Source organism: Neospora caninum, chromosome VIIa (assembly GCF_000208865.1).
Source record: "Neospora caninum Liverpool complete genome, chromosome VIIa".
NCBI classification, from domain to species: Eukaryota; Apicomplexa; class Conoidasida; order Eucoccidiorida; family Sarcocystidae; genus Neospora; species Neospora caninum.
This window is the reverse complement of record NC_018393.1, coordinates 2,671,019-2,731,966: the sequence shown is the minus strand read 5'-3', so window position 1 is coordinate 2,731,966 and position 60,948 is coordinate 2,671,019. Positions and strand designations below refer to the sequence as shown.

General features: G+C 55.5%; 7 protein-coding genes across 7 annotated transcripts in view; 3 read left to right on the top strand and 4 right to left on the bottom strand.

The window, feature by feature from the left end:
* Positions 1 to 467: 467 nt before the first annotated feature.
* NCLIV_022360 (ATP-dependent Clp protease ATP-binding subunit clpC homolog, chloroplastic (Precursor), related) lies at positions 468 to 13,807 on the bottom strand (the record flags this gene model as incomplete). The annotated part of the gene is made up of 18 exons (XM_003882430.1): positions 468 to 578; positions 963 to 1,083; positions 1,663 to 1,835; positions 2,760 to 3,010; positions 3,595 to 3,718; positions 4,320 to 4,573; positions 5,101 to 5,218; positions 5,952 to 6,125; positions 6,741 to 6,878; positions 7,219 to 7,471; positions 8,227 to 8,357; positions 8,901 to 9,020; positions 9,371 to 9,469; positions 10,238 to 10,412; positions 10,897 to 11,087; positions 11,446 to 11,537; positions 12,092 to 12,215; positions 13,376 to 13,807. The coding sequence occupies 18 exons, from the start codon at positions 13,805 to 13,807 to the stop codon at positions 468 to 470; spliced, it is 3,081 nt and encodes a 1,026-aa protein (XP_003882479.1).
* A 3,065-nt stretch (positions 13,808 to 16,872) lies between these two features.
* On the bottom strand, positions 16,873 to 20,664 carry NCLIV_022350 (conserved hypothetical protein; the record flags this gene model as incomplete). Its single annotated transcript, XM_003882429.1, has 6 exons — positions 16,873 to 17,462; positions 17,672 to 18,191; positions 18,398 to 18,457; positions 19,058 to 19,203; positions 19,387 to 19,899; positions 20,469 to 20,664. The coding sequence occupies 6 exons, from the start codon at positions 20,662 to 20,664 to the stop codon at positions 16,873 to 16,875; spliced, it is 2,025 nt and encodes a 674-aa protein (XP_003882478.1).
* Positions 20,665 to 25,407: 4,743 nt separating this feature from the next.
* Positions 25,408 to 31,176, bottom strand: NCLIV_022340 (putative protein phosphatase 2C; the record flags this gene model as incomplete). The annotated part of the gene is made up of 8 exons (XM_003882428.1): positions 25,408 to 25,493; positions 26,035 to 26,307; positions 26,654 to 26,765; positions 26,956 to 27,134; positions 27,661 to 27,954; positions 28,422 to 28,529; positions 29,157 to 29,277; positions 29,836 to 31,176. The coding sequence occupies 8 exons, from the start codon at positions 31,174 to 31,176 to the stop codon at positions 25,408 to 25,410; spliced, it is 2,514 nt and encodes an 837-aa protein (XP_003882477.1).
* Positions 31,177 to 37,949: 6,773 nt separating this feature from the next.
* On the top strand, positions 37,950 to 38,885 carry NCLIV_022330 (hypothetical protein; the record flags this gene model as incomplete). Its single annotated transcript, XM_003882427.1, has 1 exon — positions 37,950 to 38,885. One exon carries the CDS (start codon positions 37,950 to 37,952, stop codon positions 38,883 to 38,885), a length of 936 nt encoding a protein of 311 aa, XP_003882476.1.
* A 1,635-nt stretch (positions 38,886 to 40,520) lies between these two features.
* Positions 40,521 to 41,456, top strand: NCLIV_022320 (hypothetical protein; the record flags this gene model as incomplete). The annotated part of the gene is made up of 1 exon (XM_003882426.1): positions 40,521 to 41,456. One exon carries the CDS (start codon positions 40,521 to 40,523, stop codon positions 41,454 to 41,456), a length of 936 nt encoding a protein of 311 aa, XP_003882475.1.
* Positions 41,457 to 45,083: 3,627 nt separating this feature from the next.
* On the top strand, positions 45,084 to 54,635 carry NCLIV_022310 (Cell division protease FtsH homolog, related; the record flags this gene model as incomplete). Its single annotated transcript, XM_003882425.1, has 16 exons — positions 45,084 to 45,150; positions 45,366 to 46,378; positions 46,607 to 46,909; positions 47,327 to 47,475; positions 47,797 to 47,896; positions 48,279 to 48,615; positions 48,736 to 48,807; positions 50,451 to 50,560; positions 50,788 to 50,871; positions 51,158 to 51,241; positions 51,721 to 51,859; positions 52,194 to 52,319; positions 53,036 to 53,080; positions 53,459 to 53,610; positions 53,784 to 53,861; positions 54,255 to 54,635. 16 exons carry the CDS (start codon positions 45,084 to 45,086, stop codon positions 54,633 to 54,635), a joined length of 3,240 nt encoding a protein of 1,079 aa, XP_003882474.1.
* Positions 54,636 to 55,700: 1,065 nt separating this feature from the next.
* Positions 55,701 to 60,948, bottom strand: part of NCLIV_022300 (RNA pseudouridylate synthase domain-containing protein) — a gene marked incomplete at both ends in the record, with an annotated part of 9,786 nt that continues 4,538 nt past the window's right edge. Inside the window, 6 exons of the mRNA XM_003882424.1 lie at positions 55,701 to 56,047; positions 56,455 to 56,568; positions 57,030 to 57,075; positions 57,823 to 58,037; positions 58,528 to 58,939; positions 59,443 to 60,948. The exon at positions 59,443 to 60,948 is cut by the window's right edge and continues 3,896 nt beyond it. Of these exons, the coding sequence (XP_003882473.1) occupies positions 55,701 to 56,047; positions 56,455 to 56,568; positions 57,030 to 57,075; positions 57,823 to 58,037; positions 58,528 to 58,939; positions 59,443 to 60,948 (2,640 nt within the window). The remainder of the gene's footprint in view (positions 56,048 to 56,454; positions 56,569 to 57,029; positions 57,076 to 57,822; positions 58,038 to 58,527; positions 58,940 to 59,442) is intronic.

Below are 60,948 nucleotides of genomic sequence, written 5' to 3'. Positions count from 1 at the left end.
GAAGCTTCGAGAACCCGAACGTGCGTCCCGTCTGTCAGGGGCGCGACGCCCCCCCCCCCCGCCTGTTTTCTCTCTCTGTCTCTCGACCTCGATCTCTCTTGCATGCACCCGGTCGCCGTCTGGAGGAGCCGGACAGGCAGGGAGGCAAAAAGCCGGCGGCAGAGGGGAGGCTCTCTCACTCAAGGTGCGGGCTAGCCGTCTCTGCCGTCACATCTTCCCTTTTTGGTTTTCGAATCCTATTGAAAAGCCCTTCACCTGAAGCTGAGAACACACGCGCCTGGGCACGCCCGACACTTTCGAGGCTTGCGCCTGTTTCGCGTTCTCTCGCTGCGTCGCTGGTCCTCCGCTTCAACTCCCTCTGCGCAGTCACACCGTCTCGCGTTCGCGTGTGCTTTCTTCGCGTGTGGAGGCGCAACAGAGGGGAGTCCAAGGCGGAGTGGACGCAGCACGACTTTGCGGCACTTTGTTTACAGGGGGTCGTCGGCGTCCTTGGTGGGATCCGGGACCTTCACAGTGCAGAGCAGACGCGCGCGCCTCGACGCCTTCACGCATCGGCCTCGGGAGTTAACTTCGCAGACCTGGAATGGCACAAAACAGTCGCACAGGGGACACCCCGGGGGAACCGCGTCAGAAACAGGAGGCAGAGGCGGTCGAGAAACGAGGAAGGAAACCAGAAAAACGCGAGCGAAAGCGCCGCTGGTCGCGCGCGGAAGCCGAGACAGCGAGGAGCACAAACAGCCAAGTCGAAAACGAAGAAAATGCCAGAGGCGGCCACGCGCCAAAACGCGGCACCAGAGACACTGGGGATTTGGAGACAGACAAGAGATTCCAAAGCTGTGCCACACTAGGCTCCGCGAAAGAAGAAAGACACACGAACCCAGCGGCACACTTGGCGAAAGGCAGTGTGGTGGTGTTTTGCCAGTCCATGCGTTTCCCGTCAAGTTTTTCGACCTTCGACGTACATGCGCCTCGAGGCTGTTCTTCCGCGTCTTGGAGGCAATGATTCGCAGCAACATGCCGCCGCGTAACCAGCCGGAGAGAATCCAAGGTGCGAGGCGCCCGGTGATGTTCTTGTCGAAGAATCTACACAACGTGACAAAAAGGACAAAAAGTCGACAGCCAGGGAACCTCATAAAACACGCGTGGCGTCTCCAGAACCTCGAATGACGCGCTCCCACCTGACTTGCCTTCGCCCCCGGACGATACAGGCCAAAAACCCCCACCCCGCGTTTTTGACAAAGGGTGGGAGGGTATGCACGCGCGACATGGCCGTCGAAGCTCGGAGCTGACAAGCCGCGCACAGTCTCGTCTATCGCGACGAACGCGGCGGGAGTCTCCGTTCTGCCTCCCCTCTGGCCGTCGCAACCCGGCTTCGGTCTGGTCACTTCTTGCCGGAACGATGAGAAACGGAGGACGGAAACGCCCGATACGCGCTACGCCTTCAGAAGGCTTGTGTACGCGGGTCTCCTCTTCGCCACGACATCGCAAACAAGAGCGCTCTTGCAGGAGCCTTTCTCAGCGACCGCTCGACTCTTTCCCGGAAAATCCTGACTACGCCAAATCTCCATGCTGGCACCGCCTTTGCCGAGAGGCTCACGCGGAGGTTTTTTCTTCCCCCCTTTTTTGCAGCATCGCCGCTCAGAGTGCGGGAAGGCAACGCACCTCTTCAGCCGACGCGCGCCAAAATGGCGGCTGTACGCGCGCTCGACGACGAAGACTGCCGCGTCTTCTTCGATGACAAGTTCGACGCCTTGCTCCAAAAGCAACTCTGCTAGACCTTTCTCCTGCAGCCGGAAGATGCGCTTCAAGTCTTGTGGCGTCAGAGGATCGAAAATCTGCGCACAAACCCCGTGCCGCAGCGAAGCCCAGAATAGACATATCTGTATTCGCACATGCAGATAAATATCCTGCACATCTACACACGCATCCACCGACACCCACACTCTGACGCCCCGCCATCTGCATCGTCGAGCGGCTGCGTCCAGCTTTTCCTAGTCGCGAGTGCAAGTGCAGATCCCCGCCTCCCCTGCTTAGGCGGCAGGCAGAGCAGAGAGAGAGACAGGCACACCGTCGACTCGCAGGCAGAGACTCGAAAAACTCGAGACAGCTTGCGGTCGTGGGCAGCAGGACGGGCACTGTTTTGCGCGCCTCCTGTTGAGCCACAGAGCACACGCCCAGACACGCAGTGCGGAATCGCAGGCTCCTTGAGGAGTCCCGTGCGGCCATGAAGCCGTGAGATGTCACCGGGGCGGGGCGACAGAGCAACCCGGCGAGCCGCAATGTCCAGGATATCCCACAGGATGCGAGCTCCCGCGCGCGGCCCGTTGCATCGGGATCGACAGGGCAGAAGCGAACTGGGTTTCATCTGGAGAAACGAAGGCTCGAGGCGCGCGCTCCACACACGACGTCGCGGGCCAACCAGACAAACGGCAGACCCGACGCAATGCAACCTGCCTGCGGCGCGTAAAAAAGGGATGAGCTTCAGGCGCGGTCGAAGCAGAAATGCGCCGCGCCCAGTGTCGAGAGCCGAGAACAGAGAAGGCACTGTTGCTCTCGCGTCGCTCGTCGGGGCACGCCTCTACGCTTTTCCCGCCTTTTGGTTTTGCTCGGTCTAGACGCGAAAGCCGTGTCTGCGTTTTCCAAGTTTCTGCACGTAGGGTGTTTGCGCAAGCACCCGCTTCTTCGGTACCGTCGACTGTGGGCAGCTTTTCCAGCTCTCCACGCGTGTCCGCTCCGATATAAGCGGGCTGGCGACTTACTATGACAGTCATTCTGTTGAGGACTTGAGGCTTGAAGACGCGCGCCGCCTCCGCCAGAACGGCTGCTCTGGCCTGCGTCTTCCAGTTCGCCGGCTTCCTTCTCGCCAGGGCTTTTTCCGGACTGTTTGAGTCTCGCTTGTCGCCGCGAAGCTCGTCTGCGACTTGGGCTCCTGCGTTCGAGTCCGCAAAGTGCTCAAGTTGCTGCTTCTCGCTGTCAAAGTGACCAATCGCGACCTTTCCAGAAGTCTCGTCTGCGGGACGAAAAGGGGAGACGCACAGAGGCGCGTTCATGTGGCACACACCGCGCGCAGGGGGCGACGCCACACGTGGAAGCCAGAGAAGGCGCCCGCAAAACCGATCCAGAGGAAAGACGCAGGAAGGGAACGTCTTCCCGAGCGCCTCTCTGCTCTCTCAACCTATCCCCCTTGGAGAGCGGATCTGCATCACACCACGAATCCAGGCGGCCGTGGTGGGATGCTTCTCCCTCAAGCGCTTTGCGTCTGCGGGCCAGGACCACCACGACCGACGTGTTTGGCTTTCGTATTCATCTCTGGCTCCAACCTGGTCGGCCTGTCGACTGCATGCAGCATCTCCCGGTGCTCTGCCACTGTGTCGGCGTCTCGACCGGGACCGCGCTTCCCTCCTGTCTCGCAGATCAAAACATTTGCATCTGTCTCTCGCCACCCGCCGCGCCTCTTCGCCCGCCCGCCGCTCGCCCTGTCTCTGTTTCGCGGTGTGGAAACAGCTTCGTTTTGCGACGTGTGCGCGCGCTGGCCCTCCCGGCGAGCGCGTCCTTGTTGGGTCGTCGGAGAGGTGAGACACATCCACCGCTTACCTCCGGCCCTTTCGCTTGCAGCCAGAATGTGCTTGGCACCGATGTTGGAGGTGGCGATGATAACGCAGTTCGTGAAATCGACGGTGATGCCTCGCATGTCTGTCAGGCGGCCTTCGTCGAGGAGCTGAGGGCGAACACAGAAAAAGGCCGGAGCAAGCGGGGCCACATCTTTCCCAGGCCACGTGCAGAGCTCCGCCCCTTCTCAGGCGCTTCACCGCGGGCACGGTGCGCACTTTCTCGTTTGGACGCAAAGGTCACAAGCACCCGCGGAACCGTGCTGAATCACACGTGGCCGCACTCGGTGTATAGACAGTTCGCAGCGACACCCGGGCCTCCTTCCTCGGGGAGGTCGGGGCCTTGCCTGGCTCTGGAACGTAACGGCGCTCCATGAAACATGGCGCGCCTCCTGAAACAGCGTTTCCTCTCGGCCTCTATATATGCCGCCTGGTTCCGCGTTTCCAGCGTTTTTTGAACCGCCCACCAACGTCTCTGCCGTTTCGTCGGCTCTTGTGCTTTTCTTTCTGGTGCCTCTTCTCACTGTCTTTTTCGACGCGCGCGCGCAGGAGATAGGCACGGGCGAATCAGTTTCCGGCCTCTCGCTTCTCTCGCGGCGCGCGCCCGCGCATCCCCACAGCGTCCTCGATCCACGCGCCTCTTGCGAGGCTGCGACACTGTCGCCGTTCTCGGGTTTTCGCACGCGCCGCCTTCGTGGCGCGTCTTCTCACCTGGAGAAGATAGGCGAAGACATTCGGATGCGCATTCTCGATCTCGTCGAACAGCACGACGCTGTGGGGGCGTTGCCTGACCGCCTCCGTGAGCTGTCCTCCTTCGTCGTGACTCATGTAACCCGGCGGACTTCCAACGAGGCGCGCGACGGTGTGCGGCTCCGAGTACTCCGACATGTCCAGGCGAATCAGGTTCTTCTCGTCGTGGAAGATCGCGACGGTCAGCGCCTTGGCAAGCTCCGTTTTCCCTACACCTGAGAGGCCATTCAGAACGACACGGACTCCACATCGGCGCGCCCTGCCACACAAATGCGAAATCTAGCCTCGTGAAATCTACCTCTGCAACACGCGGCTTGGTAGTGCCTTCACCTCAACGGAACGTCCACACAAAACGGGATAAACATACTCAAAGCCAAGACCACACACAGCCCAAAGGTCAAGGTGGATCGTACAAGTTCCACCCCCTAGGATCTCCTGTACCCATTTCTCCTTGTCGGACTGAAGATACAGCTGCCTTTTCGGAGCGAACAAAAAAATCCAATCCATTCTGACCGCCTCCCGCACAAACACAATACATACACAATGCTTCTTCAGCCAATATCCGCCCATCTCCATCGAGCATGTCTATACATTATATATAAAGACAGACACACCGATACATCACACAGATACATATATCTGCATTACACAAGCAAGCACATTCATACACAGATGCATGCATATAAACATATATCAACATAGGTTAAAGTGGAAACGCTGAATTCAGGGATGGGAAGCGCACCTGTAGATCCCAGGAAGAGGAAGGTGCCGATGGGGGCATTGCGACGAGCGAGACCCGCTCGCGAGCGAATGATGGCGTTTGCCACTGCCTCTACGGCTTCTTCTTGTCCAATAACTTGCTGTAGGGAGAGCGACAAAAAGGGCGGGAGAGCCGAGACACAGAGACGCACACAAAAGCAAAAGATAAAAGAAAGAGCACCTGCCGAAGACGGCAAAACCATGGCAGGAGACTGCGCGTTGCACCGTAGCCTGTAGGAGAACGAAACAGGAGGGAAGAGCGGCGACAGACAACCAGCCGAAACTCGGAGACAACGAAGCAAATGCTCCCGCTCGGTCGCGTTCCGAGTCTCCCACGTCTCTTGCGCGAAAGCACATCACCTGTCCAGGGACACATCCGAGATATAGTGCAGCCTCTCGCAGGTCCTACATCCAAAGGGACTTTTCACATGCGTATTCATACACAGAAAACCCGAAAAGAACTCTTGCCCGCGTCATACGTGTACATACAGACACTATATATATATATATATATATATATACATACATAGATATAGGACTGGATGGAGGGGGGCAATTCCTCTTTTATTTACACATGAAAGTGAGCGTAATCCTGTCTGGTGCCACGCGTCCCTCCACCGCTCCACGTGTATGTGGCTTGAGAGTTCCAGGTCCGGATCTCTGCCTTTCCTTCACTTCCGAGACCCGCGAGAAGCGCCGCCTGTCCGGTGACGTGCGCGGGGCTGTGTTTCCACGCACATGCACGACTAGGTGTATACGGTCCGAGCGCAGAGGCGAGACAGCCCTAGGCCTGTCCGGGAGTTTTTTCCCTGGGAAGCACCTTTTTTCACTTACCGCCTGAAGGCTGGCTGGAAGGCCCAGAAGGCGCTGCCGGTCCGTCTCTGTCAGTTTGTTGACGGGGATGCCGGTTCGCAGACTGACAACTTCTGCCACATCTGCGTCGGTCAACACGTCGTCGGAGTTAGCCTTTTGTGCGATCTCCTTCTCGAGGCTTTCCAGGTCTTCGCGCTGCACGCCGAGCGCAAAAACACCGAACGCGCACGTCAAAAAAACAGTGGCGAACACTCAGAAATGCACTCAACACGCGACGCGCAAGAGTGGCCGAAAGAATTCGCTCCTTGCGTCTCTGCAAGGAGAGGCACGGCCGTTTGCAATGAACGACAGATTTTGTCGCGTAGAGCCTCCGACATGGAGAAAGTCCCTACACTTCCGTAGGCGACTATCCAGATATCACCACACGCGAATAAAGACATTTCTGTCTTCTTCGTTCTTGCCTTGGCATCGCGTTTCTGTTCTTCCCTTTTCCAAAAGAGGATGAAGGGAAAACAGCCACTGGCAGGCTCGGTCTTCGCTCCTTGCATATCGCTCTACCCATACCACCATTTGTATACACCCTTGCGCATATTATCTATCTATCTATCTATCTATCTATCTATCTATCTATCTATCTATCTATCTATCTATCTATCTATCTATCTATCTATCTATCTATCTATCTATATATGTTCATATGTGTACGTGTGTGTACGTGTATGTGTGTAAGCCGCACAGATGATACCTTCATATGGTCTGTAGGGCAAACGCCTATGTGCGACCCCTTGTTTTCCATCGTGCTCGAATTACCTTTTTGGCTGCGGCATCGTCAGCGCGACCCGGTGAATCAGCTGCTCGATCTCCGTCCTTTTTCTCGTCGTTCGCCGCGCTGGCGCGCGCAAAGCGCCTCAAAGATTTCACTTTCTTGATTGAGCACGCATCGTCGATCTGAAGAACGCAAAAAAGGCAAAATAGTGAAGTCCACAGCCCCAGCGAGACGCACACGCACCCCCGTCCGGGGTCTACATGCGAAGCTCCGCCTCACAATCCGCAAATAACTCTGGTTATATATATTTACATATATATCAGTATCTATCAATATATATATATATCAGTATGCGTGCCTTCCGATAGGTTTTCTCCGTAGATGCATCTACATATACATGTATATAAGTGCGGATTCAAATGGACGCATCTGTACGGCCTAGCGCGACACGCAAATGTGCTAAGCATCTGCGCAACCGCGTGGACCGAGGCTTGTGCCTTTGCTGCGTGTGCCTCAATTTACCAGATCGATTGCCTTGTCGGGCAGTTGCCGGTTCTTGATGTAGCGGTCTGAGAGCGTCGCTGCTGCCACCAAGGCGGTGTCGCTGATGACGAGTTTGTGATGCGCTTCGAGGTTTTTTCGAACACCCTTGAGCATAACAACGGTCTTGGCGACGTCCGGCTCCTTCATTTCGATCGTGACGAAACGGCGAGCAAAGGCCATGTCCTTCTCGATGTGCTTGCGATATTCAGCTCGGGTTGTCGCACCAATCACTCTGAGACGACAAAGAAGACCCGGGACGACAGTGCGAACACCAGGTGAGAACCCCGACAGAGCCCGCCTCTCCTCTTCCACGAGGGAAGAATCCATTTGGGATGCGACAGTGAAGTGAATCTTCGTGCCTCGCATGTGTGCACCGCTTGTGCCACGACGGAAATGCTGAACGGAGCGCCTAACACAGGTGATCTCTCCTCGGGTCGTGCAAGGCCTCCTGGAAAGGAAGGACACCACGCCGGAGGTACGACCAGATGCCCTCTGCATGTGAACTTGCATTTATATATACCTAGTCACGCTTCTCTGACCTGTCTGCCCCAACATCACATGAATATACACTAATATACACATGTATACATAAATACATATAGATGTATATATGTGGCGAGAGAGCGCGAGAAAAGCCAGATTTACATACACATCGGTATACACGAGTTGGAGCGGACTGTGCGTATGAATATACACACGTGCGCGAGGACTAAAAGTGGCGTTCATAGGTGCGTACCTATCTGTGTACATGCAGACTTATAGAGGCAACGACAGAAGGTAACAGCTCTATGCGCAGAGGACACGTGAACTTCTCTAGAGTTGCACGCAAATACAGGAGGCGCCGTGTGTCTGTACAGCTACACAAGCATGCCTATCTATTTTGTTTCAAAAGAGATGGGTATTCCCGCAGACAGCTCCCAAAGCGTCAGGCGAGAGAGACTAGTGAATGACCCAAGAGCACAGTAGAGGAAGAGAGTTTTTGTTTACCTCAAGGCACCCCTTGCAAGCGCAGGTTTCAGCAAGTTCGCTGCGTCCATCGGCCCGTCGGCCTTTCCGGCTCCCATCAGCGTGTGGATTTCATCGATGAACAGGATCGTTGACCGCTCGGTGGAGAAAAGCTGAAAACAAGTGAAGAGGAGAGAAGCTGCGTTCTACAGGCTTGTCAGTCTCGCTACATATACAACGCACCTATGGCCCAGATGAGTTCATGCGTGTGGTTGTACGAAGCGAGAGAGAGAAATGCGAGGGATAACACGTAAATGTGGATACAGGTAGAGCACACCCACGCCTACGAGCTCCGACGCAAGCACAGAGAGAAACGCAAATACCTCCAAGAACGCCGGCACGAAAATGCGCGTGCATACATATGCTTGGGTAACTATGTCCGTCTGTACGTATATGGTTGTATGTATGCTTCTAGGTGTTGTCTGAATGCGTGTGCTTGCATGCGCCCGGACGCGGTCGCATGCGTAAGATATCGTGCAGCAGAGGGTTCTCCAAAACTGAGGACGATGAAATATGAGAGAGGAACAAGAAAAAAGTGGGGCCAGAAGAGGGCAAGGGTGGGACGCAAGTGCGGCAGAAAAGGCAGCGATAGCGAAACGACCAGAGAACGAGCGCCGGCGTAGAGAATGAAGCTCTGACGAGCGTCGAGAGCTTACATAATCGAGAATGCCTTTCATTCGGCGTTCGAATTCTCCACGCATCGAAGAACCCGACAGGAGAGAACCCACGTCCAGCGAGAAGACTTGGACTCCGAGAAGAGCGTCCGGTACGTCCCCCTGTAAGGCGTGCATGCAAAAAACACGGCAGCTTTTTCTCGATCATATTTCCACCACGTCTCTGTATCTCGCTGAGAGGCTCCGATGCCTGCTCGCACAGATCCAGACGTCTGTCGGCAAACGCTTCATCGCGTTGTGATGCACACATGTCCATGTGTGTATCATATCGTGGATCTCAATGGGGGCATGGAGCCCATGTGGAGGAAAGGTGCACAGAGACACCAACTGGTCACACTCTGCCTCTTCTCAGAGATGTTCGGGCGTTTCTCTTTTTTGTGCAGGCAGCAGGGAGACGGGGGCAATGCTTCCAGAGAGTGAACGTTGTCGCAGCCAACGCGAGTGGAGCCTACATCGATAATGCGCTTCGCCAAGCCTTCGACGACTGCGGTCTTTCCGACACCCGGCTCGCCAAGCAACAAGCAGTTCGCTTTGCTCATGCGACTCATCACCTAAAGAATCACACGCCAGTCATCCAGGCGCAAGCAGATAGATGGGGGACGACGTAAAACGCAGCACACAGGCATGCAAGACAGCACAAAAGAGAAAGTGGTACGCCTAGGGTCCATAACCCACGCCATCGCTCTAAAGCATACACACACACACAAGTGCATATATGCATAGGTACATATACATACATACATACATATACATACATACATATACATACACACATACATACATACATACATACATACATACATACATACATACATACATACATACATACATACATACATACATATACATACATACATATACATACATACATATACATACATACATAAACATACATACATATACATACATACATATACATACATACATATACATACATACATACATATACATACATACATACATACATACATACATACATACATACGCATGCATATATCCGTTGCCAGTGAGGGAGGGTCGGTCACGCGAGCAATGATCAAAAGCCTAATCTGCCCAAGCGTCGATCCGCTCTCATCCTTATCGTCTGCATGCAAACGCGCACATCGTCGTTTTCTGTCATATATATATATATATATATATATATGCAAGTCAATTACGTATACATAAATATACGTAGTACATTTCCCTCTGTGAGGGTTCTGGTGTAGCTTTGCCGGGAGTCGTGGCGAGAAATGTATATACTGTTCAGCTTCGGACACGGCCCCCGAGCAAATTAACTTGAATTCTCCTTTGGGGGAAGGAGCCGCGTGGTTTCGCACCGAGGTGATTTGTTCGATCTCGTTTTCTCTCCCAGTGACGGTTCCGATTTTCCCTTCTTTCGCGAGCTCGGTCAAGTCCACGCCAAAGTGTTTGATCCATTCTTGCTGCCCAGTACGCGGCTGGTGTTTCTTTTCTTCTGCTTCCGTGTGAGGGATGAATGCGCTGCTGACTAGTCTGCGAAAGGAACGAAGCAGCGACAAGGACGCCCGAGGTTTCCCTTAACTCGAACGCCAACCACAAGGAGAAGGAGGAGGCATAGGCACGCAGATAGAAAAGAGAGCCGCCAATGTGGAACGACGAGTAGACAGCTACAGACAGATACCCGACCGAAAACGCGAGCATGCCTGTGCGTGCCCGAACGCATAGATGCGCAATCCAAGATGTGGATCTAGGACGCATCTAGACAAATACATATACGTATGTACGTGCGGAAGGGTCGGCGGCGGCTCGTCCAGCTGTGTCGCAAACGAAAAAAGAACACCAAAATTCAGAAGACGCTGCGCGAGGACACGTACATGCCGGCGGCAGGCGGGAGCGGCTTCTTCTGGCCGCCTTCGTGAGCCCGCTGCTTGCACACAGAGACGCAAGTCCTCTGCTTTCTTCCCTTTCCACCCCACCGCCGACCCGTGCGATCCGTGAAGAACCCTAGAAGCCTCACTTGAGGAAGACGGGGACGTCTGTCCCAACATTGGTCAGGCGAACACGAAAGCGGTCGCAGCGGGCTAGAGCCGAGACGAGGTCGTGAACGCCGACGAAGCGGTGCCCGCGCGCCGCTGCTTCGTGGTAGGCGTCGACAACTACCCGCTTCAACTCCGGACGCGCCCGAGCCTCGCCGTAAGACAGGGGAGTCTGATGGGGAACACAGATCCGCGGCAACGCAGGAGAAGCAGCCTCCAGAAAAGCGAAGAAAGGCGGCTCCAGTCAAAAGATGAAAACCAACGTCTACAGATATTTGAACGGAAGCGAGTGCATACACATACAGGTGCGCAGGAAGAAGTTTTGGGGCCTAGGTCTCTATATGAAGGAGCCTATATATGCACACATATACAGGCGTAGGAACAAGCACACTATATGCACGTAACTGTCGGAGAGGGAGCATATGTTCAAATGCATATATATATATATATATATATATATATAGTATATAGACGGGTGCCCGGGGAGATGGGAACGGGGGGCAAAAGCGATGTTTGGTTCAATTTCTTACCACACTCTGAGGCATGCGAATGAGGATGTTGTGGATATCCTTGCGGAACTCGGAAGAGTTTCCGCCAGCCTTCTCCATGGCCCTCGGCACCGCTGAAGACAGGACAAACAGAACAAAACGGCCATGCCCAGGCGAGTCGGCGAGAAGGAGGGAAGACAGATAACGCATGCAGACGAGAGGAGAACCTCGCAGCCGGAAAGGCGGATAACAGGGGCAAGAAGACAGAACGTAGGAGAGAAGCCAACGACGAGTTGCGGAGGAAACACCGAGCTCCCAGGGCGCAGGAGCATACGAGGCGAAGCGTGGCGAGACGCGCCGGCAGGGGGAGAGCCGTAGAAGAAGGTACGAAAGAGCCAAGAAGGAACAAGAAGTGGGTGGCGAAGCAGACGAGGAAGCGAGGAGACCGCAGTCGTGACAGCAAACCGAAAGGAATCTGGAGATCAGCAGAGCGAGGCAGAGAGGCGAAACGCACGACGCGGAAGCACGGACACAGGGCTAGATGTGAAGGCGGAAAGAAATCGAGGGATTAATGGACACCCGAGGAAGAGCGAGGGGAAGAGAGACACGCCCACAACCGGGAAAAAGAAAGAATGGCAGCGAAAGCGAGGAAGAGGATGCGAGGAAGCGAGACGATAGAAAAACTTACTATCATCGCCGGGCATGTCGAGGAGGCACGCGACCAAGTGCACTCGCGAGAGCTCAGGATGCTGAAGCATCCAGGCGAGCTGCTCTACGCAGTCGAGAAGATCACTGGCAACGTCGGTGAAATTCTGGAGAACGCAGAATAGAGACACAACGAACAAGCGGTTCACCCCGAGACACGGCCTTTCCTTCTCAGACAGGCCTGCACGCCGAACTCTGCTAGCGGAATACACCGTTTGGGCCGTCCGGCATCTACTCATGCTCCACATCGCCTCGCCCCTCTGAGTCCACTCGGCCAACTTGCGAGTGCGTATCCAGCCTAAGGATGTATTTTGTCTGAGCTTTGTCTTGTTGGATCCGCCGACCGAGTCGAGAAAGGATTCTGTGCTCACAGCCCCCAAACGGGCTCCCCTTTCTCGCTTGCTTGTCCGTCCTCGCCCTCTTCTTGTTCAACGGGGGCGAACACGCCGCTTTAACTTCTTCTCAGCACGACATCGAGAGTTTCTGTGCTCCTCGAAAGACGTCTTCTCTAACTTTGTCGCCGATATCTCCCCCCCTCTCCGCCCCTTGGCAGGCGTGTACGGAGCGCACCACGCTGTCACTGTCTTTGTATTCTCTGTGCTCCGCAAGTATGTACACCTGAAGCCCGCAGCGTTTTCCACTGGATGGCCTCCAGGGGCCCGTCGGATCGCTGTCGCAGTCTCTCTCGTCTTTGTCCCTCGTTTCTTTCTGCTCTCTCCCTGTCACACTTCCGTCCCCGTTCTCCTTCAGACCGATCTACCCTCTCGCTTCACCTTCACCACCTCTCCGCCGTGTCCTGGCTTCTCTGCGACGTGAGCCTCTCAATCGGTTCGCTTCTGCTGCATGCGGCAGTGCTTCATGCCCCCTCCAAATCGTCCGAGCGTCGTCCTCGGTTTTTCGATGGCAGCTCGTCTGCGTGTCAACACTATCTTCACGGAGTCACGGGTTCTCTGAGACAGCCTAGTGCAGAAAAAGACGGCGCGTAGCCCGTTTGTTTCCTTTTCCTTCCGTTTCCCGCAGTCGTTTTTTCCCCTCTTTGCTTTTCTTTTTCGTACGTCTTCCGCGCTAGAGTGTCTCTGTTGAAGTGTGTCTCCGCTCGATCGTCCGCGTTCGCCCCTTCCCCTGCACAGCCGACCTAGTGAGACTCGGACGCGAGTCTGTCTTTCCGGACTCGCTCGTTTCTTGTCCTCGCTCTCGATCGCTGCCGCCTCTTTGGGCTCGCCCGACCGTCTGCGCGTGTGTGTCCCTTTCCCCCCGTCGGCCTTACCTCTCTCGTCGCCGTAGGTTTGTGACGATCGAGCAGCGCAGGCGTCATTATGTCTTCCGGCCCTCCTCCACTTCCGTTGTCGGACGGACCGTCCGTGCCGTCAGGGCCGTTGTCGCCAGGCGGAAAGCCGTCTCCGCCTGAACCGCCGCCAGAGTCCGACGGGAGTTTGGCGCCGCATGCCGGGGGGAGACGCGACGAGAGAGACAGCGCAGCGAGCAGGAGCAACAGCACAGCGAGCGAGAGCCGTCTCCTGAGAGACAAGGAGGACTGAGGAAAAGAGTGGGGAGACTGGCTGAAAGAGGTTGGAAACAGAGGAGAGGCAACGGAGGAAGCAAAAGAAGTCGCGGCTTGGCTCGCGCGGAACTCAGGTGCCTGGCCCGAGCAAGGAGCGTCGGACGAGGCGGCGGATGAACGCTGTTGCGTCCGAGTCATTGTGAGAGCGGTAAGAAGCAGAAGAGACGCGTTGAAACGAGCTTGGCGGTTCGGGGGGAAACCCCACGCGGTTTCCGCCGTAGAGAGGAGAGAAGAGAGGGGACGACGGGAGAAACCTGCCTGGAAGAGCAGGCCGAGAGCTCTCTCTGTTACTCGTGCTCGCTTCGCTCCCAGCGGGAACACCGCCCCCAAGGCACGACTTTTGGGCCGACGACTTGCCGTGGAAACAAAACGGTTGGCCGACGGCAGACAGAAAGGTGGACGTTGAGTTCACAAAAAGCGAGGTGAAGTCCCCTTTGCTGCAACTGGGACGAGAGAATCGCGCCGAAACGCGACCGAATCGCGCAAACCTTCGACCTCTCGATGCTTATCGCCGAGGCTGCATGTCGCCGCAGCTGCATCTCGCCCGGCAGTCGTGCGTTGACCCCCCGCGGACGCTGGAAGAGGGTTGGAGGGCCGAACCGCCCGGAGCGGAGAGCGGCGCCCAACGCGGGCACTGCGTTTCTGCGCGACTCTTTCAGGAAACGCCTTCCAGTGCCTGTTTCTTTTCGCCCGGGAAGCGCAGGAGAGCCGGTCCCTTTCAAGCACAGAAAAGAGACGAGATCGTCGAGGGACAACGCGCAGTTGCGCTCCTTTCTGGCGCGCCACAGAGAGCCCCAGAAAAAGAGGGCGAGGCAGCGCTGGCCTTGACAAAACCCCACGAACGCGGGGTTCATCACGAGGTCACAAAACCCTTCCATAGTGCCGCGCAAAATACACGGTCCATCGGTGCGGTGTGCCGGCGCGCGCGGGGCTCCTCGTGCCTTGTGCTCGCTCGTTCGCGTCAGGAAAATGACGACGTTTCTTCCCGAGTGGATTCACAGAAGGGCGGGGTTGAGTCGGTTAAGTCGCCTGAGTCGGTTAAGTCGCCTGAGTCGGTTAAGTCGCCTGAGTCGGCTGAAGCGACGGTTCTTTGCCTTCCGTCCCCAGAGTCGAGAGTGGCGGAAAGGAAACGCCGGCCGCCCCAGCACGCCAGGAGCGCTGAGTTGAGGGAGCCGCGATGAGTCGAGGTTGCCTCGCAAAACGCGTTTCTCCCAGAAAAAAACCCGAGAGAACCGGGGCACACTTTGCGACAAGAGGGCGGTTTTCACAAAGCAGCGAGCAAACACGCGGGGTCTGGGATCCCTGAGTTGACGCTGTTGGGTATCCCGCCTCTGCTAGCCTTCCGGGTGCCTGCCTCCCTGACACGGAGGGAGAAGCAGGCGGGACAAGCCGGAGGCCAATGGAGAGAAGAGACAGTTGAGGTGCGTCGAAAAAGCTAGCAGAGTGCGTCGCCAATGCAGCAGGTATGACGGGGGAAGACGGAAAGCGAGAGGAGAATCGACCGGCTTTTGCCTCCGGCGCTCCTCTTTGCAAAGGGACGAACAGGACAGAGTGCCGACGCCCCGTCATCGCGCGTTCAGGGGCTCGATTCCTCATCAAAGATGCCAACGGTCTAGCTGCTCTCGGAACCTTGCACGCCGCCCTTGCGGAACCCGCCGTCACAACACACACCGTGGAACCAGTTGCCTTTCTCACGCACAGGCCGCGGGGCTCAGCGCGGCGGCACGAATGCGAAGCAGGATCAGAGGAGCACTCTGACTCGTTACGGCTGTCTAGGGAAAAGGTAGTGAACACAGGTTTCGCGCAGGAGCCTGTGCACACTTTCTGTGTGACACGCCACTGGGAAAGCACTCGCACGGAGAGGGGACAGGCGCCGCGCGTAGGCGAAGAGTGGCGAGTGGCGCTTTTCACCTGCCTGCTATTCCGAAAGGAGAGGCCTAAGCAATCAGATACTCCACATTTGCGTCTCAGACATGGCCCACCTTCACTTCAAGCTTTCGCTGCCACGGCTTCAACCTCTGGAAAACAGCCCTGGGGTGGAGAGGGCGAGTGATTTTCGAAATTGTCGACGGCGTCCTTCCGAACACCTCTGACAGGTGTAGAGCTCCACACGGCGAACGCGTTCCACGCCGGTACATTCGCAGTCCCGCGCAAACGTACTTTTTACTGCATTCTTCAGCCACAGGGGGGTCACCAGAGAAGCGATGGGGCAGATTGCCACCATTACATTCAGGAGCACACCGTTATATTTGCGACCTTGTGTGCTCACATTGGTATAACTCAAATCGAATGCACAGAGACATTACAGTACCTACGATACTGAATAGGACTCCCGTTTGTCGTTTGAGCGTGAGGCGTTCAGGGTGTTTCACTGACCGTCGGTCTCCACTTTCCTCTTCTCTCATGGTACTGAGGCAACCCCTCGGCTAGCAGTCTTGTATGTACGCTACCGAGTGCTGAACTGGTCGCGTGTTCTCCACTGAAAAGCTTAACAGTGGGAGAGAGCGTCAGCTTCGCTCGGCTTATCTCTCTGACGCGGTGAGAGAAAAAAAAGTCATCCATCTAGGCTCTGCTGTTAAAAACCCGCTTAGACGTCCCGGTGTTTTGTTCGCGGATGGTTCAGCAAGTGCTCCACTGGGAAGTGTTTACAATCATAGTGGCGACTTTGAGGCGGTTCATCGGCTACGCAGTGAGCGCCTCAGCGATCCGCGAACTCCCAGTCTGCTCGACAGCTGAGTGGACAGAGGATCTCTGCGGGAGGCCTTCATGCCTGTGCCGAGCAGGCAAATCGCGCGTTCAGCTCGGAGGCCCCCGGCGGAGACGCCGTTTCCTTCCAGAACTAACTCTTTCCGCGGCCTCCTCTCGTCTTGCCTAGTGCTCCTTCCGGCGTTTTCAGCAACCCGGGAGACCCGGCAGATAACGTGGAGAATGGCACACAAACAGAAAACCCTAAGCTTTAAACGCCGCGGCGCAAACACTCAACTCGCTACTGAGCGACAGACGACACGGTGAAAAAGTCTAGAGGAAAAACCGCACCAAAACGGAGGGGAAACGCTGCTCCCGCTGAGGACTGGCAACGATGGCGGAGCGATTGCACGTGAGTTTGAAGCCGTCACTGCACGTCTTGGGAACTGTACGCACGCGACCTGCACGTACACCGGTGTACTTGATCCGCAGATTTCTCGACGGCACAGAGCTCGACTTCACGCTGTTGCTTTCCTCTTTTCTTTCTCTCCCCATCTCCGTTTTCGATCCCCGGTTTCCCTGCAGTGGTTTGGCTCTTTCTGGCGGCGACCTTCCTCCCTCTCCTGCGCGCGCCGGTAAATCTGAATGAAACGGTCGCAGTTCAGGAGAGTGGCGTCTTCCTCCTCTTCCGTATCGTCCTTCTGATCGAGGCTTCGCTCACGTTGAGCCGTGCCTCCTATCTCTTTCATCTCACCCCCCTCACGAGACAAACACGCGCAAGATGGAGAAGCAGGGCGTTCTGTGTCACCGGCGGGATCGCTAGGCTGAGACGCAGAACGCCTCTGTGCATCACTTGCTCTTTTCGCGTCTTCCTTTGCGTTTTCGTCCCCACTTGGTGAGCCTATGCCCAAACGAGGCGCACTTCCCCCCCCATCGTCTCCTTCAGCTGCATGCAGGAGACGCGCAGCAGCCTCTGTGGTCAGAGGCGGGTGCGCGGGAATGCGCCGAGCTGTACGGAAGAGACACAGGAATTCCGACCGCGGCAGGGTCAGTGCGCCGAGGGACTTCTTGTAGTCCAATTCCATGCCTACATCCCACAGCTTGACGCCTGAGCAAACGCGAGGAGAGGCACGGCGGAACAAGTCAACTGCATGCGGGGCCGAGACGCCGGGGGAGAACGTCGCAGAAAACGAGGCGACGGCGAGCGAGAGAACAAGCAGGGAAAGAAGCGAACAGCTGGGGGTGCACAAAACAAGGCCGGCGAAGGACGCGACGAGAAGGAAAGAACAGAATCAAACGGGTGTTACGCACACCTACCAGTAAGTTTCAAAAGAACCCCCAAGGCCGCAAGCTGGACGTTGCCAGCTTCGCTGACCGAGCTGAAACCTGTGAGTGACGTGTAGACTCCACCCACTCGAACGCCGATCTCTCCGCCGCACAAACGCCAGCGTGACGAGCGGGGCGAACATCCCGGAGCAACAGACGGCGACGCGGGGACCGGGGAAGAGGAAGACGCACAGCAGGCAGGCGAAGGACAAGAAGACGAGGCGGCACTCGATGGTGGTCCCGAGTGGATCTGTCCACGTTTTGCCGGAAGGCGTGGATGCGCTGCCGTGAGCCTGCACTTTTCAGACGTGCCGGGAGTCGCGTGCTTCTCTCCATCTTCTCGCGTCCAAACCTCAATGGAGTGAACCGAAACTTCCCTTTCATTGCGTCCCAGGAGGAGCCCTCGGTTCTGTCTCCCTGTCTGCTGCGCGTTCCCCGCCTCTCGCTCGCTTCCCGATTCCTCTCTGAACTTTCTCCTTTTCAGCTGCTGGGACTGCAACTCCCTCAGAGCCTAGACAGAGCCAAACGCAGAAGTCCGGGGAGAAAAGAAACAGCCGAAACTTCGGAGCGCAGACGCAACACAGACGGAACGAACGCGCACGACGCGCATGCGGAAAATGAAGACCCCTCCGGTAGTAACGTAGCGCAGAAGCAGACGGAAACACGGAGACAGAAGACTGGGCTTCAGAGAAAGAGGTGATTTGAAACGACGCTCACCTCGCGGACTGGCGGGTAGAGCCAACCTTCTCCGTGCTGCTTCACACATCCCTCAAGCACCTGAGAATCGAGGTGAAAAGAGGGAAGGAGGCACACGACAGCGACTGAAAGGGAATGCAGATTGCGCCGGTGAAGCAGAAACTCGGAAGGTTGACCCCACAGTTAAGAACGAGAAGAGCTGCCACACACAAACGGAAAGACGAAGCTGCCAGTGGAACAGTGCACAGAGAGGAAGGATGCCCACGATGCCCAAGGCCTAAATTCCAACACTACGGCGGCAGACCTTTTCTCTTTTGGAGGGGGAAGCGTCGTTCCCTTTAACGGTTCTGCTCTAGAAAGGCGAGACAAATGGAAGCCCAAAGACCACCTTTTCGCGCCCCCTGATTGTGTTTTGGCATCCGGATAATCCGTAGGCGGCGCGGCTCTGAGGCAAGCGCGGTCTTCCCGTATCCCCCCCCTCTGTCACCGTCTCCTTTTCGTCGCCGCCTTAGGCTACGCGCTTTCTCCCTTTCTCCCTCCTACGCGTGCTCGTTCTCTTCTTCTGGAGGCTCCGGCGCGCTCGTGGCAGTTCTCTTGCCCCCGTCAGGTGTGCTTTCCCTGCCGCCCCTTTTGCCCGTGGTTCCGTGTTCCTCTCCTTCTGCCTTTGGCTTTCTGGCGTACCCCGTCGAAATCCCGGTCAATCGAGAAGCAGAATCGCTTGGCGCGCTTCCTCGTGTTTCGGCTTATATGCGGCATCATCTGGTCCAGCAGAAGGCAGCAGCGCTCCTGATGGAGCTTCGGCAAGAGGATATAGAGCGCGGCACGGGCTGCAGAAGAGACACGACCCACGAAGCCAGCCGAAGGCAAAAAGAAGACAGGACGACAGGTCGATAGACTTCCTTACCCAACAGATTTCAACAGGCACCGACATACGCACAAACGCAGAGGGAGCGAGGGGTAGAGTGGCAGGACGTCAGGCGCGACATCGGCAGCAGTGTATCGTCTCTCACCGCTTATCTCCTTTTCGCCATGCCCTGTCTCTTCTTCGTTTTTTGCGTCCTCGTCGCTCTCTCCGCTCTCTTCGTCCGTCAGCGCGCTTGCCTCACTTTCTTCCTCACTGCTGCCTTCCTCTTCTTCCTTCTCGTCCTCGTCTGTTGGGTTCTTCGGCTCCTCTGCCTGCCTGGCCCTTGCGCTGTCTCCGTAGCTCGTCGTCTCGTCTCTGCCGTCGCCAAGGGGGGCTGTCGCCTCCTCTTTCCCTGGTGGTTCGCCGGGTATCTCTGCCGCTGGCGCCGGAGCAGTGCAGGCGCCTTTCCTGCCGTCTCCTTGGCTGCCTGCTTCGCCCTTTGCTTCGGCTTCTGCATCGTTCGCCTCCGAAGCGGTGTCTGTGCTCGTCACGCCGCTCGTCCTTGTCTTTCCCCCTCTCGGTCTCTTCAGCTTCACTCGATGGCCAATAGGCAGAAATGCCGCATGCAGCAGACGCGCATAGAAGGGGGCGGAGATCACCGAGGACCACAGAAAGTCGCCTGAGACGCGAAAAGAACACTTATCTCTGGATGCGCACGTTAACTCCTGTCCAACAGGTAAGTCGATAATGATTCGAATGCCGGCGCAACCCAACGCCACGTGTCAGAGAGTCGAGAGGAGAGCAGCCACACAGGAAGACACCTTGCAGGCTCACTGCGGGTGCGAGACGGAAGCAAGCAGCTGCCGTGCGGCTCTTTGCACAGCGGAATGCATGCGTGGAGTCCTGTGCAGACGTGGAGCGCTGCACGCTGTCCGTACACAGCGGCACAGATGCCGACAAGTGTAGACCACAAGTGGAGATGACGGCGCTCGATGAAGACACACAACCCCACGAGCCTAAGGGCAAGAATTGCCGTCTCGAAAAAACCCCAAAGTCTCCCTTTTTCCTTCAGCCATCCACCCCCAACCTTGTTTCTCTGCTCTTTTCCTGCATGCCTATGGGTCCATAGACATACCTATAAATGCACATAGTTATATATATATATATATATATATATATATATACATCTGTGAATGAATGGAATCTCCCTGCACACAAAGATATCCTTTTGTGTTTGTGCAAACCCACAGGGGAACTGGACGGCCGTGACGCGAGAGGCGACATCTTCCAAGTCATGCTCTTCGCCAAGGTGCGGCAGATTGCGAAGGCCTCGCCAGCGTGTGAGGAGCGCGCCTATCTCTGCAGGCGAGAGTTTGTAGCTGCGACCTGGCTCGTCTCCGGTTTTCGCTCGAGGGTCTGCCTCGGGAGACTCTGGACCAGGCATTTCGTTTCCTTCTCTTTCTTGCTGTCTCTCTTCTTCTCGCGCTCCTTTTCTCTCTTGCTCCATCTGTCTCCTCTTTGTCTTCCCTGCGACTGAGCAGCCACAGCCGGCACGGGGGCGAGGCGGAAAGCGGGACACGGCGAGGCGTTCAGTGCAGAACGAGAGAGGAGAAGGGAGCGGTGAAGAAGAAGCGAGAAAGGAGGACACACGTAGGCAAGGAGGGAGAAGAAAGAGAAAAAGTAAGTAGAACCAGAACGCGGGCGGGGGGAGCGGACCGAGCGAGAGGAGAACTTGAGCAGCTACAAAGACAAGATCTTAACAGTACACAGGAACTACAACTTTCAGAGTCACAGATCCGCTCATGTGTGTCTGTCAGTTTCTTGGGCTGCATCAGTGGTGAGGTTACATGCTTTCAGCAGCAAAGAGGTGAAAAAAAGGAGGGCCGACTGTTGGGTTCGGCGCGCAGAGATCGCGCCGACGATTCAACAGACATATGGGCGCCGTAAAAGGGAAAGAAATCTCGAGCAAAGAACAGAAGAAAAAGAGGAGAGATACCTTTCCTCTCGTGGTCTCCTTCAGTATGAGAAAGGCAAAGCCTTCCTGACACTTGAATCGTCGATTTTGCCGCAAAGATGGTCTCAATTGAGGAACTGCCTCGTCCGCTGTCGTTCGCAAGAACGGCCGCATGCATGCAGATGCACAAGACGAACAAGAGCACGAGCACAGACGAATTTTTCTGTCTTCAGCCTCCAAGCACAGACTACGTCGGGACTACACGTCGCGTCTTCGCCTTCAAACACCTTCGCTTTACAGAGGCGGGCAATGAACTTCTTTTTCTGCGCACGCAGAACATGCATGCATCTGCAGACGGAACAACGCTTTCTCGCTATTTGCCACTAACACAGTCACATGCACACAAGTAATTAAATGCGCTTCTATCCACGTGTATGGTTACGTCGATGTGCACACATCTATTCACGTTGGTACGTTGACGAGAGGGATTCTGGAGCAGGACATGAGAGAGCCTAGCATACCCCGGGGAACGTGTGAGGCTGCCCGGGATTGCCTCGCCGACAGGGCTGGATAAAAGAAAACAAGAAGATGCTTGCGGAGCTCCAAGAGAAGAAAGCTGTGAGTATCGAGAAGGAACATGAGGCGTGCATGCGACAGGCAAAGGAGAACACTTGGCCAAACGGAGCTACCAGCGAAGCTGCAAAGGACAGAAAACCGTGCACCAACAGATAGCCGAAGCCGAATAAGAAAGGCAGGAAACATCCTGGTTTCTATGCACTCTTTCTTTTGAAAGACTCCACTATGCCAAGCTGAACAAGAGGAAACGCGCGTGACTCAACAGCTGCTTCAGGAACGCAAAAAATAGTCGACCTTTTGGTCACCCTTGAGGTTTAACGAAAGCATCGATGCTCCTCCACAGGGTCCGCTTTGGCAGTTAACAAAAAGCCATCGAGATGAAAGGGGTCGCCGAGTCGAGTGCCTCCTTGTTTTTAAGTAACGAGACAGGCTCTCGCTCTTTGTGGCGTGCACATTCAAATGAATCAGATATATATATATATATATATATATATATATATGCGCGTGCGTACCCGGATGTGGGAGAGACGTTGCTTGGCGTACCGTTTCCACTTTAAAAAATCATAGCTTGTCCGCTAAACTTTCTGCACGTTCTGTGTATAACACTGCAGAATGTTTTGAGTCTGTACTGTGCCTCGAGCCTCACGTCCGACAGCGTTTACCGGTTTTGGTCATCAGCGATGCATATCTGGAGGAGCTCCTAGCCGCTTTGTAGAGGTGCGCGGTTCTCCGCCTCGGGGTACGTCTCTTCACGTCCCCCCTGTGTGACGTTTCTCTCACTTTTTTGTGTTTCGCTTCTCCCTCGTGCAACAAATTAAAAGTCGTGCCACAGGAATGCTGGAATTGTGCTAGTGTGCTACGGCCACTGTCGTAGTGCGCGCTTCGTTCTGCCGGAGACGACTTTGTGCTTGTTTTGCCTGTAAGGGGGCAAGATCTTCTCTACGCGAAGGTGCCCGGCAAAATTCTCGAGAAACCACGTTTCTGCCATGTTCTGCCGGTGTGTCTCGTCGACGGAAAGCCGCAAAACAACGCACACAGATGGACCGAGAAGCGGTCCTCGCGTCATCCGCATGCATCGACGTCCTGCGCCCCAAGCCTGAGGCCTACCGCGGAGTGGGACACAGCGGCCGTTGCTCGGGAAACCCTCTGGCGCCTCCACGTCAGCGTTAGAGGTCCGTCGGGGCAAACAAGGACGAGCGCCCCACCGCCCCTGTGCTGTCACGTCCCAGGAAAAAAACTATAGCGCTGCTCATTGTAGGTTGCGGTTACGTGCCGCCCCTCAGGATCATGGCTGCGAATTCCTAAACGGTGGGAAAGTCGCTGAAAGTGAACCTCGTCATCGGGTTGAGGATTGGGGGCAATAGTCGCCGGCGCCGTTCACACCGTCTCTCGCAAGCCCACGAGGACTCTCTGTCTCGTCACACTTCGCCGCATTCTCACTGGAGATGTGTCTCCTCCGTGTCTCTAAAATCTAGATCTCCCATTCCGCTCCATGGCTGGTGGCCGACGGCACGTCTTCTGCTCGCCTCGGTCTCACATGAGAGTCCGGCGCTCGCGAGGCACGCAGTGCCAGCGCGCCGCTCGACGCCCCCGCCGCCAGTGGAAACGGGGCGAAAGCAAGCCAAAGCGCAGACGGGATCAGGCTTCACGAGGCATGTCGGCCGAGGGGACAGTGCGCCGGCGGAGCACTTAAAGGTGACAAAAACGTTCAGTCTTTGGTTTCGTGCTCGTACTGCGTTTACAAATGTCTATGGCGAGTTTGCCATCAAACTCAGCAGCTAGGGGCCCTTCAAAAATGGAAACCGACCTTCTTTCCAGTTCACGGGAGCCATACAAATCCTCGTTTAATCACATATAAGAGCAAGCCGAAGGGACGCGTATACAACCCCTTTCCCCGGAGGCGGCCCGCAGTAGACGAAATTCACATATCAGCTAAGACGCAACGACGTACACGCACGCAGTACATGATACGCGAATGCATAAAAGAGGGCAGAACCTGTGTTCTCTCGGCCTTGCTCCCTACGATGCGGCGCGCCGCCCGCTGCCGTCACGCAGTCTCGCGTGCGTCTTCCCTCGGACAGCAGATGCCAGAGGCAAAACGCCTGCGCGAGAGAGAACTTGCAAAAGGCAGGCCCCTTTCCTCCTCTCGGCCTCGCACGTCGAAGGCACATTCCTCACCTCAGGCCTCACGCAAGGACCGCGCACCCCCCGCCGTGGGTCACCGATTGAGACGCGAGGTGCGTCGCTCCACGAACGCCCCGTGTCATCTCTCGACATAAACGACACCAAATGCAACCGGCAGCTATCTCCACGCACACAGCGCTGGCCGACAAATACAGAAGCAAACCTACAAAACCCAGCCCGCAGAATAGTGATCACGGCGTCGACCGCATACGCGAACGTCCTCAAGCACACCCTCATTGGTTCCTCTCCAACATATTCTTTCGGGCACGCACTCCTGTTGACCCGTCCGCACACATATCCCCGACGCGTAGTCAGAAAGGAAGCGCAGCTCTCGCGAGACAAGAGAGACAGGCAGTCTGAGGCACACCGTTTTCTTCCCAGAAGGAGACACCGGTGACGAGAGTCTCCGTGGGCTCTTCGGATGCAATCTGCCTCCGGTATTGACGGAAGCGTCTCGACGGGCACAAACCTGCCGGTCTCCTCTCTTCGTCCCGCCCCTTCCCATCCATTTTCAACACGTGCGTCGCACAAAAATATTTGCCATTGTCCTTTGGGCTTGCCTGCACTCGTGAATGCCGCGCGAGGCGAGCTGTACTGTCTTGTCGCACGGAGTCTCTGTCTCCTCGTCACCCTTTTGAACCTTCCTCCAAGGTCTCTGCCCCGCGGAGTGCGCCATCCCACGCCCCATGTTCACAAAGATACTAGGAGCGCCGGCACACCCTGTGAGTAAACTGTACTAGAGAGGCCTCTACAGAAAAAACGGACAAGCGAACATACCTACTAATTTGCATGCGTATCTGTGGGCTCCCATGCACGAGGGTACATATCTTGCGTCTACGCTGACGGATCTGCTTCAGCGCATCTAAAAGATTCGAAAAGAGCGAAGAAAATGCAAGGCGTCGCCAAATCATGACCCCACCTTGATCCAGTCGGAGCTTTACAAACCGGTCTCAGACTCGTCTCATTCCTGCGAACCGGGCGCATGCCCAGACTGTTCATGGGGTCTCTGGTGAACAAACTGGGACATGCGACATCGCCTGCTTTGTCTTCCTTCCAGATGGAGTCAATGACTGTCAGGAAGACCCGCTCTTTCCGGCGAGACAGTCGGCCCCGGCTACCAAGAAGATTCCCTCCCGAGCGTAACACGCGTAGACACAAGCCGTCTCGAGCGCCTGTCGTCTGAAGCACTGAGGACCAGATTCCTGGTGTTCTCTCAGTCGTCTCTTCTGGACAACTCGCCGGTCAAATTCTCCTTTTCTTCCGTTGGTGACGTGCTATATAGTCGGTGTGAAGCTGACGCGGCTCCAGGCGAAGGAGGACCAGAAAACACACACGTCCCTGCTGGTGTTCTGACTGTCTCGCTCTTTCCTCGTCCTCACCAGAACTATGGGTGCCTGTGTCTCTTTGCCGCGCTGTCTAACCTCTCACAGACGCGTCTTCCCGTCCCTCCTCCCTGATCGCTTCCTCGACCTTTTAGTAGAGGGACACATTCTTCTTCACCTTGTCCGGATCCATTCTCGTATTCTCCTGGCGTTCGTGGCCTTGTTGAATAATTTCGCCTGCAACACAAAAAGTTGTCGGCCCACAACAAAACAACGCGTCTCCTTCCTTTCGCCTTCCCATACACATGCGCACGCGTGCCCCCGAGGCTTTTTTTTCCACTTTCCGTCGCTGGTCAAGTCGCTGCTGAATATATATCTATATGTAGAGAGAGAGACGTGCACACGCACGCACACAGACACAGCCACACGGCCGTCGCGCGGACAGCCCCGTGAGCTTGTTCCGGTGACAGAACGAACCTCCACTTGCATCTGCACGGCACGCATCCCCGGAGAGCAACTGCATCATCGGGTGTTCCCGTACCGTCATCCAGAAGTGCGGCACCGGGTAGGTGCGTATGCATAGCCTCTGGCTATCTGTCTGTGTGTGTCAGTCGTAGGCACGAGAGAGGGAGGGAGCGCAGGTCGTTTTGACTCAAGAGTTTCGCGTCTCTCAGCGGATGTCTGCCTTAAATCCCACCACCCCGAAACAAGGTACCAAGCTGGTCGTTTATCGGCAGGCGCAAATCCGTTCTTTTGCATGTGTGACACTTGCACGCACCGTCGCCCGTAAAGATCGTGTAGCCGAGGGTCGTATGCGACGAAAACCGTCCCTTGGGCGTAAAGGCTGTCAGCATTGCAGAGATGTTGTCGTTGGAGCCCGTTTCGTATGCCGCATCAAGAAGATTCGTCACCGCTCGTTTCATCCGGCCCCGGACAGAGCCGCCGACGGGGGTCTGGTGAACCACTGCGGCGACGTTCTTGTAGGTCATTGGCAGCGGCTCAAAGACTCCTGGAGGCGAACAAGGCAGAGACAGAGCGGGCGAAAGGGGCACTGTGAAGAAACAGGACGAAAGAAAGACACGGCTAACGAGGCGAGACCGCCACGCAGGCAGAAAAAGCGCCCCCCGCCGACAAGGAAGATGTGCCAAACGCCTGCGACGGAAACGCGGCGTGAGGGGCCCACGCGTCGACAGGCAATGGGACGGGGAACGTAGCGAAGAAGACGTACGCCCTCGAAGATACAGCAGAAAAACACAGCTCCTCCGCCTCCACGCGTGCACGTGTCGCCTTCGTCCTAAGCCTTGCCGACATGCGGGCTCCCCTGTTGAGCAGATAAGGATTGCTCAACACATCCTGGCCACGAGCGCATGCATTCCTCTCAGTCCCGCTACACCCACCATCACACGTGAGGAGAAGAAGATCTTTCGGCGTCGCGTAGAACATGCGAATGTCAGGGACAGCTATAACCTTCTGCTTGTCAGCCGGGAGCCGCGGGTTGTCCTTCATGTACTGAAGCAGCAAGGCCACAACAGAGCGAGGGGGAACCTGTCCGTCTCGAGCAACTTGGTGGGGCAACCGGAAGTGATAGGCACAGCGGATACGCACAAACCCCTGGAAAACTTGTTTTTCAAACCCTTTTGGAGTGCCCCAATGCGCCAGCCTTGAAACCTCCACATCTGAGGGACATGCATGAACCTACAAAGTCTCCATACGAACGCGCGACGGCCAGCATGTTGTCCACCCTGGGCACGTCGCCAAAGACGACGCGCCCCCCAGCTGCTTCCACTCGCAATCGCTCGGTCTCCTGTTCAGGCTTCTGGTCTCGAGACAGTGGCGTAAACGATCCATCTTGATGAAGAAGAACCGCCCGAGAATCGCCTGCGGAAAGCAAACGAAGAGCAAAGAAGGGGAGCACAACGCGTGCTAGCGGCCAGGAACGGACAGCGCTGCACAGAGGCACTTGCGTATGCGCACCGGAATCCGGTAGCCACGTATGCATGCACATGCATGCATAGGTACGCGAAACGAGAGCACCTGAAAAAACTATTTGGGTGATTGCAATAGGGGTTAAATCGTGGACACTGGCCGCAGCGCGGACGCGCCTGCTTCCGGAGGTCCATCCGTGTCCCCGGTCCTGTGTCGAAACCCTCTGTATTTTTTTGCCCATCTCGCAAGCTGAAGATCGTGCCTGTGAATCCCGTATCGCTAAACAAATGCATATTTATGTATATATGTGCATCGACAAGTGTGTGTGTGTGTGAGAATGTGCCCCTGGCTCGTACATGCGTATATATATATATATATATATATACGTCGTACATATCCACCCCAGTGTGTGCGTGTCCATATGAGCAGCCACAGCAGACAGGAACCGGCTTGGCATTTCCTGTGTTTGGGGACTTACCGACATTGGCGACTACAACGCGAAAAACAGCTTCTCCGGCTCCGAGCGTTATTTTCTTCGCTCTCCTCCTGCGTCGCTTTTTCTGGCGTGACCGTCTCCCTTCGGAACTGCCGAGCTCTGCGCGTCCCAGAGACATCGCCGTGTAGGTGTCTCCTTCGGCAAGGGCGTCCAGTTGAAGCTGCTCCAGTAGCGGCACGAAAGGCCTTGTCGGGTCCCCGTCGTCACGGACAATCTCTCGCCCGACGACGTTGACCTCCACGGGCGAGACAACCTTCTCAATGAACGCTATGATTCCTGTGTAAGGGGAACCCGCCGCAAGGAGCAACACAGACTATGCGACGCGTTCAAAACGCAGATCCTCCGCTCAACTGCGTACAAATACCTGTATAAATAGATGTATACGGAGATGCAGACAGATATACATGTGGAAACGCAGAGGCACCAGCGCGTCCTTGCATGCACGAATCTGGCTAGGAGACAGAGAACCCACCCAGGCTGTTTCGCGCCCACGCCAAGGTGTCCGTCCAGTTCCCCACAGCGGCGTTCGGTTGTCAACAGATCCCCGGGACACACACACACACACACACAAAACTGGGATCCCCATCTCAACACATTTGAGGTTTGAGGAAGCGCGAGTGCCTAGCGGAGGAAGACGTGTACGCAGCTCTGTCGCAGACTGCACACACCACGCAGGCAACTGGGAAGGCAGATCCCGGCAGTGGCCTTTTTGCGCGCTTCTGATTTTGAAGTTTGTGCGGTACCTGTGGCTCCAGCGTCGGGCGCATCCTTCCACACAACTCTCCTGACGGCGTCGTCCATTGCCAGGCACGCTGCTTGAATGTCTTGGGCTCGCAGACTTGTTAAATGGCCTGTGTGCACCGAGCACAAGCAACCGCACACATCCACTTGCTCGCGTGCCCACGTGGTTACGCAGGTTTTCTGTATACGAACTCTACACGGATGCACACACGTGAAACTGTGGCAGTTCCACAGGACATGCGACTCTCGCTCGACTGGCGCGAAGGCCTTCACATCGCTCGCGGGCCGTCCGCCCTTCCTCGGAAACGCATGCAAGGATCGCGAGCGAGAGACAAACACGGCCTTGCCCACAAGGCGCTGCCGCGCAAACCAAGAGCCCGGAGACGCTTGGAGTAACGTGTGACTGCGTGAATCCGAGGGAATCGTTTTTTCTGTACGAATACGTTCGCAGGAAAACGCCAACGAGATATGCGCGGACGTTCGGCGTATAAGCCTATGCAAGCATTTACGACCCAGAAGCGGCAGGGCGCATATGCACGCATTTTCAACGCATGAAACAGCGAGCGGAAGCCACGGGAAACTGCCACCTTACAGCAAAACGGCCTTGGGCGGGAACCCCGCCTCTGCGAGCGCGAGCGCTGGGCTACTCCTAGCCGTAAACGAGGCCAACGCGCGAAGCACGGAAACAGACTGGCGAGACACAGGCGGAAGCCCCGGAAGGAATTTGCATGCCTTACTCAGATAGGTCAGTGCATTGTCTGCCAAATATCGGGCCACCTCGTCCCCGCCGTGGCCATCGAAGATCGCTTTCACGCGCACGTTAGGCATGTGTGGGAGAATCGCGTTCACCAAGAGAGCCTGAAGAAAAACGCTCGAGAGGACTCCAGACGGAACGCGGGAAATGAGGCGAAAGGAAGAACGTAGGCGTTGCCTGGTACACAACGGGTCTCCTCACGAAACAGCGCCGCCACGCCACGATCGGGGGGGGACTGTCGCGGAGTGGGGGGAGAACGCGAGAACAGAAATCAGCTGCTTCGATCGGCCCCTGAGCTGACTTCTGGCAAACGCCCTGCAACGAGCAAAACCGTTCAAACAGGAGCCTGTCTGTCTCGCCTCGTCCCCGTTAAGACGCCCAGGTGTCGACCTGAGCTCCCCCGGCATCGTGTCTGACTCTCTGCGCGTGCCTCTACGAGCAACCCCCCCGTTCTCTCTCTCCCTGTCTAAGCGTGTCCGGCTGTCTCCCCCAATAGGCCTCTCACTCCCACGTGGCTCGTTGTGTGGCTGTGTCCACCTACAGAGCTGCGGCCTCTACAGTCTTCGCGGTGGCGGTAGCCGCCGGTATCTCCCCCGCACCTCTGTACCTCTGGACTTCCCATGGCACCCCCCTTTCACGTTTCCAGTCTTCTCTCAACTCACGTCTTCATCCGTCGGGCGTCGCCCCACCATCGTGCCTGCGGCAGTGACCGTGAAGGCCTCAGCGTAACTGACAATGACTTTCTCCTGTTCGTCTCGCCCGTCGTACATGTCCTCCTCCTCGTCGTCTTCGTACTTGTCCCCTCTGCTCGACCCGCCTCCGATGAGTTTGGAGGCGAACCCCCTGAGTTGGTTCCGGAGGGACCCAGCTGTCTCTTGACCCTCGTCGCCGGCTCCGCGGCCCATGGACCGTCCCCCCCCAGAGCTGTTCTCTTTCACGTTGGCCACCCTTGGAGGTCGATCCGTCGACTGGGGACGGGGTTTTGCGCTCCGGCGCGTCGTCTCCCGCAGCCTCGCGCCGTCTTGCGTAGTCGCGTCTCGTGCGCCACCAACATGCGAGGCTCGGACGCCGCCTCTCCCGCCGCTTCCGCTCGTCCCTGCGCCCGACCGCGTTCCGCCCCGCCTGCCTGCAGTCCCCGCGCCGCCGCCCGTGGCCACGCGGCCGCCACTCGGCCCGTCCGCGTCGCGGGGCGAGGCGCCCGACCCTTTGTAGTCCGCCGAGCGAGGGAGCGCACTCCCGTGAGAAGATGTGGCGAGGCGGTGGGGCGGAAAGGAGCGGGGCGCACCGGAGCTGCCTCCGCTGCGTCCTTCTCTCTCTTCTCTTCTCGCTTTCTCGCCTTCTCTCCCCTCGGCGGGTTTGTGAAGAGACCGGTCTCGAGGCACTGGGCCGTCCCGGTCTTCTGGCCCTGGATCGGTCCCCTCTTGCGGCGCTGGATCGTGCCCGTCTGGCGGCACGGGAACGTCCCGGTCTCGAGGCACTGGAGAACCTCGGTTACGACGGAGTGTGGCTTCTCGGTCGCGCGCCGTGCTCCCGTTTTCCCACGGTGTGCGCGGAGGCTCAGGCGATGGCGCGTCAAAGTCTGGCGTGTCCACGTCGTCGGGGTCGTCGCCGTCATCGTCTTCTTCACCCTCGTCATTCTCCCCACTTTCTGCACTCGAGGAGTCATCGTCGCTCGAGCTCTCGTCGTCCCCACCCGGCCCACTTGTGCTCTGGCCCTCCTGCGTCGTGTCTTGGGTGGCCTCGACGCTGCTCCCGTGTTGGGGATCCTTCCCCGTGTCACTCTGCGCCGCTTCTGGGAAAAGGAGAGAGAGTGAGAGGGGCGAACCCTGCGACTCGCCGGTGTAGAAGACGTAAAAGAGGAGGAGGAGGCAGCATCGAGGCAGAAAGGAAGCGATGGATGTTCGCCGAGAGAGCACGACGGGCGCAGAGACAGGGGAGGAGAAAGGGGGCGAGGAAGAGCTCCGCTTCCGCCGCTGTTCGCTAACTTGTTCCTCTCTCTCCATCACGACATGTGGGCAGAATACTATGCAGCAGGCAAACACCTAGGGAAAGCCAAACTCCATACACGGACACAGCCTCTGTCTCTGCTTGCCTTCCCTTCAGCACGCGTCCCCGTCGACGCATGCAGCGTGTCCATGTGTAAACATACACATAGACGAAGCTGGGAATGCCTCTGCCAAAGAACGACGGACAGCTCCTCGGGCGGCGAGAGCGAATGTGCAGCTGTCGAGTTGCAAGGCCCTGAGAAAAGAGGGGCGACACAACACGAGATGTCCTGGATGGACGACCGCGGGGCCGTGTGTACCTGGGGGACGGCAAAAGCAATCGGAAGCGGCTCTACTTCTCTTTCCGAACCGCCGATTTTTCCAGTCTCTCCCCACGCCGCATGCCGTCTCCAGGACGCAGGGCTGGGAGAGAGTGCCGAGAGGAAAAACAGTCGAAAAAAAAAACGTGGTTAGGCGCCTGCGCGTTTGGCGCCCAACGGAGAAAAAGAGACAGAAGCACGTGCGTCGTCTGCCTACTTCGTTTTGCGCGAGTCCCAACAAGTGCCAGGCGCACAGCGGTGGTAGTCCCGCGTTGCTCCCTCTGGCCTTCTCCCGGAAAACGTTACCCTGAGAACGGTCGTCTTTTCTGCACTTGGGCGCGTCAACAAGAATACAGCGGGAAGAGAAGGTCACAAACGAGGGAGAAGCATGCGACGGACGCGAGGCGGAGTTTGGCTGACGCAGGTTGCCAACCCACCCCCCAAGTCGTGGTTTATTCAGCAGAGCAGCGAAGAAAAACGGGGGAAATCTATCAGGGTCGGCATACGGGGGCGCCGTTGCCCCCGTATCTGATATATATCCCGGACGCGTGGGCTGTTGTGTGCTGTGGAGCGCGAGAGGCAAGAGGTTTGACGTGGCCCGTCGTGGCCAATGTCGAGGGGTATCGCTCCACAGAGACTTTGTCCCGTTGCTGTGAATCGTTCCCTCCAGATTCACTCGACCTTTTTTGAGAAGCAGAGACCCGAGAGAATATCTATTCCGGCGCCCTCGCACTACCCGTTCCGCTGCATCTGGCCGCCCCCGTTGCCTTTCCTTCAGCGCAGACAAACACGCAGGGAAGCGACATCAGAACGGCGCACACAGATCTGTCGTGTATCCACAAAAATCCCAGATTGGGCAAGTCGATACCGAGAAGGGAAGCTAGCTTCGGCAGCGCCTGGCCCAGCCCCGCAGCGACGTTCCCTGTCGCCGAGACGGGCGAATCCACACGGAGGGAAACGCTTCGAGGGCACCGAGAGACGAGAAGAAGCAACGACCTCACGGAAAAGTTCTGAAGGAGACGGATGAACTTCTTCTCCGGCAGTGTGGTCCCGAGAGGTACGACTTTTCATGGGGCACAACGATGCCGGCGATCTCCAAAAAAAAGTCTCCGCATGCCCTATGCCTTCGCACACATGATGCTTCTTGCTAGGTTAATGGGTCAAGGCGGGTTGGGGGCGACAGGGGGCGTTGCTGACGGAGAGGAGCCGACGGCGCGGAGAAGCGGCAAGGCACGGGCCAGTCCGTGGAAAAAATCCGCGCGGAGGCGGGGAACTATGTTTCCTTTGGAGACACTAGTAGAAAGAACCTGCGCTTCACTTCGTCGCACCGTCCAAGCATCTCTCCAATTTAGACAATTCTCATCGGAGTCTTATGGAGCGCTTTCGGCGCAGCGTCGTTGCCTCGCTCACCGCAGTATCACCGCGCGCGTTGAGGAAACCCCACTCTCGTACAATGCGTTGTCGGGGGTAGTGGAAAAATGTGGTGCGTGGCTGAAGCTGCAAGAGAGTCAGTTGGAACGAAGGAGGTTGCTGGAGAACCTTCTCTGCGCTACAGACATATCGCTTACAGAAGACGCACTTTTTCACGATGTATTTACGAAGTGCACGAGAAAGGCGGCAGGAAAGTTACGGCCGCGAAACGCAGGCTGCCTGCAAGTCGCGACGTGCCCAAACCCCCCGGTGTTCCGGCATCTCTTTCGCACCGGAAACGGTCCCCGCCCCCGTTACCCGTGCAATTGGTCAACCGACTCGTCAGTCGAGAGAAACAGAACCTGGCGAGAGTTCAGAACACACCGACTCGAGCGAGCGGAAGACGTGAGTAACAGCGTGTGCCGCTCAAGAGTTTGAAGCGACACCTGGACGCAGTGGAGTGTGGAGGAGCGCCATACAAGTCAGGAGCTACGACAGGAGTACCGCCTAGCGAAACGGTGGCGCTGGACCAACGTTCCCTCTCGGGAAAAATGCTCTTGCCAGGAAGGCTAGTAAGAAGGGGACTCTCTCGACAACCTCATGAGCTGTATACTGCAGCCGAATGCGACCTTCTGGTTGCTCAAGACAATTACATAACAGAATCTCCCCTATAGTGCCACACGAGGAGCACAGAAGCAAGGGAACTCCATGCCAGCATACAGGCACATATAACGGAAACACACAGCTACGTTCTCTAATTTCTTTCTCCGGAACCAGGTGCTGCGCTGCGGCGCCTAGTTCGGAAGACATACTGGTCGGGATCAGGAAGAAGTAGCGGAAAGAAGTTGTATGGCCGCGTTTTCGTGGTGTCCACGGTCAAAGACTTACGCTACGAAAGAACAGAATAGAGAAGGGGCAGCTTCTCTGGTGTCTTTCTTGCTATAACGCCAAGCTTTGGGCACTAAGCGTGCAGATTCGGAAGAAAAAACCTGACGTGTGACAACAGCGACGCACCGTTCTGGGACGGTTGACCAGACCGCTACCCACGGAAGGACGGGAGAACTTTGAAGAAAGATCGTTCGTCCTCACTTTGTTTTGAAACTCAAGTGTGGACATTATGCCTCCCCTGGCAGGTAGCCAGTCCGCTCCTAAGGATGACGTTGGATGCCACTTGAGTATGATCGAACCTTTGAGATCACTTGCCGTACAGAAGCGAGGTGAACAAGCGATGGGCATCCATCACCCCGACCCACAGACATATTTTGCCTTTTCACAGTCCCCACAAGGTATTTTTCGTGCGGTCATCAATGCCAACATCGAAGATTCCGTTCACGGGTTAGTACACACAATGCTGCTCCCCGTTTGTGTCGCTTTTGAATACAACACGCGGTCAAAGCGTTTCCCTAACTGGGCAAGACAGAATGCTTGCTTTCTGGACAGGGCATGAGAACGTTCGGATAGAAGACAGCCCCACAGACCAAACGGAACATTTTCCACCTTCTTTTGTCCTATCTCAGGATGGATATACATCTCCAGTCCGTCTGAATAATGGAAGAAACGGGGGTCTCCGTGCCGCAACAACACAGCGGCAGTATTGCTTTTGCGCTGCAGCTTCCTCAAAATCGTTTCATTTGGGAAGGAGAAATGCAGCGTTCTGCCTGCTGGTTTCTCGCTGTCCCAGTATGGTACCACTTCTCCTCCTCATCGCTGTATCTGTCGCGCTCTTCCTCTGTCTCTCAGCTGACCCCTCGACTCCAGCTCGTGGGAATTACCTCAAACCACGTCATGTCCCGTAGGGGACATGCGGCACAACAAGTAAGTAACCTCGACGTAGTGCTCCTTCTGTTGTCTTGTATGCTGTGACACACCGTCGCCGAGGTTTGTTAAGTCGGACACAACTCATCTCTGTGTCCGTGCAGGAACCGCCGGACTTAACTGTGTCGCGACTCGTCTCATCGCTTGTTTCCAGCTACCGTGATCTCGCTCCTAACTTGGTCACACGTGGCTACACCAACACGTCTCCCAGGAAATCTATATTAACTCTTTGGCGAGAGCAGTGCTGTATGTCCACGCCCTTCCCTCGGGAGCCATGAAGCTACTCGGAGGCTTCTTGTATCTTTTGGATCCAGGGTTCGGACCCAGAAGTTCCTGCCTAGTATGTTTCTAAGTAACGTCTGCCAAGCGCCCCCTTAAACGGCGCGGTTGTCCTTTGTGGAATGTTGGTTCTTCCAGTACTGTTTCTGAACAAGCATAATCCCAAGTTCGTTTCTCTCACGGTCACGTATGCCAAATCAAAGAGTACATTCTTGCTCACACAATAGAGGACGGTAGAACACACATGTTTCGCACCCCGATTCTCGCAGCCTTCCGAGTCTCTTCGTTCTCTAGATTGACACATGGCTCCGCTGAAAGGATGGGCTCATGTTTTCCGCGGTCCGTTACCTTGCGTCTTCCCCCTTCAGGTCAATCTGTATACGTTCAAGTTCAGGTCAGTCTTATGTCTAAATGGAGCAGAAGACAGCCAAACAACCTAAACGCATACCGAAGAACAACTGCGCCTGAAAAGGAGTACGCCTGTTAGGACTACAGCTCCCGGTTTTGCAATGATTGTCCCGACCAGCAGATACTTAGCCTGGCGGGGGACGCTCACGTTTTTTGCTATTCTTCCACCAGTGGGCAGAGGAAGCAGCCGTTTAGTGTTTTTGCTAGAGAAATTCTTACCGAAGTTTAAGTGTCGAGTATATAAGTGAGAGATAAAGTTTACGGCAATGCATACATGACAGTGCGGCGCTCAGGATGTAGACGTTCCCATTGTCAGAACAGAACCGACCAGTCCCGGCAACATCCGGAAGTGTATTGTACATTTGAATGGATCATGGAAAGAATTTCTCTTCTGTATTGCCGTATACGTGCAACGCAGGCGACAATTGTAACACGGATTGTAGTGCGACTACTGTGGAGCCGCCGCCGGTGAACATATCAATGCGAGTAAAACAGGCTCTGTCACCGTGTCGTGTCTACGCGTTCTTCATAAGGGTCAAGCACAGACGGCCAGCCCAAGAGGCCCAGCGACAACCAGTACCTGATTTCACCTCTCGGATGTCCATAGGTTACGTGTCGTTGCAGATGCATTAGCTCACTGCTACTACAATACAGTTTCCCGTGGACTGCGCGATATCACGCGGATGCCTGTAACAAACCATATCTTGTAAATTCCTGCTTGCGCTGCCTCTAAAATCGATTTGGTATGGTTCCCTCGAAACATAAGCAGCGTTACCGCCCTGTTGTCAAACTGATTGAAACCGTTCTCGCTCTATAGAGTTAGGTAGCTCATAGCGCTGATTGCTTTCTGCATGTGTGGAGGCCAGCGTCCGTGTTTCTTTTGTGTCGACGGAAGGTTTCGCACTGCACAGATGAAGTCAGGACAGCACGTTGAGCTGTCTGGGACTCGTTTCACGTGGCTTCCCATTTGGTTTTCGCCTTGACGCTCTATGAGGGGAGGCAGACCTGCACTTGCAACCTTCCACCTTGATAGTCTGTTAAAATATATTGCTTGTTAAGACACTGCCGGGTATTCGATAGAGCGTTGCGATTTTCTGCACTGTGTGGACACTACGATCTCCAATAAACACCGCTGAACCTTTGGCCGGCTAGAAGTTTTGCTAGACAGCTGCTAGTGTCCGTTGGTTATTCCCAAGCCTCGACTAGAAAGAAATCTTCACCGACGCGGAATTAGGCGAAGTCGTCATGGCTTCAGTTGAGAGATCCCCATCACCTCGCTGCAGATGTCCCTTGATTCGTTGGGATTTCCGAGTCTGTATCGAAAGACGAAAAGTCCTACTTCCGTTGATGGAATACGGGCAAGCGACAGATTTCGGGGTAGGCGAAGCATGTCAGGGGCCGTGCTCAGACGTCGTTATTAACGAAGCTTCGAGGAAACAGGGCGGAAACCGTTTTGCTCTCGAACGCCCGAAAGTGTGTCGGAACAGAATAGTCCGAACGTAAGGCGTCGAGGAAAATTACGGCAGCCGATTATCCGACTACCTGACGGCACAACAAGGCTGGAACGGGGTTGGCAATGGGTGCGCCCCGCGAAGCCAACGAACAGGCGTTTGTATGAAAACGCGATGCATACTACTGACTCGTTTCCAGGATGGAATGCAGGCGATTTTGCGTACCTTCGTCTTGCCTAGGGTTTTAGGTCAGTGGAAAAACAGAAAATTGGCGGCCACCACCGAGTGTGTAGACGGGGTGTAACGTGGAGAACACAAGTTCACTGAGCTGACGTAGTCGGCAAGACCCCCCAAAACCCCACGTTGTCTCTCACGCCGTCGCTACATTTGTCTGCCCCTCCTGATTCCTTCGCGTCTCCGCGGCAGCCGTCGCCGTAGCCAAGCGAACTCTCACGTGGGCGGTGCGTGGTGACACGGTGGTTTATGAGGTACCGTTACTGCAGTGCTCTGAACGACCAGATAAGGGCACTGCTGCGAAACGGATAGACACGCGGCTTTAGGCCTCAGTTACAGAACAGGAAAGCTGAAGAATTCGACCACTCCAAAATACGCAGTTGTGGCTTCATATCTAGACGCCAACGCATAAATTTCTACTTTGGTCGACCTCGACCCCCCTGCGTCGCTTGGTGAAACGTATCGGGTTTCTCGGACGATGGGGACCACGGTCCGCCTCAGCAACTCAGGACGGGGTTCACGATTCCAGTGGTGATGCGACGTACTCAAATACCAGAGCGACCGGACACCGCGTGCTGCACATTTGTATCCTTCTTAGCAACGTTTCGACTCGGGATTTTCGGCGGTCGAATAGTGCAGTGCCAACTTCCGCTAAATGCGTTTTTGTGTGTTTGCGGGCGAGAGCCTCGACTACCGACACCTTACGGAGCCTTGAGTCAGCCGTCCGTGTAGTAGCAGCGGCGATTGACGTCCTTGTCGCCGGCTTTGGATAGGTGTCGCGCGGGCCTACATGTGTTCCCACATTAACGAGTACATGTGATTGCACCGTGTTCTTCCTCGCTGTCCGTTGCTCGGTAGAGAGGAGAGATTCATTATGAGGCTATTTTGCCCGGTCTACATTCTCCTGGCTCTGCCAGCTGGAGCGCTGGCTGCAGATATGGTTCCTCGAGGACGGCAACCAGGTGATGTCGGAAGTCAGTCGGCTCGAAACGACTTCTCGGATCCGGAATGGCATCAGGACGAGGAACAGGAGGAATCGAGCTCAGGAGATCTTGACCGAGGGCGGCAGGGTGACCATCGTCCAGGGCCATACAATTTTCTGTCTCCTCCGAAGGAATTCACACCGTATCGGGTTGGTCAAACCGAGTATCCCCTGCCGGAAGATGGCTTTGATGGGCTTGCGGGGCCACCGCATCGTCCTCCGGTTCGGCCATTAACGGGCACGACCTTGTATAACCCTCTTTCCAGCGCCGACGAGGGAGAATCACCGCGACGACACGCCGAACAGCCTAGGGACGGTTATGGAGGGGCAATGCCGCACCCATACCCGCAGCAAACCGCGCCTGGGCCCAGGATGCCTGGGTATCCACCACCTATACCGAGAGAGTCTTTTCCTGATGGTAACGGACGCGCACCCCCATACCTCGCATTGAATCAACCTGGAGAGGGCGGCAGCAGTGGTCATGTACCCGCAAACGAGGTTGGCAGGGGACAGATGGGACGTCGGAGGCAACGCTGGTTGCGCGACGAAACAGACGAATCCGTCAACGACGAGACTGTCATGCGACCGGAAGAGCCGGCTTGTTTGAGGGGGTTGAAGACGTTTGCTGCGAGTGTGCTGTTGGGAACAGGAGGGTTTCCAGTGCTTGGAGCTGTACTGAGGTTTGTGGCATGGTGGCGCCTCCTGAGCTCGTTAAAAGATTGGGCCAGAAGAATAAAGCACCGTGAGATGGATAGAAAGTGGAGACGCGCGAGAGAAAAACGTAAAGCTCAGCGGCGTGCGGTTGTGAGAGATACAGACGGTTCTTGAGCGCCAAAATCAATCCAGTGGATATATTCTTGCACCAGTTGCAGGCGCCACTGTGCGCCCGAATGCTCTGTGTGGGAGCAAACCGTCGCTTGCTACCTTCCACCTTGATAGACTGTTAAGATTTATTGCTCGTTAAGACACTGCCTGGTATTTGATGGAGCGTTGCGATTTTCTGCACTGTGTGGACACTACGACCTCCAATAAACACCGCTGAACCTTTGGCCGGCTAGAAGTTTTGCTAGACAGCTGCTAGTGTCCGTTTGTTATTCCCAAGCCTCGGCTAGAAAGAAGTCTTCACCGACGTGGAATTAGGCGAAGTCGTCATGGCTTCAGTTGAGAGATCCCCATCACCTCGCTGCAGATGTCCCTTGATTCGTTGGGATTTCCGAGTCTGTATCGAAAGACGAAAAGTCCTACTTCCGTTGATGGAATACGGGCAAGCGACAGATTTCGGGGTAGGCGAAGCATGTCAGGGGCCGTGCTCAGACGTCGTTATTAACGAAGCTTCGAGGAAACAGGGCGGAAACCGTTTTGCTCTCGAACGCCCGAAAGTGTGTCGGAACAGAATAGTCCGAACGTAAGGCGTCGAGGAAAATTACGGCAGCCGATTATCCGACTACCTGACGGCACAACAAGGCTGGAACGGGGTTGGCAATGGGTGCGCCCCGCGAAGCCAACGAACAGGCGTTTGTATGAAAACGCGATGCATACTACTGACTCGTTTCCAAGATGGAATGCAGGCGATTTTGCGTACCTTCGTCTTGCCTAGGGTTTTAGGTCAGTGGAAAAACAGAAAATTGGCGGCCACCACCGAGTGTGTAGACGGGGTGTAACGTGGAGAACACAAGTTCACTGAGCTGACGTAGTCGGCAAGACCCCCCAAAACCCCACGTTGTCTCTCACGCCGTCGCTACATTTGTCTGCCCCTCCTGATTCCTTCGCGTCTCCGCGGCAGCCGTCGCCGTAGCCAGGCGAACTCACGTGGGCGGTGCGTGCTGACACGGTGGTTTATGAGGTACCGTTACTGCAGTGCTCTGAACGGCCAGATAAGGGCACTGCTGCGAAACGGATAGACACGCGGCTTTAGGCCTCAGTTACAGAACAGGAAAGCTGAAGAGTTCGACCACTCCAAAATACGCAGTTGTGGCTTCATATCTAGACGCCAACGCATAAATTTCTACTTTGGTCGACCTCGACCCCCCTGCGTCGCTTGGTGAAACGTATCGGGTTTCTCGGACGATGGGGACCACGGTCCGCCTCAGCAACTCAGGACGGGGTTCACGATTCCAGTGGTGATGCGACGTACTCAAATACCAGAGCGACCGGACACCGCGTGCTGCACATTTGTATCCTTCTTAGCATCGTTTCGACTCGGGATTTTCGGCGGTCGAATAGTGCAGTGCCAACTTCCGCTAAATGCGTTTTTGTGTGTTTGCGGGCGAGAGCCTCGACTACCGACACCTTACGGAGCCTTGAGTCAGCCGTCCGTGTAGTAGCAGCGGCGATTGACGTCCTTGTCGCCGGCTTTGGATAGGTGTCGCGCGGGCCTACATGTGTTCCCACATTAACGAGTACATGTGATTGCACCGTGTTCTTCCTCGCTGTCCGTTGCTCGGTAGAGAGGAGAGATTCATTATGAGGCTATTTTGCCCGGTCTACATTCTCCTGGCTCTGCCAGCTGGAGCGCTGGCTGCAGATATGGTTCCTCGAGGACGGCAACCAGGTGATGTCGGAAGTCAGTCGGCTCGAAACGACTTCTCGGATCCGGAATGGCATCAGGACGAGGAACAGGAGGAATCGAGCTCAGGAGATCTTGACCGAGGGCGGCAGGGTGACCATCGTCCAGGGCCATACAATTTTCTGTCTCCTCCGAAGGAATTCACACCGTATCGGGTTGGTCAAACCGAGTATCCCCTGCCGGAAGATGGCTTTGATGGGCTTGCGGGGCCACCGCATCGTCCTCCGGTTCGGCCATTAACGGGCACGACCTTGTATAACTCTCTTTCCAGCGCCGACGAGGGAGAATCACCGCGACGACACGCCGAACAGCCTAGGGACGGTTATGGAGGGGCAGTGCCGCACCCATACCCGCAGCAAACCGCGCCTGGGCCCAGGATGCCTGGGTATCCACCACCTATACCGAGAGAGTCTTTTCCTGATGGTAACGGACGCGCACCCCCATACCTCGCATTGAATCAACCTGGAGAGGGCGGCAGCAGTGGTCATGTACCCGCAAACGAGGTTGGCAGGGGACAGATGGGACGTCGGAGGCAACGCTGGTTGCGCGACGAAACAGACGAATCCGTCAACGACGAGACTGTCATGCGACCGGAAGAGCCGGCTCGTTTGAGGGGGTTGAAGACGTTTGCTGCTAGTGTTATTTTCGGAGCGCTAGGATTTCCAACTGTGGCTGGTGCGTTGAGGATGTTGGCATGGTGGCGGCTCCTGAGGTCGATGCAAGATTGGGAATCTAACGTTCACGAGCGTAGCCTGTATAAAGAGCTGAAGCGTGAGAGGAACAAACGTAAAGCTCAGCGACGTGCGGTGGTGAGGGGCACATACGTTCCTTGAGCGGCAAAGACAATCCAGTGGATATATTTTTGAACTAGTTGCAGGCGTCCCTGTACGCCCGTATCGGGTATTCGATGTGACGTTCTGACAGAAGCCTGGGGGATTTGATGGTGACGTAGTTCGGTACCTAGGAATATGGTGTGACAACCGTGTCTGGCTTTGGTGTGTCAAAGCATGTGTCGTCTGTGTCGTGTTGTGAACAGAAGAGCTCTGTTTTTCGTTTGTGCGACCGCTGTATGCCTACGCTTTCGGATGGTTGGGTCGTGGACTGGATCTGTGGCTAGAACAAATCCGCCTTCCTGTGCATGCCTTCGAATTGCCGAAACGATAGATTATCCATTCGCACCCCTACTGCTACGAGTGTATTGTTGCCGGCTTCATTCGACTGTATGCGCACTTCTCTCGTTACGTTGTAGCTGCTCTACTCTCTGACCTGCTTCGGGCGGCGTTTTATGCGTTGTCTCGTCTCGAAAGTTGTTTCTTCGCATGGTAGCGCAGCGGGGAAGTGCATGAAGGCCTAACAGTCACTCATGCGTTGGAGCTGAGAGAAGTTAAGAAGTGGAAAACTTCACCTCCCTGATCCTGTCAGCCTCACGGAAGTGACATCTGTGAATTAGTGGGGCTCACACTGAGGACCTTCGTGTGCATACGCTTTCACCAACATTTGCTATGTTCAGGATTGCGTATGTTACAGCGGCTACATTGCGATTGGCTCTCTTACTCAATGAGGCGCTCTGTTAGGATAATCACGATGTTTTCATATCAGCACGAAAGCACACAGATACGAGAGCCTGCTGATGCCTCCATTGGAAGGGGTGCATACCACGTACTTCGGAGCTGTTCGAAGAGACGTCGCGGCATTTATCTTGCGCTAGTGCCCATAGTGATAATCACTTCTGCGCTCCGCCGAGTTGTGCGTTTTCGGCGAGCTACGTTGAAGAAAAACAGCCTATTCACTTCTGCCAATAGAACCACCGCCATTGTGGAGGTTTCTTTTCGACTCGGTAACGCAGGCAAACGGAAGAATCTGTCTGTCACAGAATGAGAAACAAAGTGGCTGACACGCGATACGCATATTTTCAACGCGGAATGAGCGTGCCTCATTGTTACTTCAATACTCTTGTCACGGTCAAAAAAATCCATAGAAGTGAATCTGGTTCTTTGGCTACTGGAGAAACAGTAATCAAGAATAAGCATGAGGGTGTTCCCGAATTATCTGCTCATTTTCATCATAGACAGGGCCATGTATTTGACTTCCTTCGCGCAGGGTTGCTGCACGTATCCGCCTCAATGAGAGCATTGACTAGTTCAGCGCCGATACTAAGCACCAGATGGTAGACCTCTTTCTGCCTCTTACCGACGGGGAGGTGTACAACCCAAATGCAATGGCATGCCACTGCTTGTGCTAGTCTTGTTCATTGGTGGCACAATGGGAATTACAGAGCTTTCCCCACTGTCGGTGGCAGAATGCATTTGCACAAAATCCGCTTCACCATTCAATATCCAGTCTCCACCGTCTTCAATAGCGACCAAGTCAATCAATTAGTGCGTGGGTTATGAAGTCACTTTATCGCCTACAGACAGGTCGAAAGTATCTGTGAAACTGTGAACCTCTCTAGAGCTCTGCAAACGTGTTTTCTTAACTGACGTCCTGAAAGACAGGTCATATTGGGGAAATGAGAATGAGAGTCACCTTGTTGGTTCCTACTGGTGGGCTTCCGCACACTTTGGCCGTCCCGCGTATGTAGTGACGACGACTGGTGGGCTTCTGCACACTTTGGCCTTTCCGCGTATGTAGTGACGTCGCTACCAAAGGGTGTGACAGAACTGAAATCGTCCCGTCATCATCCGTATTTCTCGATAAGCGTGCAAGCTCCCCATGCCGACATCGACGTTCCTTCTGGGTGCGTTCTGTCATCGAAAGCCACTGTAAGGTGCCTCACCGCATCTTTTGGTGAGGCATCGAACCGACCTAGCTGCATAACAGGACTTGTTCGTGGAGCCGCAAATACGCCACCAGTTTCCTGAGGCATGGTATGCTGCGGCTAAATGACAATCGAATATGCGAATTTTAGGTTTTCCATGAAATATATTTGGAAGAAGAGACTTCCTAACCCAGGGATGCCTCGTGTAATCAGTGTACGGTCGAGTCTTATCCAAGCCAAAAAGAATCCTGACCTAGATCTTGCCAGTAGCCCGCTCTCTGCCATTGCAACCATCACCAGGCTGGAGTGCTGGCCGCACTACGAGGCCCGACTGACATTTGTAGTGGAAGTTTCACCGATTCCTTCCATGCTAAGGGACTAAAAGCATGTCCAGGCACTAGCAAGTGAAAAGAACCACCTTTAACGTGCTATCATCATTCGAGCGTGGGCTGATACGTCACGGCTCATCGGCCTGCAAATACGTTCAGACACTGAACGCATGAAGCTGCTAGACACGATTGTGCTCTGTCCTAGCTGCGCTCCGAGTCATGTGGCATGCGCCTCCTGGAAAATATTTGCGCAACTGGGAGGGAATCTTATTCAAGTTTTAATAGACGGTGTTCTCATGCAGAAACCAGGTTAAAGACAGGACTCACCACCTTTTAAGGCTCCAAGGACTGCGCATGCGGTTCCTTGTCCCTCCCGCACGCGGCGGTCTAGTCCCCCCCGTGCAGTGTTCGACTCGCGGCTTTAGTCCACATACGCAAACAACTGTCGTTGTCCTGTGGACACGCACCGTTATTGCCACTTCCGTTGTGCATTCTTTTTGTTGGTAGTCCCTTAGATGTAGAAAACGCCAAAAAATGGATTACCTGCCTTGGAGCGGACGACTTTCCGGGAAGCTCGCCTCTGCGAATGCTGTGCTGCTGCATGCTGGGGAAAACGTGCCAGCGAAGCCGTATTTGCGGTCTTTTTACGTGGAAAGGCACGAAAATCGAGGAGCGGCGTTGAAAGTTCTTGGAAGCTGCTTTTCTCACCAGCGTCTTGTATGAAGCTTCGTGGAGAACGTCTTGGTCACTGAAGCGGTCTTTGCCAAGCGGCAGACGACCTTCGCTTTTTCTCAGGGTATGCTTTCACTCTCACCCGCCTGGTTTTTTTTTTGACTTTACAGGCGTGACCGCGTGCCTGGACGGGCGCGAAAGGCTTTGATTTCGTATTCCTAGCTTTACTTTCTTTTCTTTTCCTGTGCCCCACCTTTTCGACGCCTTGCGCGTACAGTGGGTTCTCGGCACATTTTCGGCGCCAGAGCGAGCGCGCACTTCTGGGCGTCCCCCTGTAACTCGCTCTCCCGCTTTCTTCCATCCAGTCTTTGGTTCTTCGGCGCTTCGCTGTCCTCTCCGATTTCCGTCCTGCGTGCCGCCCCCGGAACTCGGACAGCAGGCTCAGTCGGGGGAACGGGCACGCGGTGGATGACCGCACGTTTTCCGTCTCCTGGCTTCTGTCATGAGAGCACTTTTCCTTCTGCATCGGGGGGGGTCTAGAACTCGCGCGACCTCCCCCACCCCTTCCCTGTGTTCTTCACTGTCACCTGTTCTCTGCGTACACGCGAACCGTATTGCGCGCCTGCCGCTCGGTGGACGGTGTGCTAGTGCTTATCCCGCGTCTTTCGTGCGAGGCGTCGGCTCACACGCGTGCCTGCTGAATGCCCACCACGTATCCGGAAAACACAATGGAGAGGGAGGGCGGGTGTGGAATGAGCAACGCGACAGGTGCGTCCGTCGACTTGCATCAACAACTGGTCTTTCCGGAGGACGGGGAAAGCCGACCCAAGAGCAAGCATCTGCGCTGTCCTTGTTCCCTCCAGCTCCTGACGCTTTGACTTTCCCTTCTCAGCGTCTGTCAAAAACGCTTCCGTCTCTTCTCTCCCTTTCCTCGGTCTCGTATTCGTCCCGTTCTCCAACTCAACCCCTCCGCTGCCTCCCAGCGGGCGCTGTTCCCTCTGCGTCCCAAAGAGCTTGGCGGACGGGACCCCCCGCGGGTGACTCCTTCTGCGCGTTCTCTTCTCTTTCTTCAAACACGAGAAACGGTGACCTGGACAGGTCATCTGCCGTGGCACTGCCGCTCGCGGCGGCGCCCCGCGCGTCCACCTCTCATCTCGGTTCTCCGGCGCTCGTGGACTGTGTTCGCGGCCACGATGAGCCACACTTCCTCGACTCTGTGCCGTCTTGGGGAGGCACTCCCCGAAACCCGACCTCCAGACTCGCCTCCATCTTCTCTCCCGCCGAGCCGCTCCACTCGCGGCGGCCGCTCGGGTTTCCCCTCCTCGTTCAGCTGCTCCGCGGCCGGCTCCACCTCCCGGCGCCGTCGCATGCGGCGACCTTGCCTGGCCGCCTCGTCGCGCCTGGCTCGGTGGGATCAGCCCTCGTAGGCGATCTGGACGCGTTCATGTTTTCGGGCCGCCCCCCCGTTGGCTTTGAGAACTTTTTCCCGAAGCGCAGTGCCAAGTCTCCGAGGAGTCCGCGAGAGATTCCCGACGGCGAAGCGAGCGAGAGGCGGAAAGAAGGAAGAGAGGACACGAAGGCGCAGCCGTCGACGGGAAGAGCCTCCCCTCAACCTCCGAGAACCGGCCTGTTTGGGTGGCAACTGGGAGGCAGTGAACAGCCGACGAGCAAGGCCCCGGAGTCGTCTCAGGAGCAAGGCACACGGCCCTCTGCTGGGAAATCGGATGACACCATCCCGACGCCGCCTCCTGTCAGAATGCGGCTGTACGGCAAGGCCGGCCAGGGCCGATCAGATGAGCAGAGGGAGAGGGAACGCCTGGCAGAGGAGAAGTTTTCGCCCCCGAGGCGACCGGAGCCGTCTCCTCCTCCGCCGCCGCCCCCTGGCAGCCTCGGCGCCATTCAGCGGGAAATGCTCAAGTTGTTTGCCTGGTTCGGTCTGTCGACGTTCTTCGTCTATTCTCTTCTCAAATCCAGAAGAGAGGAAATGTCCATGCAGGTACAGAGGGCACAGACACAGAAGCGAGGAAGAACAGGCGACAGAGACGGGAATGCGCGCCGTGCTTGCAGGCTGTCCAGGGAGGCCATGCCGGTCCACCTCGGCTCCGACAGCGGGCGCGCAGATTGACGTGCCCCTTCGGCGTAGGCGTGTGAGCACAGTGCAGGCAAAGCGTCCTTGCGAGAAAGAAAGGAGTGTAGGTTTGTGCGTTTGGTTCGTGCTGCGCAGGAGTTTTTGTCCAAGTACGTGGCAAACGGTTTAGTGGAACGCGTCGAAGTTCTCGGAGACCGAGGCGAGTGCCGCGCGATCGTCTACGTCTCCCCCCCGGGAACGGCGACGCCCGGGGGGCCTGCGCCTGGCGAGGCAGGGGCTGCCTCGCCAGTTAATGGAAGCGTCTCCTTTCCTTCTGCGAACGCGGGCACGGAGAGGGGAGTCTTCACTGGCCTCGCGCTCCCTCCACACAAAGCCGTCGTCCGGTTCCGGACAGGACTGAGCGCCGAAAGCTTCATTGAGAAAATGGAAAATTTCCAGGTACTCAACTCACACCCCCTACAGAACAGAAGTCACCCATCGCTCGCGATCTTTGTGCGTGCATATATTTCATGTGCTTAGATGTTTTTAGCGTTCTGCACTGTCACATCGTTTTCAACGCCGATGCGTGACTGGTTTCGACCATCAGCATGTGTATGCGTGCTGGACAGTTTTTCACGTGTAACTGAAGGTGCCCCCGTCGTCCCCCGCGGGCGGCGTGTGTGTACGGTTGCAAGTCTCGTGAGGATGCGGCTGCATCCCGGAATGAGTATCCGCACAAGTATATGTGTATCTGCACAAACGTCGTTGGGACACTATTATGTTATCGCTGAGAAGTCTTCTCTTTTCTCCCGTGCGCTTCATGACGTTTCCCCGTCCGAGCGCCGTTTCGCGCTTCCGGGTCGTTTTTGTTTTCAGGGTTCGCTGGGCATTCACCCCCGCGATTTCCTTCCAATCTATATCAGCGATCATCAAGAGTTCCATCTTTTCGACTTCTTGGGCTCTCTGTTCTTGTTCGTTCTGATCGCAAACATGGTCAGCGAGGTTATCTTCATGAGACGAATGAGGTATGTTTCGCCGCTCGTTTCCTGGCCGCCTCCTGCTCTCTGTCGCCTTGTGTTTGCATCGCGTTCGTCTGAGAGAGCGAAGAGTATGACTCGCGCTTTTGCCTCATCTCTCTCCCATAACCTCTGCCGTCGCTTCTCTGGTAGCTCCACCCCGCCTCTCTCCTCGACTCCTCTCGTGCAGGGACGTGGGGGCTCGCAGTCCGCGTGCTTTCCCCCTCTCGCCCCTCGACCAACGCTCGTCGCCGTCCGCATCTGTCTGCGTAACATGTTCCCATCAGCAGTTCGCTCTCCTGCGAATCGGTCTTTCTCTTTTTCCAACAGGAAAGGCGGAGGCGGAGGTCCGGGGGGCGGCGCAGCTGGGGGACTGAATCGCCTCCTCGGCAACAACGCCTCTCGACGGGCGCGGGTGAAGGCTGAAACAGTAAGAGCCAGGCGGCGCGGGCGAGGAAAAAAACACCGAGCCGTAGGGGAGAAGCCGGGAAAGGCGGACGTGGCGACCTCTCTGTCGAGAGCATGTCTCCCAGCCTATGGGTGGGTTGCCTGGCCACCGACTGTCTCTGTTCGAGACAGGGGGAGGCCTGTGTGTATCTTTCACGGGCGCTGCCGCAGTCTCCGTAGTGGGGACGTGTGCGATGTCTGCTCCATGCGCGGGTTCTCTACATCGCTCGCCTTTCTCGTTGCCTGTCTGTGAGGGACTTCTGCATGTCCCCCAATTTGCGTCGCTGCACAAGAGACAGTCGGGTGAGAGGACACAAGGCCGACGGGGAACGGAGCACTCTGTCTTGGCTGTTGCGCTGTCTCAGGTCAAAGTTCGCTTCTCTGACGTGGCAGGTGAGAGTTCGCGAGAAAAGCTGAGAAAGCAGCTGTACAGGAAGTGCTTTGAGTTCGCAGTCGCGGCCGTCTCGTTGCCTCTCGGACGCGCCACCACTGTCTTCTTCCTGACGGAGATCTGTGTGTGCTGCTCTGCAGGTTTGCACGAGGCCAAGAGGGAGATCCTCGAATTCGTCACCTTCCTGAAACATCCGCAGTCTTTCCGACGCCTCGGCGCGAAGCTTCCCAAGGGTGCCTTGCTCGTGGGGCCTCCTGGGACTGGAAAAACTCTGCTTGCCAAGGTGAACTCCTTTCCGCTCGTATCTGTAGGCAGTGAACAGGTTTTCGGTGTGTCTGCATTCTCCTCTCCGTCGCGTGCTCCCCGGTTTTTGCCACTGGTTTCTCTTGAGCACCCATTCCCGTGTTCTGAGGTTCTGGTGTTTCTGGTAGGCTGTCGCTGGAGAGGCAGGGGTGCCTTTCTTCTCGATGAGCGGCAGCGAGTTCGTGGAGATCTTCGTGGGCGTAGGGGCGAGCCGCGTCCGAGAGCTTTTTGACGAAGCACGCAAAGTTGCACCCTGTAAGTCAACCTCTTTGTATCGTTACCCGCTGCTGTGGAACCCCGTGGAGATGCTCGACTTTAGACAAGATTCGTCTCTCGCGGAGGACAGACACAAGACAGTCAATCCAAGAAGGGTCGCCGACCGGCAGACGCGCTCTCCGAGAGGGAAACGCCGTGCAAGCAAGTCCCCGCGTGTGCAGTTCTGGATGCAAAAGTGCGTTCAAGGCGCGCGCCTACGGGAAAGTTCGCACGTGCATGCATCTATCCACACATACATACATACATACATACATACATACATACATACATACATACATACATACATACATACATACATACATGTATATAGATAGATAGATAGATAGATAGATAGATAGATAGAGAATACATGTATATAGATAGATAGATAGATAGATAGAGAATACATGTATGTATTTCTGCAAATGCATAAACACATGCAAGAGTGTGTTTAACGGTCTGTAGTCTATCCGAAGAGACAAAAAGTGTCGCAGGATGTGGGCGGCTAAACACAAGGCATTGGTACGCTTTTCCATGTTGATTGAATGCCGTTCTTGAGCTAGAGGTGGCCTTGCACATGTGTGTGCCAATCACGCGACTTCAGAGGTAGCGGCCGACACGGGATGGCGCGTACCAGACGTGGTGCTTCTACCTTTCCAGTTGTGCATGCACAAATCTTGTTTTCGTATATATATATATATATATATATATATATGAGCGTGAGCACGCGCGCGCTGTGTACATACACCTTCACCTACATACAGGTGCGCAACTGCGGCCGATCCGAAACCGCCGAATATACGGGGACTGGGGGTCAGGGAAGACCGCGTGCCCACATGCTTTTCTAGAGGGCGACTCCGTCCTCTCCGTGGGAATGAATTCTGAGTGCGAGGTTTGTGCGTTCGAGTTTTCAGCCATCATTTTCATCGACGAAATTGACAGTGTCGGCGCGAAGCGAAGCACCTCCTTCGGCAACAGCGAACGCGACAACACGCTGAATCAACTTCTTGTCGAAATGGACGGCTTCAATCCAGAGGAAACCGTCGTCGTTCTGGCAGGCACGTAGAGACAAAGAGGAGAAAGAGTCGAACCTGCGAAATTCGAAACAAACTCTTTCGAGAGGCGTGATTCTGAGACAGAGAGAAGCAGCCAGGAAAACACGTCCGCATCTATGTCTAGATGTGCACGTGCATGTACACTGTAGATGAGTGTATTTTCTGTCTACTTTGCCATATGTGTGTGTGTGTGAATTCATTATATTCCGTTAATTGTGTGCAAGTCTGTCGGTTGCTGACACAAGTGGGAAGAAAACTGGGACTTGGCAGCTCACTTTGTTCGTGTCGAGGAGCTTCCCAAGGCCATCCTGAGGACTGCGTGTAGTAACCACTCGCCCACTTGCCACGCACATCAGGTGCGTGTGTGTTTCCGCAAGTGCCTTGGAGAAGAGTGGCTCTTACTTGGTGGCTTCTTAATCACTATTGTAGTTGAAATCGCTCAATGGTGTACAGCAGTGGACTGAAGATCCTCAAGTTCGATTCTGACTTCCTTTTGCAATTACTTTAATAAATTAAGAGTTATTTTTCCTCAGGAACGAACCGAGATGATCTTCTGGACGACGCTCTCAAGCGGCCAGGCCGATTCGATCGCCTGGTGCAAATCCGGCGCCCGGACGTTGCGGAGAGAAAGGAAATCTTCAAAGTTAGTTTCCTCTGTCTGTGTAGAGTCTCTCCGCTTCTATTCCTTTTGTTCGTCTCCTTGCGTCCTTTTGTCTTTCGTCTTCTCTGGTCCGCTTCTTTCTTTTCCCTTCGTGCGGTGCTCCCCAGTGCGCGATCCGATTGTCCTGCGCTTTTCCCTGTTCTGCATCCTCCGTTGCTTTCTTCGCGTTTCCCATGCACCATGCATGCACTGCGTGTCAATGCTTTTAGGTCCACCTGAAGCCTCTGCGACTCGCCCCGACGATCGACTCGGTCGCTCTGGCGGAGCGAATGGCGGCGCTGACACCAGGATTCGTACGTTTCAGAAAAAAGAGTCGCCACCGGCGCTGTGAGCTTGTGTCTTTCTCTCTTTTGTTGGTGTGCCCCGTGTGTCTCGGCCTGCTTCCGCGTGGCCTTGTCTGCGGTTCTCGTGGTTTTTCCGTCGCGAGGTTTTGTGTCAGCTGCCTGAGAGCAGCCTCCCTCCGCTTCTTTTCTTTCTGGGCTGTTCTCCTGTTTCGTAGGCGCTGTCCGGCGCGTGTGTTTTGCTTGCTCGACTGGACTTGCATTTTCATTTGTGTTCCTTTGGTTTTTCCCTTTCCAGGTTGGAGCGGACATTGCGAATCTCTGCAACGAAGCCGCCATCCAGGCAGCCCGCAGAAGGTCGAAACTCGGTGTCGAACAACGGGTCAGAACTCTCACCACCACTGCACGCAAACAAAGAAGAAGCGAGGCAGCGACATGTGCAGATTTACTTTCGCACGTGAAAATTTACACTTGCATGTGCTTTTTCTATTCCTGGTGTCACAGTCCTGCAAAAAAAAACGTAAAGTCAGGTTCACTTTTCTGTATCTACCAAGATCTATTTCTATCTCTCACGCGAGCCGCTTCAAAGCCGGAGTGCAGGATCGCAAGGAGCCTGTGCTTGCGTCCACACCTGCATATATGTAGATATACATATACACATGCAGGAGCAAATGCAGAGGGAAGTATGGAATGCTGCATGCATGCAATTTTTGTGCTGTCTCCTCGAGGCGACCTTTGCTGCGCAGGTCTCCCGTGGACACCCTGGAGTTCTGTCGTCCTTTCCGCGAGCATCTGACCTCGCTTCTGTCTATGCATTTTGCCGTCCTTGTTGCAACCCGGTTGCCGTCGCTTGTTCTTCAGGATTTCGAAGCCGCAACGGAGCGAACCATCGCCGGTCTTCCTTCGCCTGTCAAGGATCTTCTTTCCACCTACCAACGTCGTGCAGTTGCTTACCACGAATGTGGACATGCTATTGCGGGATGGTTCTTAAAGCATGGAAGTACGCCCTGGACACTCCACCTTTCCCTACACTTTTTTTACCTGCACATCCTGGATGCTTCTCCGTCTATGTGTTTCCCTGTGTATGCATATGCATACAGATACTCCTATGTGCACCCACAGAGCTACATATTTAAATATATAAACATACATATATATGCATGCATGGATATCTCCTGTTATCCTTCTACTCTATAAACATGTACGCATATTTACATGTAAATGTGTCGCTGCGTCCCTGGATTTTTGTCGCTGTTCTTTTTCGATACATGCGTGTCCGTTTGTTTCTTTTTAGAACCTGCTCCGGTGTTCTCACCGTTTTCACCTGCGTGCAGATCCTGTGTTGAAGCTGACCATCATCCCACGCAGCAGCGGAGCTCTGGGCTTCGCTCAGCAAATGCCGCCGACAGTGGAGTTGCACGAGAAGGATGCACTCCTGGACAGAATCGCGGTTCTTCTCGGTGAGGAAATCTGGCCGCGATGCGCTGCAAAGAGAAACCGAACGCTGGAGACGGCCGAAGTCCCGTTGGAGGAATAGCGGAAAGGAGACGGAAGTAGGCGGGGGGAAGAAGGAAGAGGAAGCCAAGGAGAAGTTTGGGGTGTAGCGGGAAATGGTACGTGGTTCCACGCAAGGGGGGAAACGGAGTGGAAACAAACAATGGTTTTTTCTAGGAAAGTGGGCCTTTTCGGCAGGTCTGGGTGCGCGACAAATGCAAGCATTGAGAGCTGTTTCGTTTGCCCATCCCCTATGAGAAGGACGAGACGAATGAGAACAGAACGCCGCTCACGGTGTAGACGGACCCGAGAGCGGCCTCGCAAGGCCTAAAGACCCGCCTCCTGCCTCGCGAGTAGAGGAGGGCGTTTCGATATGCCACGGTTCCCGCTTCGAGTAAAAACCATTTTCGCCTTGGTTCGTTTTCTGGGGGCCTGCATGCGTTTGCCCTATCAGTGCGGCGTCGACACCAGACGCGCGGGAAGCCAGCAAAACCAGGCGTTCACCGCCGGCAAAGAGGAGGCACATCGGCGCGAGCTGAAAGCGATTGAAGGAAGAGAGGGAAGAACAGCGGAGACCCGCGCACAGCGGAGACTTGCGCGAGGAAAGACTGGAGAGCAAACCACAGGATTGTCCTCGGAAAGGCCGTGCGTGTTTTTCGCGTGTTGGTGTGTGCATGTTCAGGGGGCCGCGCAGCAGAAGAAATCTTCATCGGCGCCGTCTCCAGCGGTAAGCGACAGCGTGAGAGGCGAGCACGGCGGGTTGCGTGCGGAAGGCCGCGGGAGTGCGCCGTGGATGGTTCACTCCGGATGGCCTTGATGCCTCCAGGTTCACTCTACTTCTCAGCTATGGCAATTGTGATTGCGCCGTGCGAGTGTCTCCTCACGTTCCGACCCTCCAGTGTGCTGCGTCAGCCTCGGTGGCGCACATTCTTGTGCTTCCGCGCTGTCGCTTATTCGCTGCCGGCTCCGCCGTTGTTGGTTTTTTTGGTTTCGTCTTTTCGCCTCTCTGCTGGGGGTTTCCCGGCTGTTCCAAACGCGGCCTCCTCTCGGGAGCTCGCGCGCGTTTGGTTCACCAAGGGTTTACCCGCGTGTGTGTTTTTTCCAGGGGCGGCTGACGACATTCAGAAGGCCTCGCGCCTGGCGAGGATGTCGGTGATGCAGTTCGGGATGAGCGACAAGCTCGGTTTAGTCGACTACAGCCTCCAGCAAGGCGGCGAGCAAAACTTCTACAGGCCGTACTCGGAACACACGGCGAAGGTAAGACTGGGTGCGAGCATGCAGTCTGGTAGACGCTGGGGCGCCGAGTCAAGCAGCAGGGGGGGGGGGGGGGGACAAATTGGAGAAGGTGCGGTGCGGCGTGGAGACACTGGAGTTGATGGACAGCCCGCGATTTCGTTGGAACGGACTTGTGTGGGTCTTTCCGCTCGCAGCTTATCGACGAGGAAGTCAACAACATCATCAATGACCAGTACGAGCGAGTGAAGGCTCTGCTGAAGGAGCGGGAGAAGGTGAGAGTTACTCTAAAGGAAAAGAAAACAGTGCTTCGCGTAGGCTGCGGGGTCTCAAGGCCTCGAGTGCGGCGCGTGTTCAGACACGAGCATGCGCAGCAATCCCGTTCGTGTGGCGGGCCAGTGCGTGCTTGTTTCGCGTTTTTGTGTCTCCGACTTCGTGGCCCCGCCTTCGGGTCTTTATATGAGTTCCAAAAGAAGGTTTGAAAAAGGATAAATACCGCACCTGCTGAATCAAAAACGCAGCTCGGCCTTTCGCTTTCTCACCGTTGCCTAGCTTCCTTTCTGTCCCTACTGTCACTCGAACACACGAAAAGCGTGTATCTATTGCCTCGTGTTTCCTCTTTTTGCACCATTAGAGAGCTGTGATGTTTGCGGGTTTCGGATCATCAGGAGGTCCACAAGTTGTGCGAGTTGCTGATAAATCGGGAAAGCATCACCTACTCGGAGATTCTCGAGTGCATTGGCCCGCGCCCGGTGCCGCCCGACCCGCAGATGGCGGCTTATATTCAGGCACTGCCGACGCGCCCGCGTCTTCCGTCGTCCGAGGCGGTCGATGTGAAGGCCGAGGCAGAAGGGACAGATGACAGCACAGGCGACGACGATGGAGACAACTCAGGCGGCAGCCCAGATCGAGACCTCGACAACAACGACGACGCAAGCATGCCCGAGAAAGTGAAGGAAAAGGTGCGCGAGGCTGCGGAAGCCGTTGCGAGGCGCAATCGGTCGTCGGGGCCCGTGGCGTGCAGAGCAGATAAAGACAGAACAGAGTGAAGAATCAGAGTCGCACCGTTGGGTATGGTACGCGCGACAAAGGCTGCGGGGTGGGAAAATGAAAGGGAGGGGAGGAGACTTTTTCGGTCGGTGTATCGACCTACCAGTGTGCGTGCGGAAAGATACCGCGTGCGTGTGTCGATGTGTCTCTGGGCGCCTACCAAATACCACATGCATGCATCTGCGCGTGGAGGAGTATGAGGAATCGGAAATGGAGGGGGGAAGGCGGGGCACGGGCTGGGCTGCGGCTGGGGGTTTTCACGGCCTCAGTAAGTGCGTGCCTGAGGCAGGTCTTTGAATTTGCCTGGCGAGGCCGGGAGAGTGGAGAGACGCGAAGCACTGCGGGAAGCGCGAAAAAGTAGAAAGTATTTGTTTTTGGGCATCCGGGGTGGGAGACGAGAAAAGGGAGACAGCTTTGACCGAAGCACGGGAGCTAGCCCGTTCAGATTCCACGTCGGCCGACGCCCCTCGAGTTTGTTTTTGCTCTCACTGCCGTTGGCTTCGTCCTCGATTTTGTGCATTCCGTTTTTCGTGTGCCTTTTCTCGCGTGTGCTGAACTACCTGGTTTGTCTCCCTCCCTTCTTCCGCGGCGCGTACCCGCCAGAGACTGCCTCTCGTGTTGTGAAATCGCAACCGTAGCTGCCAAGCCGAGAACGTTCTCGTTTCAACCGAAAGCGTTTCCCACGAGGAAAAGGATGAGCTGTCCGCGCGTCAGATCCCAAAACGCGATTTGGCTTCAGACTACGTCCGGGGAAAGAAAAAATTCAAACCCGCACGCCTTGCAGCCTTCTTTCTCGGTTAGAGAGACGGCGAGAGACCCGCCACCAGAGAGGCTCTAGGGCTACTCGGAACGTGCGTGGATACTCACATGAAACTAGACCAGCCGACTTGAGACGCCACGCAGCAAGACCGTCCCCGAGTGCAGCACGGGACTCTCACCCACGCATGCGTTGTCCCCCTTCACACCCCGACGCGCAGAAATTCTCTTTCCGCAGAGAGCAGGTTTCCATCTCGTTGTCGAGTCTGACACCCGAGGCGGCGAGCGACGCATCTTGTTTTCGACTCTCAGGGAGAGACTTTCCTGAGCAAACTGAGCGTGTACCTGAGGTCTGGATGGAGCGGCGTCTCGACGGTGACATGTCGGAAAGAGAAACGCGACAAGCCTGGCGCCTCCGTCTCTGTTTTCCCCTTCAAGTCGATGCTCTCTGTTGGCAGGGTCAGACGGCTTTTTTCGGGCCCCTCCTGCTCATTCAGATGCGTTTTTTTTTCGTGTCTCCTGGGCTCCGCGCTTGTGGTGTCGCGCTCTTTCCCCGGGTTCTCTTGGTGCTCGAGAATATTCAAAAAGGAAAGCGAAACGCAGTGCAGGAAAAGGCGATTGGAGAGGCTTCGCCCGAGAGCGCGGTCCGCCGGATCTAACAGACAAGACACCGCGCATTCAACGTGGCCATTTGCGTCCATACATAGAATGACGTAAATCCGTCGATCCACACTTCCAATCACGCGTTATCTCCTGCCTCGCAACCTCAGTCTATCCAGTGTTCTCTTTCTCCAGCTGTCTGTCTCTACCCGTTCGCCCGTCTTCCCCTACATCTATGTACGCTTGTGAGTTCACAGATATGCATATATATATATATATATATATATATGCATATATGTATGTGCATATACATGTATATGTATGTATATGTACGCGGGCATGTCTGTGCGTTAGTCGATGTAGAGGCACATTGACGTTTGCCTTGCGTCTCTCTTTTGCGGCGCGTTGCATGCTGCGGAGAAGCGGGAGGGGGAGCGTTCGTCTCCCACGCGGATTCCCTACCCTTCACGTAGATGGGATCTGCAACGATGGGGTGGCCGATGTGGGCGAGCTGCGCGCGAATTTGGTGCGTTCGCCCGGTCACAGGCTCCACGCGACACAGGGTGAAATCACGTCCTGAAAAAGAGAAACGGCAGGCAAACCCACGCTCGCCGCGCATGCCTCACATACAACTCAGCTTTGCCTCCACTAGGGATACGCACACACATCGCCACCTTCATATATATATATATATATATATTTATATACATATATATGTATCTATATATATACGTATATATATATATATATATATATATACATAGAGGTAGCTATAGTCACAGACACCAGAACCTCGAGACTCAAGTATGCACACGCATATGAAGATGTAGAGACATACACAGGCTGGGAGGACGAGGCAGATACTTGCATTTCTGAGAAATAACAGTGTGAAATGTGGATAAGAGACGTAGACGGAAAAAAGGATCCGTCGCATGGTCGAGATCTAATTGGCGTTTGAGGCAGCGAAGGAGAAGCAACTGCAGAGAAACAGAGAGGCGTGGGGTGCTGGTACACGCCCCTTGCTCTTTTCATCTCACCGGCATACGAGTACTGTGCGAGAGCAGTCAAGAAAAGGAGGGCGATCTGCAGGAGACAGCAAAACTCAAATCGAACAAACAGAGAAATTGTAGTACCAGGGATACTGAGCATGACTCCAGTTATGTGACACAGACAAAACCCAGGTTCTTTATAGTTGCTGTACACCTCCAAACCACAAAGAGAGCGAGTGAAGAAGAGAAAAGCGAGGGACAAAAACATCACCTCACGCACCGGGTTTTCCAGAAGGAAAAGGAAACTCTCAGCGACGCGGGCTCGAGTGAACAAGTGAGACCACGAGATGTGCTTCGGCCGACCGTCTCCGGATGCGTTTCTTCCAACATCCCCCACGTTTGTTTCTTGTCCCTTACGGAACTCAAGACCATAACGGCCAACACGGTGGAGAAAGGTCTGCCTCCGACTATAACACGAGGACAAAGTAGGTGTGTTTAACTTCGTAAGTATATATACATATACACACATATAAACAGATGAAAGTATGTGCGTTTGGGTATGCATAAAGTGGCCCATGCAATGATGGACTCTTACAGACGACAGGGTGAGAGCGAAACAAAACTGTTAGTTTTGCCCCGCGTTCCGTGTGTTGCACTGACACCGTCTATGGCATCCCCGTAGTCGCCCCACATCCCCCCCTCCCCCCCCGCCGCGCGCAGATGTACACCCATATCGAAGAATATGTAGAAACATAAACATAGATAAATAGATACGTGCACGTACTTGTATACTGAATGTGTAGAAATGTATACGGTGTGACGTTGATGGGTTATAGCGTACCTTCGCATCGATTGTGCTGGCCACTTCCATCTCTTTTTTTCCCGCTTGCCTGGCCTCAAAGGTCGGTCGAAGAGGATGGACGAGCCGAACTGTTTCTCGCCTCAGCGGCACGGCCCCGAACACGAGTGCGAGGTAGACTTTCTTTGGTCTCCAGGACGCGAGCTGCGCACGCAGAAAGGCCAGACCAGCGTACGACTTGGCTACCAGAAGAGGGCCTGAGAGAGGAGAGAAGAGACAGAAGGGATAAGGCAGTGAGAGAAGAACGAGGCAAGCGATGAAAATCGGAGAAATAGGAGAGAGACGGAAGGAAGAGACGAGAAAGAGAAAGGCAAAAGGAAGCAGAGAAAGGCAAAAGGAAGAAGAGAAAGACAGGAGCTGCAAACGGAGTACGAGACGCAGCTGGAAGAGAAGAAGAGCAGCGAAGCGTGAAGCCGAGAGCGCGACAGGAAGGCAGGTCTCCCACAGTCTTTTCCGGCTCTGGAGGCTGAAACAGAAGGCGCTTAGAACGCCGGGGGCAAATACAAACCCCCACCCCACAGAAGGCGTGCAGAGCACAACTGCAGCGGTTAGGCGAAGAAGCGGAAACGCGTGAAGGCGAGATCGGCTGGGCACGGGACAGGCCTCAGGAATGGAGAGCCGCAGCACGACAAAAAACGCGAAAATCGGCGGGCCGCCCCAGCAGAAAGGAAAAGGTGATGTTTATACCGCTGGTCGGCGTGTCGAGGCGGTGGCCTATGCCGAACTGGTGGGTTGCATCAAAGAGCAGCGCGAGTCTCTCTTCTTCTCTGTCTCGTGCTTCTCTGTCGCTCTGCTGCGTCGCTGCGGTGTCGGCTCGCGAGCCTAGGGCGTCTGCCTGTCTCTCGGCCGCTGGCCTCTCCGCCGTGCCGTCTTGTCTTTTTCCTAAAGCGATCTGCATGTACGCATGCAGCGGCTCGGACGTGCCGCCTCCGGCCAAGATCTCCAGCGCTCGTTTCCTCAAAGAAGGGGAGAAATGCAGGGGCGACGCAGGGAGGGACGCCGCGACCGAAGGCGCCCACAGAGCGATGCGCTCTCGAACGGTCTCGGGCCGTTCGCTGCGCTCCAAATTAACCCGCCAGAACGGCGGTTTGTACAAGACCTAGACACGGAACACAGGACACAAAAAAAACAAGAGCATACCAAAGACACACACAAAAAGAGGAGAAAGCCTAGAAACATCTCCAATCGATGCGATGGCCCACCAGCTCCTCCAGAACCACCTTTGCGTCAGCATACGGACCTGCCTCTTCGTCAGCTCACACCTGCATCTAGCATGTTTTCCAACACAGATACCTAAACACCGCCTCCTCCTGCCAATCTATATTTACCTTTTGCCGCTCGAGCACTTGCAGACTTATCTACCCATTTCTTGCCCTAAACAGATGACAACAGGTATGCATATGTGCCTTGTTCTTTTCCTTTATATATATACACGTATATATATATATATATATATATATGTATATATATACAAGTATATGTATATATATACAAGTATATGTATATATATACAAGTATATGTATATATATACAAGTATATGTATATATATATATATATATATGCTTCGATCGGTGATGTGGTTGCCATCGCAGTCTGTATACCATGAGGTGTTTGGATTCCCAGACGACGTGTGGCAGGTCTTTGAAATAGCAGCATTTCTCGCCCTCCGTCAATCTTTCGCGCCTTCCTGACGTCGCCAGTCGCTGTCGCCTCTCTCCTGTGTCGCCCTCGCCGTTCAGGGAGTCGCCCTCGCCGTTCTGGCGCCTGCGAGGCTCGTCAGCCTTCTCTGCCTCCTTGATCTCTTGCACTTGGGCGTCTCTCCCCTCTCGCCCTGTCTCCGCTGCTACGTCGGCTTTGAGCGCGTCTGCGACTTCTCGCTCGCGCGGAGACGCCAGCGCGTCCTGCGCGGTGGCGACAGAGCTTGCCTGCGTCTCGGTGTCTCCAGGGTGCTTCAGCGGAGCGGCTTCTCTTTCTGCTTTGATTGCGGAGTTCTCCGGCGGCATAAAGAAGGAGAGAAGGCTCCTCTCTTTTGCCAAAGCCGAGGCGGCCGGCCACAGTCGTTTCCCCGCATTCGCTGGGCGTGGCTGAGGGTCGGGAGACTCCGGGCGAGGCGCCCGTGAGCGCGCAAGGGGGGCGGGACGCTCAGTAGAGAGCGAACATGGCGCGTTTCCGGTGGCAGGCGATAACGAAGAAGGCGGAGAGGCAGAGGAGGAAGAGAACGAACGGGGTGTACCAAGAGTCGTCTTGTTAGGAATGTAGATTGAAGACGCGTAGGGTTGTGGCGACGGTAGATGCGTTCGCTTGGAAGGCGTCGAGGATCGGCGAGAGTCTTGCATCCGTTTCCCCCGCTCTTCCACCTTCGATCCGGCCTCGTTCCTCCAGAACTCCTCGCCGGTGCAAAAGGCCAGGCAGAGAATCTTTTCGTAGAGCGGCTGGGAGACGTTGTGGGTCGCCGAGAGGCTCGCCACTGCACTGGGAAAGAGACAGTCCGAATCGTCGTCGCCGGCCGGCCCAATCCACGTCGAGCCTGTGGCGTCCACAGAGCGGCGGCCTTCGACGCTCCCAGATGGCGCGCCTCCTTCCGCGCCTCGCTCCGCCGAGAGCAAAGTCGAAGACCGCGAAGAAGGACGCGACGAAGTGTATGGGGGTCGGAGCCGCAACGCGGGGTCGAGGATGCCGGTTGTGTCTCTGTCGTCGGCAACGCAAAACACGTACCGTGCTCTCTTCTGCGTCTGTTCTCCTCTCTCTTCGTCCAGTTTGCCACCGCAGTCCGTCTTCCTGGCGCTGTCCAAATGCAGGAGATGAAGGTGCGCATCTGTTTCCTTCTCGAGGCGTCTCGAGAGAGCCTCGCCAACCGCGTGGAAGAGACGCGGAAAACATTCTCGACGCTCCGCATCCTCGGGCGCTTCTGTCCCCGAAGCCGCGCTGAGAGGAGAAGAGGAAACAGGAGACGCGCCGAGGCAGGAGGAAGACTCAGGCGGAGACGCGTAAGCAGACGGGAAGGACGTGGAGGAGCGAGGGAGGATGTGGAACTCCTCGAGCGTCGCTTGGACCAGCGGGCGCAGGAGCTGAGTGCGGAAAAAGGAGAAGGAAGTTCCACACAGAGA